Here is a 72089-nt window from a genome sequence, read left to right on the forward strand (position 1 = left end):
ACAGTGAAGACAGTTGTTGATGACCCAGTTCCAACTGCTGTGACAGTCGTACGTCTGGTTTGGAGCGGCTTGGTATTGAAACCAAAGGACACACAGTCCCGGGACACATAGTCCCTACCGTATTCTCCTTGAGCTAAGGACACAGTCCTCGCCCAACACTCATGGTAAGTCTTCAGGGCAGACTTCCAAACCCTCACAAACTTGGTCACCCGGCGATCCACAATTGACTGCTGGATTGCTCTAGACCATGACGCCTAACCGTTTGGAGGATGCACAGTCCTCAAAGCTAAAAGGCTTCTGTTCCACACAGGAATAAATTCTTCACTGATGCTCAATCACTTGGTTTTGGTTTGTGGTTTGGTGTTTGGGGTATTTCCCACTGATGATTTACTCTCGAAGACTCTAAGGAATTTGGGTTGCACTAAACGACAAGTGTCAGTTTCTCGCGGAGCAGCCAACCAGCAATTGGTTGTGGGGTCAGCTATTTATAGCCTGGGAGCATCCCGGCGTGATTTGACATAAATACCCTTAAATATTATAACCGTTGGTGTGGATAATATCAGTGAGGTGGAGCGAATCGCGGCCATGGTTGGGACCCTCAACTGTGAGAGTCCTCATGTCTCTCATATTCCTCACTTGAGGCTTTTGTAGGACTAGGCTTGGGCTGAGCATCATGAGGAAATTCATTCCGTAGTGTCACGTCGACCCCCTTTAACAGTACGGTGTTCCTTTGACTCAAGTGTGAAGAAAATGAAACAGAAAGAAAGTCTTCATGCTTCAAAGTCTTCGGACTGATTTTCTTCAGGACACACCGAGTTCCTCATCTTCAATATATTATTGAGGAATATCAATTTCATCGCAATTTCTTCGCGATCCAAATCTTCAGCATAAGACCAATTTCTTCAGCCGAAGATATACATTTTTAGGGGTCGATATTCATCGTATAACTCAAACTCCTCAGTGACTTATAGAGTATGTGTATAAACACATTAGTTAATTAACGTATAAGTCTTCAAACCACCAAAATTACTAAGGGCACTAGATGCACTTACATCTTCACTCTGAGGAACATGTTCTTCACTCACACTTTTCCTAGTGTGAGGAATATATTGTGCAGATTCATCACTTTCTGGTGCAACAGTTTCCTCGGTAGTTGTTTGATTGTTAGTGTCTTCAGCCGATGCAGTTGATTCAGTCCCCGGGATGGACTTCATTGCAGTGTTCTTGTCTTCAGACCCTGTATGAATTTCTTTGGTGGCTGCAGGGGACTGAGGAACTTAAGGAATTGGTGTTGTTAATGGTGAGTTGGGATGGGCCTCCTCCCAGTATTCGTCATTGATCACTCGTGATATGCTGCCAATGTCCACTTCGTCATCTTTTTCTTCATCTCCCATATTTGTGTTCTGTTTTGGCTGAGGAGACGAGGCTTTAGGAATTGAAGTATTTGGTTCTGCTTCAATTTTTCTTCATTGAGTGGTTTTGTGGAGGCATCAGATTGAGTATCTTCCATTTATTCATCCCCTTCTCGGTTGATGTGTTCAACACCAAATGGCACCACCACGTAAGATGGTGCCGTGTTGATAGGGGTGGCATCATTTGGTGACGTTGAGGAACTTGTCAAAGTCCTCAAGTGTTTTGCTTGTGAGGACTCTGAACTCGTTGAAGCATTTCTCTTCTTTGCTGCATCTTTTTAAACAGCCTTCGTTTTCTTCACTTCTGATGTAGAAGGAAGCTTCACTTTCTTCACTTGTGAATATTTTGGTGCTAGAGCAGATTCTTCACGAACGACTCACGCAGTCGTCCTAGCAGTAATAGGTTCTTTAGGTGCAGCCATTTCTTCAGTTGCCCTCGCAGGTTTGTGAGTTGCAGGAATTTCTTCATCCCTGTTAGAATCGTGAGACACTTCAACAATGTAGCTAGCCTCAGGAATATGAGGTTGCATTGAGGCGGCAACCTGTTTGTTGTGGTCAGTGGTGACTTTGTTTGCAATATTGACGAAATTGACTTTTCCACCCTTCGAGTCCGCATGAAAGCGATGACATTCTTCATTGAGGTCTTTGATCACGGTTTGAGTGGTGAGGAGTTGATCATGGGTCATAGTCAGAATGTTTTCTTCAGAAATTTGTGTTTTTTAGTCTATGCTTTTCTCCCTTGTTTGGCCTTCTGAACCTTCCATTTTTCCTCATTGATGAAGGCAGTCAACATATGACTTGGTCCACGTGGAAGCTTCAAGTCCTCAATAGGTGTTTGAGGATTTTCATACCATAGATCTATGAAGTCTAGTATCAACTTTGGATCCATCATGAGGGGAATGGTGGTGCCTTGGGCCTGGGTGACCCTTTCTAGCTTATTTCTGATGATAGCAACAAGTAATTCATCATCAACTTCTTTTTCTTCTAATCTAGAAGGAACATTGAGGACTTTGCTAGGGTTGGGCCTTTTTCCACGCCGAGCGGTCATCTTCTTCTTCATGTTTGCACTTGAAAAAGTATGTGCGGAGCTAGAAGCAGAGGGCCCTGAGGGAATTGAAGTCCTCATTGGATTCTGACTTCTAATCAGCTTCATTGGTGGTGAGGAATGTGTGGCACCGGTTGAGGACTTTGTTGTCAGCTTAGGAGCTTACTTGGGAATTTGCTGTGAGGGATTTGTAGTTGAGGACTTAGGCTTGATAGCTGATTTCTTCAACAGAGCTCGCTTTGGAGCAGTTTCAGTACCAGAAGCCTCAGCAGCAGAGGAGGAGGCGGCCGCAGCTGCAACTGCAGATTCCTCATTGAATCTCACACGGCTTGTTTTGCAACTTTGTGCAGTTTGGCCTGTTGCTTTGCCCATTCTTCGGGACAGTCTTCAATAGTAGCAAGGCTTGTGGGATCAGCAACTTGTTGATTGCCCACAAGAGGCCATTTGCATGGAGGCTTCAGGGAAAATTTCTTCATGTATTTAGGAGTCACATACTTGTACTCCTTCCATTCTTTGGTCCATCTCCTCTCAATTTTTTGCAAACGCGTTTTGTGTTTTTCCTTTGTTTCTTTTCCATAAACTGGTTAATCACGGTTGCAATATTCATCATAGATGTCATCGGGTATCTCAAAAGTAATGTTGCTATCAGCCTTCTTTCCACCTTTCTGTTTCTTCTCGTCAGCCATTTTCTTCACTTGAGGAATCTGATGAGGTATGCAAATTTTCTTCAAGAAATGTTGGAAATGAGTTAAGTTCATAAGAACCTAGTGATTCGTCAGCAGACATTTTGTACCTGTGAATAGAGTATCGGTGCGAAGAATTTGAAGAGGTCATATGCGTTCTCACAAGATTTTCAAAAACGGCTCAAGTTGAGGAAATTGACCAATACTATTTTTGAGGAATTTCGCTAAGTGTTCTTGTCTTGGGTTGCAGAGTTGTGCAGATCCAAAAATTTACACGGTTGAGGAATCTCTTGAAGAATTGAGTAACGTAGTGAATTTTTTCAAGTGTTCTAGACATAGAAGTCTTCATCTAATGAATTTGCTGATGAATAATACTTTTTGAAGATTTTATGGAGACACAAAGATATACAAGGATAGTAAAATTAGATTTTAATTACCCCGGTTGAAGAACACGAAGAACATGACAAATTGTAGACGGTGAAATAGAAGCTCGTCAGTTCAGATCTTCAGCGCCCTAACTCGGCAGCTGAAGATAGCTACGGCGGTGGCGAAGGAAGGATATCCGTGGCCGGTGTGAGTACGATGACAATGAGGTCGAGGCAGTGAAGCTCTTCCTCACCGGCAACGATGATTTCCAGTAGCGACGCTAGGTCTAGCTTTGAGCGGTGAGAAGTGGAAACGAGAGGAAGAAATGACTAAGGGTGAGAGTGAGGTATTTATAGCCCAGGTGAAAACGGTGTGGCCCAAATTTTCGGACCAAATTAGACGTGGCCCTTACTCTTTGCTCAAGAGGTGGCACTCATGAATTAAGCGTTGGAGTTAGTGGAGATCATGCAGATCGTGCTTATCCACACGTTGGTAGTGGGTGCGGTTTGAGAGGTAACAACTAGAAATTTTTGAAATAATTTTTTAAGGACTTTGTTCGCAAATTCTTCAGCTGACAAGGATTCAGTGAAGACTTTGAACGAGTTTCAAATAGAACGCATATGAAGAATTTGAGAGCAGACTTGATTGAGCTTAGCATAGAGGGGGAAGGGTCCAATCACATTCACTTAGAAGAAAAACACAACATGAAGACTTAGTTATAAGTGAATGCTCTTGAGGACTTTGAAATCTCAGAAATAAGTATATAGTCACTTAAGGACATATTCCAAGAAGTTTTAAGAATTTGAACTTTTAGGAATTTTCAAACTTTGAAGAATTTGAAAAATCTAAAGAATTTGAAGATTTGAAGAATTTGCAAAAATCTCAACTTTGAAGATTTTCAACTTGAAGAATTTAAAATTGGGTTGGTGGCGTGACCCACTGTATAAGAATGATGTTTTCACGCACCGCATACAATTGTCGTAGGGTCCTCGGAATCAAATTCTTCATTAATTTCTTCACACTTAGAGTGTTATTCTTCATTAATTGAAGAAAAATGTTACATCATGCGTTGCACATCTAAGCCATCAATTTTGCATAAGTGTTAGGATGTGTGTCCTTTCAGAGAACATTCAAAGATTCTAAGATATTTAGCTCACACCACAACTTGAAACTTCTCTTTACATCTGTAAGTGCATCTAGTGCCCCTTCGTGATTTTGGTGGTTTGAAGACTTATAGGTTAAGTATCTAATGTGTTTATGAGTGTACACATGATCTATAAGTCATTGAGGAGTTTGAGATATTTAAAGAATATCGACCCCTAAAAATATATGTCTTCAGTTGAAGAAATTGGTCTGAAGCTGAAGAAATGAATTGCGAGGAATCTGCGATGAAATTGATACTCCTCATGAAGATACTGATATTGAGAAGTCCGGTGGTTCCTGAAGAAATTCATTCTAAAGAATTTGAAGCGTGAAGATTTACACTTTCTGTTTTACTTTCTTCGCATTTGAGTAATAGGAACACTGTACTGTTAAAGGGGGTCGAAGTTACACTATGGAATGAATTTCCTCATGATGCTCAACCCAAGCCTAATCCTACCAAAAGCCTCAAGTGAGGAATACGAGTGACATGAGGACTCTCACAGTTGAGGTTTCCGACTGTTTCGATAAGCACGCCAAGTCATTGGTCTTATCCATTCCAACGGTCATATTATTTAAGGGCATTAGTGTCAAATCATGTCGGGATGCTCCCAGGCTATAAATAGCCACCCCCACAACCACTAGCTGGTTGGCTGCTCCGTTAGAAACTGACACTTGTCATAAGAGCAACCCAAATTCCTCAGAGCCTTCGAGAGTAATTCATCAGTGAGGAAATACCCCATACACCAAACCACAAACCAAACCTAGTGATTAAGCATCACTGAAGAAGTTGTTCCTGTGTGGGACTGAAGCATTTTACCTTTGAGGATTGTGCATCCTCCAGACGGTTAGGCGTCATGGTCTAGAGCAATTCAGCAGTCAATTGTGGATCGCCGGGTGACCAAGTTTGTGAGGGTTTGGAAGTCTGCCCTGAAGACTTACCACGAGTGTTGGGCAAGGACTGTGTGTCCTTAGCTCAAGGAGAATACGGTAGGGACTGTGTGTCCCGGGACTGGGTGTCCTTTGGTTTCAATACCAAGCCGCTCCAAACCAGATGTACAACTGTCACAGTAGTTGGAACTGGGTCATCAACAACTGTCTTCACTGAGAAACGGGTTATAATTCCTCAAATCTTTACTTTCCTTGTACTGTGTGTTGATGACTTTCACTGTGACTGTTTGAAGAATTTGCTGAAGACTTTCTCTGAATTTCCTCAACCCCAAATTCTTCACGATAGTTAATCATCATCTGTATTCTGCATGCCTGCTTATCGTGCAAACTGTTTTCACATTCTTCACTCTGAAATACTGTTGTTGTGAACGTTTCCACGTCTGATCTTTTACTGTTTCTGCTGTAAGTTAGTCATCAGTGAGGAATTTCCTCAAAAGGAATTTCCTCAGTGATGAAATTCTAAAAATCTCCTATTCACCCCCCTCTAGTCGATATAACGCTCTTTCAATTGGTATTAGAGCAAGGTACTCCCTTGTTCTGTGTGATTTTGGTTTAACCACCTGGAGTTTTAGTTATGTCGACTGCAGGCATGTTTAAGGTGACTGCAGCATGTCCTACCTATGAAGGAAAGAACTTTCCCTTCTGGAAGAACAAAATGCAAATGCATTTACAAGCTATTGATAATGATCTCTGGTATATTGTGGAAAATGGTGTCCCCATTATCTCTGCTAGTGTCACTGCTGCTGATGTGAAGAAATTCAAGCAACTCGATTATCAAGCGAAGAACATCATCTGTGGCCATCTAAGCCCAGGCCAGTTTGGAAGAGTAAGTGCTTTGGGCTCTGCAACACTGATCTGGGAGAGACCGTGTAAGGTAAATGAAGGAGTATCAACCCAGCGTGACTCTCGTGTTGATATTCTTCGCAATCTCTTCAATCGCTTCAAGAGACATGACAATGAAAGCTGCCAAGACACCTTTGATCGCCTCACTGACATATCAAATGAACTACAAGCACTGGGAGCTCGAGACATCACTGATCACGAAGTTGTGAAGAAACTGCTGAGATCTTTGGATTCTTCATTTGATACTTTAGTTCTGATGATTCAAGAAAGACCAGATTACAAGATGCTTGATCCAGCTGATATACTAGAAAGGCTAAATACTCATGAATTTCAGCTAGAAGATAAGAGAGATCTATATGGACCAAGCTATTCCAGACCACGTGCACTGAAGGCTAGAGCAATTTCCTCATCTGAAGACGAAGACACAGATGACAGCATTTGTGACCCTGGAGAATTTGGACAGGAGCTTGCAATGCTCGTGAGGAAATTCCAGAGATTTACACGACGTGGCCAGTTCGGTAAATCTTCAAGAAGAGACATGAGGAAATCAGAATCTTCATGTGAGGACTACAAGAAACGAACTTGTCACAAGTGCAAGACATCAGGTCATTACAATGCTGATTGTCCCCGTTGGGGAAAGGAATCAAAGAAGAAGAAATACAAGGATGACAGTTCTGATGACTCGAAGAAGAAGAAGAAATCTTCAAAATCCTCATCTTCAAAGCCCTCATCACATAAGAAGACTAGTTTCAGAAAAGCTCGGGCACTTATTGGCAAGGAAATGGACTCCGAGGCAGAATCAGAGGAATGTGATGAAGAAGAGGGTTCTGGAGAAGACTCGGAATCTGGACAGGCTAGTCTTGCACTAGCAACCACTTTCGTCAGCAAGTCAATCTTCAATCTTGAAGAAAATGAGTGCACCATCCATACTGATGACTATGCTGATGACTTCGCTCCAACCTATTGCTTCATGGCAAAAGGATCAAAGGTATCAAATAATGCATCCTCCTCTGATTCAAGTGACTGTGAACCTAATGATTATAAGAAACCCAGTTACAGTAAACTTGCTATCATTGCCACTAAACAACAAACTGCTCTGGAAAAGCTTCGGAAACTGCTAGACAAAAGTGATGATCTGTTGAATGATGAAATGAACCTTACCCAAATCCTCACTGATGACATGAAAAGTCTTCAGTCTAGATTTGATAATCTTCAAGATCGTTATGATACACTCCTCACTGATCATGAGAAGCTTTCCTATGAATTTATTCAAAGGGAGCTAGATCTTGAGAAGCTGAGGATGTCTCATGATGATCTTCGGATGGAAAATGATTCATTACTAGCTCAACAGATCAATGATAGTCAAGTTGAATTTATTCCTCCATGTCTTAAATGCATTGAACAAGAAACTGCTAATTCCTCACCAGAATCATCAAATGCTACCATTGCTACAAATTCTTCAACTGCACCTGTTGTGTCTATTTCCTCACTTGAGGAAAACACAAATGCTAAACGCAGGGTTGAAGGAATTATACGTGACAGGCATGTACAAAAGCCTCAAAGGACATCAAACCCTTTGTGATGTGCTCAAAAAGCAGATCTTGAACAAGAACCCGAGGAAAGAAGGAATTGCCTTTGAGAGGAAATTAAATACTGATGGATCTTATTGGAAACCTGAGCAGTATCCCAAAACCTCATGGGTTGCTGCTACTGGGCCTCCTTTTGATCCATCTAATCTAACTGGCTTTTCATGTGAATTATCCTATTCCTCGGATGAGTCAATTGATTCCAACTATAAACTGTTCAAAAATCAATCTGGTGAAGTATTTGCTCGATATGTTGGAACTAACTGCAGGAATGGCCCTCCTCTGAGGAAAATCTGGGTTCCCAAAAGTTGTCTTAAAAATCTTCAGGTGAATGTCCTCATGACACCACCACTGAAGAATCTGAACCCCAGATAAAATTCCTCAGGAGGACCAAAGTCTTCAAGAGGATCAAAATCCTCAACTGGTCAAAACTATGCTCGTACCCGTGCTTATGCGTCTAACATGCAGGGAAATTACAAGGAATATGAATATGAGCGTTACTCCTCAAATCATTATGTTCATAAATCCTCAAACCAGTTCTCTGCATATTCATATGAGTACTTTAATCCCCCTACTGTTAAGAGAAGTGCATTAGCTTCAATGCCACCTTTCTCATATGGTGCTCGCAGGATGATGAACACTTTGCCACCCCTTCAGATGTGGGTGGTGCAGAAATCAAACTAATCACTTCTGCAAGTCAGGTCTTCAGATAAAAATCATCATCTGAAGAATTTGCTGGAGACCTGAAGAAATGCTTGATAGGACGCAAGCTAATGATTGATGAAATAGAGATATTTCACTCATCCTTACATTTCTGTTATGATGAAATTACTGATCTGATAAAATTAGTATCATATTCTTCAAATCTGAAGCATATGAGATGGTAAGCAGTACTAATTCATCTATAGGATGACAAACCCAAGAATACTGAGTGGGTTCTTGATAGTGGCTGCACACATCACATGACTGGCGATAAAAGCTTACTAATGAATATGCCACTAACTCCATCACCACTGAAGCAAATCACATATGCTGACAAAGGTAAAAGCAAGGTATTGGGACTTGGCAAAGTGGCTATTTCCAAGGATAGGCATATGGACAAAGTGATGCTTGTTGAATCCCTTGGTTTTAACCTTATGTAAGTCTCAATGCTTTGTGATCTTGATATGATTGTTATCTTTGGTAGATATAGATGTGTAGTCATCATGGAATCTGACAGATCCAAAGTCTTCGAAGGTGTAAGAAGAGGGGATTTGTACATTGTTGATTTCTCTACAGGTCCTCAACCAGCCACTTGCTTACTAGCAAAAACCTCAGAAGGATGGCTGTGGCACCGAAGACTAGGTCATGCAGGCATGAGGAATTTGCACACGCTCGCGAAGAAGAAGCATGTCATCGGCATCGAATCAGTCAAATTCCTCAAGGATCATCTCTGCGGTGCTTGTGAATCTGGGAAAAAGACCCGATCCAAGCATCCCTCCAAGACCATCATGACCACTACACGTCCATTCGAATTGCTTCATATGGATTTATTTGGACCTACTCACTATGCCACACTAACCAATGCAGCATCTCTATATGGCTTCGTCATAGTTGATGATTATTCCAGATACACTTGGGTGCATATCATAGTGTATAAAACTGAAGTGCAGGAAATCTTCAAACGGTTTTCTTCAAGGGCCTCGACGAACTTTGGCATCAAGATCAAACATATCAGGAGTGATAATGGAACCGAGTTCAAAAACACTGGTCTTGATGATTATCTTGATGAACTTGGTATTACTCACGAATTGTCTGCTCCTTATACTCCTCAGCATAATGGTGTCGTCGAAAGGAAGAACAGGACTCTAGTTGAAATGGCGAGAACTATGCTTGAAGAATATCACACTCCTCGTCGCTTTTGGCCTGAAGCAATCAACACTGCATGCCATATCATCAACAGGGTATATCTTCACAAATTCCTCAAGAAAACCTCATATGAACTCCTCACTGACAAGAAACCCAATGTAAGTTATTTCAAAGTCTTCGGTGCAAAATGCTGGATTAGAGATCCTCACCATAGCTCAAAATTTGCACCTAAGGCACATGAAGGTTTTATGATCGGTTATGGAAAGGACTCGCACACTTAGAGAGTCTTCAACAACAATCACAACAAAGTTGTTGAGACTGTAGATGTGCGGTTCGATGAAACTAATGGCTCGCAAAGAGAGCAATTGCCTTCTGATCCAGATAAGTTGTCTCCTGAGGAAGCAATAAAGCTCAAGCCTACTGAAGACATTGTCCCAACTGAGGAAATTGATGAAGAAACGATCCCGATCGCTAATAAAAACCAAGAAGATGCTCCTGAGGAAATTGCATCAGCACCACTTCCTCAGCCCAGATAAAATCCTCAACCAGCTCATCCGAGGATTGCAAACGAAGTAGAACTTGACAAAATCCTCAATGACATCAACGCGCCAGGTCCTCTCACTCGCTCAAAAGCTTCACACTTAGTTAACTTTTGTGGGCACTTTTCCTTTGTATCCATCACAGAACCCTCAAATGTTATTGAGGCTTTTCTGGAACCGGAGTGGATCCAAGCTATGCAAGACGAACTTCTTCAATTCAAGCTGAATGACGTATGGGAGCTCGTCAAACGACCAGATCCTCGCAAGCACAACATCATCGGCACCAAGTGGATTTTCCGAAACAAGCAAGATGAGGACGGCCAAGTGGTGAGGAACAAGGCACGACTTGTAGCCCAAGGCTACACCCAGGTTGAAGGAATAGATTCCGATGAAACTTTTGCACCTGTTGCTAGACTTGAAGCTATTCGAATATTACTTGCTTATGCTAATCATCATAACATCACCTTATATCAAATGGATGTGAAAAGTGCATTCCTCAATGGTAAGCTTGAGGAAGAAGTATATGTTGCTCAGCCCCCAGGTTTTGAGGATCCAAAGAATCCAGACAAAGTCTTCAAACTCAAAAAGGCTCTGTATGGCCTCAAGCAAGCCCCTCGGGCATGGTATGATACATTGAAGGAATTCCTCATGAAGAAAGGCTTCAAACCTGGTTCACTCGATCCAACTCTTTTCACTAAATTCTATGATAATGAGCTATTTGTGTGTCAAATATATGTCGATGATATTATATTTGGCTGTACTGACAAAAGATACAGTGGTGAATTTGCCTACATGATGAGTGAGGAATATCAGATGTCCGTGATTGGGGAGCTGAAATTCTTCTTAGGTCTTCAAATTCGTCAACAAAGCAATGGAATCTTCATATCACAAGAGAAATACCTCAAGGATGTTCTGAGGAAATTCGACATGCACGAATGCAAAGGTGCCAAGACTCCGATGCCTACCAACGGCCACCTCGGCACTGATGAAAATGGTAAAGATTTCGATCAGCAGGTATACCGTTCTATGATTGGCTCTTTATTGTATCTATGTGCATCTAGGCTATATATAATGCTTAGTGTTTGCATGTGTGCACGTTTTCAAGCAAAACCGAAGGAATCACACCATAAGGCTGTGAAACATATTCTTCGATACTTAGCTCACACACCAACACTAGGATTATGGTATCCCAAGGGCTCCAATCTTCATCTGCTAGGGTATTCTGATTCTGACTATGCTGGTGACCGTGTGGATCGCAAGTCAACGTCTGGCACATGCCATTTCCTCGGAAGATCACTAGTTTGCTGGTCCTCAAAGAAGCAGAACTGCGTATCACTCTCCACTGCCGAAGCTGAGTACATTGTTGCTGGTTCTTGCTGTGCTCAATTGCTATGGATGAAGCAAACCGTCAAGGACTACGACATCAACATGAAGAATGTACCTCTCTACTGTGAAAATGAGAGTGCTATCAAGATTGCATACAACCCAGTACAGCACTCGAAGACCAAGCACATCCAGATTCTTCATCATTTTCTTCGGGACCATGTCCTCAAGGGCAATATCCTCATCGACCATGTGAAAACTGATGATCAACTGGCAGATATCTTCACTGAGCCCTTGGATGAGAAAAGGTTTTGCAAGTTGCGGTGTGAGCTAAATATCTTAGAATCTTCAAATGTTTTGTAAAAACATGCACACATCCTAACACTTATGCAAAGTTGATGACTTAGATGTGCAACACATGATGAATTGATTTTCTTCAACTGATGAAGAATGTCACTCTGAATGTGAAGAAATTAACGAAGAAATTGATTCTCAGGGCCCTACGACAATTGTACGCAGCGTCTGTAATCAACATTCTTATATGGTGGGTAACGCCACCACCCTATGTGAAATTTCTCAAGTTGATTTTCTTCAACTGATCAACTTCCTCACAATGCGTTTTTCTTCAAAACAGCTGTTCTTCATTGTGATGATTTATTACAAAATCTTCAAAATCACCTGATGACTTTCATTTGACTAGATAGACTATGATTTCTAGTCCTCAACAGCATTCACTTATTGCTATTTCTTCAAGTTGATGTTTCTGCTAAGTGAATGTGATCGGACCCTACTTTCCCTCTATGCTATACTTATCCAGTCTATTCAATTCTTCATATGCGTTCTACTTAAAACTTTGTTCAAAATCCTCACTGCATCCTTGTCAGCTGATGATTTTGTAACAAAAATCCTCAAATTTTCAAAAATTGTTTCTTTAAAGACATAGTAACTGAACCCCCACTTCCCACGATCGGATAACCACGATCTCCACTATCTCCACCGCATTGTACGGGAGCTACACGTGTCCTGCGGAGACGTAGAGGCAGGGGCTATTTGGTCCGACATTTTTGCGCCAAATAGTAACTTTTGGGCTATAAATATGTCCTTATCCCCCTCGGCATCCTCTTCTTCGCCTCATCGCTCTCCTGCCACAGCACACTCCACCGAACCCTAGCGCCACCGCTGGTAGTCTCGTCGCCGGTGAGGAAGAGCTTCACTGCCTCGACCTCTTCGTCGCCAGAACCATGCCGGAGTCGGACCATCTTCGTCCGCCTCCGCCGTAGACGTCCTGTGTCGCCAAGTTAGGGTGCATTGGACACTCGAACGAAGAGCCTCTCCACACACAACTTTATGTGTTCTTCGTACGCACCTTCCAGGGTAAATATATCCCATTTTTATAGCAGATTAGATCTGAAATTTTACATCTTCTATGTGAAATCTGTTTTTCCTCAAGATACGATGTGCACATGATTCCTCAAACACTACCTATCACCACAATCATTGATGAACTATGCTAAGCATCTAAGATTTTCACGAGATTCCTCAATTGTGCGAATTTTCGGATCTGTACAACTCTGGAACCCAAGAACAGTATGCTTAGGCAAAATTCCTCAACCACTGGTTATATTCCTCAAACTGTCAAATTTATTCATTTTCTTCAAATCCGAGAACGCATATGACCTCTCCAAATTCCTCGCAACCATACTCTGTTCACAGGTACACACATGTCAGCTGATGAATCTCTCGGTCCTCATCACATTAACTCATTTGCAGCGTTTCTGGAAGAAACTCTTCAAGGCTCATCAGAATCCTCAAGAGTTCAAAATCATCAGCAAAATCCTCAACTGAAGAAAATGGAGGAAGATAGAAAACAGAAGGGAGGTAAGAAGCTTGAGCAAAACACAGCTGTTGATATCCCTGAGGACATTTACTTGGACTATTGCACGCCTGATGAACATGAGACAATGGCCAAGAGAAAGATACGGCTGCAGAAGATTGAACGCCGATGGGCGAAGGAATGGAAGGAGTACAGGTTTGTGACTCCCAAATATGCGAAGAAATTCGCTTTGAAGCCTCCTGGCAGAAGGGCCCCACTTGAGGATCATCAAGTAGCACATCCATCAAGCCTCAAGACCATTGATGACTATCCAGATGAAAAGGAAAAGCATCTGGCCAAGCTCAAGAGGCAGGCAGAAGCTGCAGTGAGGAAATTTAATGAATCCTCAGCTGCTGCCTCCGGCGCTTCTAATTCCTCTGCTGCAGAAACCTCACGCTCAGAAATTCCTCAAATGCAGTCTGCGCCATCAAAGGCAAAGTCTCCAAAGCATCAAGAGAAGTCTACTCAGGCTTCTGTCACAAAACCCTCATTACCAAAACCTTCAACACCAAAACCATCAGCGCCAAAGCCCGCAGCACCAATCTCCTCAGTATCAAAATCCTCAGCTCCAACCCCAAAGCCTCAAGAGAAACCAGTACCAAAGCATGTCGTGAAGCCTACGACCGCGAGCTCCAGCTCCTCACTCCCAGCTGCAACTAGCTCGGAGGCAAAGTCTTCAACACCTCCTGCGAAGACTTTGGCAACTGCTGAACGTGCACCTCTGCCCAGCCCCAGAAAAATCATCGAAGTCCCTTCTCCATCAGAGGGAAGTGATGAATATGATGATGAAACCCTGCAAGCCATCATCAGAAACAAGCAAGAAAGAGTAACTCAAGTATCAGGCAGTGCTATTCCTCTGGCCATGGACCCCAAGGTCCTCCTTGACTACATCAATATCTGGTATGAGGACCCAAATACTCCTATTGATGATTTGAAGCTTCCTCCTGGCATCAGCCACATGGTGGCCACCTTCATAAATGAAGCCAAGTGGAAAGAACAGCAGGCTAGGCACGCAAAGGTTGCAAAGATCAAAAAGGAGAAATTCCTAAGGCAGAATCTCCTCAAACTGACTCCTGATGCACTGGTGTCAACCCAGGCAGAGCTCCAAATATTGCCTGACAAGTACACCAAGCTGTCAGATCGCAAAAGCATCAAGAGCAATTTCATCAAGCTAGCCACTAGTGATGTTGATGACTACAACAAGAGAACTGCACCCCCAGCACCAACTCCTCAGCCCTTGGTTGAGCAGCCAGTAGATGAATCTTCTCAGGAGGAGGAAACTCCTCAAGCTGAGGAAGTACACCAAGAGCGCCGTGTTGATGAACCGGCCATTGAAGAACTCATCATGGAAGCTCCAACTGATGAACTTGCTGCCACTGATGAGACTGCTACTGATCCAGCTGCTTCATCAAAGCAGGCTGATGACTCTGTTCCAGCTGGTTCCTCACTACCAGCTGAAGAATCTGAAGAAAGAACACCTTCACCAAAAGCTTCAAATTTGAAGAAGATAATTCCGTCTGCATCAGACGTGAAGAAAACAAGAGCTGCTGAAAAGGAAGCCAAGAAGAGAAAAGCCTCCTCAGCAGTAGAAGAGACAGAGGCAAAGCGCCTCAAAGAAATTGAAGAAACTGCTCCTCTGGACCGGGTGCCTCTCAATGTCGCCCCTTCCTATGAGATGGTCGTCATTGATGACCCAGCTACAAGGGCAGATGAGGAAATGAAGGATGTCGCCTCTGAGGAACACACTGATGAGGAAATTTAGATTGACGACAGTCCTCAACCTCTTATTCCTCAGACGAAGACTGCTCAAGCATCAGCTGCATCAGCTAATGAAACTGCCTCTGCCACAGAACCAGCTGAGGAAAAACAAGCTGAAAATCCTCAAGCTGAAGAAATCCAAAACTCTGAGCAAAATCCTCAAGATGAGGAACAGGCTGATCAGACTCCTCCAACTGAGAAAGAAGCCGAAATTCCTCAGCCTGAAGCTCAGTCAGAGAAAGCACCATCCCCTCAGCATGAAGTAACAGCTGATGAAATTCCTAACCTTGAGGAAAATGTTGTAGAAAATGCACCCGCCCAAGACAATGCACTCGTTGTGATCAACCCAGAGACTGCTATTGTTGTTTCCCCCCCTATTCCTCGGCAAAATCTTCAGCCAGTTCAGCGTCAGCCATTCTCCAAGCGTCCAAAGTTTCAGAAAGAAAATTTCATTGAAGAACGCATGTACTTCATCGGAGAGAACCCTTATGACAAGCCTCAAATGAGGCATCTGAAGTTTTGGACAAGGATTCAGATGAACTACTATGCCTCTGTGCTCTGTGGATGCAACAAGATATTCCAGCATAGGCACATTCCTCATGTTGATCTTGAAGCAATACCTTGCCTAGAGCCAGTCCTCAGTGTACTCCATGATGCAGGTTTGCTCCCAATGTGCTCGGATATATAAGACTGGAACAATGAGCTTATTCTTCAGTTCTATGCCACTCTTCATATATCTGGCAACCCTGAAGACATCAACACTTGGGTGTTTGATTGGATGACCCAAAACACTCACTACAAGGCTCCTGCTTCTGAACTCCTCAAAGAACTGCCCGTACCAATTCCCTCAGATGGGGCAGTGAAACTTTATGGTGAGCGTGAGCTGCCAAATGGATGATGGAAGTCCTCATGAAGCCTTTGGCTGCAGGCAAATCCTCAAGAACAACCTTCCTCGTCCACGAGCTCAAGTACACACCCCGGTCTGTTTACAGAATCCTCTGCAGTGTGCTAGCACCAATCAAAGGCCATGATGATGAAGAAGATGTTGTAGGCCTCATGAAGAATATCCTCTTCAACATCACTCATGGTATTCCTATCAATATCCATGATTTCTTCTTGAGGACTTTGGCCGACAATGCCATGTGCCCCTTTGATCAGAAGATATATGCCACGTGGATCATGAGATTCATCAGGACAAGGACAGGCATCAACTTTCACGCTGATTTCCAAAACCACATGGGTTCTATGCCTCCTATCCGGGTCAACAAGAAGACTTTCGAGCCCATTGAAGGAAAAGGAAAATCTGTGATAGAAGAAGGCAGCAGGCCCCTTGATGGCCAGTTCAAAGAGCCAGAAGCATATTCTTCATGGGACGATACTGAGACTCGTCCAGCAAGCCCCGCTCCTCCTCGCGTGCTGAATACCAGAGAGCTCCTCCTCAGTCTTCACCATAAGGTGGATCGCAACCACAAATGGGTCAAACGCCAGTTTGGTGCCATTGTGAAAACCCTCACTGAAACACAGAACTCTGTGAAGATTAACCATCACTATCTACATGAGGTTTTCAATCGCACCTGGGCTACACTTGCACATCTGAAGACTCAGACTGAGCTTGAAGAAATGGACTTTGAGCGAGACTTTGACTGGTCGTGGCCTCCCAAGAAGAAGTTCAGGCCCATTCCAGTGCCAGACCTTGAAGACGGATCCTTTTCTTCATTCCGCACTGCTAAATCTGATGAAGAACAGCTCGACACTGCAACCAGCCCCAGGAAGAAGACTACTCCCAAGAAGCATCATGGCTCTTCCTCGACCACCAAGAAATGAAGTCTTCACGGGCGTTAGTCCTCAGTTTGTCCCTTTTTGTCACTTGATGACAAAGGGGGAGAAACTCGAGAGTTAGTCTTCAAGCGGGATATTTATGGGGCTTATAAACTATATTTAAGTTACAAACTCTTGGCTCTTCTGAAGTTTTTATGTAATGAGTTGTAACTTAAGCCCGATGGTACTCTGACACTTTTGAACGTTTTTCTTCGCATGCTTATTCCTCAAGTTTTAAATGCACGCATGTTGGAATTCGTCATATACCATTTGCCATCATGCATCTTCATTTTCTTCAGATGATATGTTATATGTATGCATGATTTACAAGACTCAGGGGGAGATCTCCATGATATAAATCATCAATGTGCATTTGATGTGAAAAGCAAAATCCTCAAGATATGCACATCTTCAGGGGGAGTCTCTCTGAATCTTGTTTTCAAATTCCTCAAATGAGTACTTACACTTCATATTTTTACTCCCTGTTGAAGACTTAACCTAATTGTCATCAACCACCAAAAAGGGGGAGATTGTAAGTGCATCTAGTGCCCCTTAGTGATTTTGGTGGTTTGAAGACTTATAGGTTAAGTATCTAATGTGTCTATGAGTGTACACAGGATCTATAAGTCATTGAGGAGTTTGAGATATTTGAAGAATATCGACCCCTTAAAATATATGTCTTCAGTTGAAGAAATTGGTCTGAAGCTGAAGAAATGAATCGCGAGGAATCTGCGATGAAATTGATATTCCTCATGAAGATACTGATATTGAGAAGTCCGGTGGTTCCTGAAGAAATTCATTCTGAAGAATTTGAAGCGTGAAGATTTACACTTTCTGTTTTAATTTCTTCGCATTTGAGTAATAGGAACACCGTACTGTTAAAGGGGGTCGAAGTTACACTATGGAATGAATTTCCTCATGATGCTCAACCCAAGCCTAATCCTACCAAAAGCCTCAAGTGAGGAATACGAGTGACATGAGGACTCTCACAGTTGAGGGTTCCGACTGTTTCGATAAGCACGCCAAGTCATTGGTCTTATCCATTCCAACGGTCATATTATTTAAGGGCATTAGTGTCAAATCATGTCGGGATGCTCCCAGGCTATAAATAGCCACCCCCACAACCACTAGCTAGTTGGCTGCTCCGTTAGAAACTGATACTTGTCATCAGAGCAACCCAAATTCCTCAGAGCCTTCGAGAGTAATTCATCAGTGAGGAAATACCCCATACACCAAACCACAAACCAAACCTAGTGATTGAGCATCACTGAAGAAGTTGTTCCTATGTGGGACTGAAGCCTTTTACCTTTGAGGACTATGCATCCTCCAGACGGTTAGGCGTCATGGTCTATATCAATCCAGCAGTCAATTGTGGATCGCCGGGTGACCAAGTTTGTGAGGGTTTGGAAGTCTGCCTTGAAGACTTACCACGAGTGTTGGGCGAGGACTGTGTGTCCTTAGCTCAAGGAGAATATGGTAGGGACTGTGTGTCCCGGGACTGGGTGTCCTTTGGTTTCAATACCAAGCCGCTCCAAACCAGATGTACAACTGTCACAGCAGTTGGAACTGGGTCATCAACAACTGTCTTCACTGAGAAACGGGTTCTAATTCCTCAACTCTTTACTTTCCTTGTATTGTGTGTTGATGACTTTCACTGTGACTGTTTGAAGAATTTGCTGAAGACTTTCTCTGAATTTTCTCAACCCCAAATTCTTCACGATAGTTAATCATCATCTATATTCTGCGTGCCTGCTTACCGTGCAAACTGTTTTCACATTCTTCACTCTGAAATACTATTGTTGTGAACGTTTGCACGTCTGATCCTTTACTGTTTCCGCTGTAAGTTAGTCATCAGTGAGGAATTTCCTCAAAAGGAATTTCCTCAGTGATGAAATTCTAAAAATCTCCTATTCACCCCCTCTAGTCGATATAACGCACTTTCAACATCCAACGGCTTAGTGAAGATATCTGCTAGTTATCCTTCAGTAGTCACGTGGTCGATGACGATGTTGCCCTTGAGTACATGATCACAAAGAAACTGATGACAAATGTGGATGTGCTTAGTCTTCGAGAGTTATACTGGGTTGTAGGAAATCTTGATTGCACTCTTATTGTCGCAGTAGAGTGGCATATTCTTCACGTAGATTCCATAGTGCTTGAGGGTTTGATTCATCCACGACAGTTGAGCACAGCACGAACCAGTAGCAATGTACTCAGCTTCAGCAGTGCAAAGTGACACGCAATTATGCTTCTATGAGGACCAACAAACTAAGGATCCTCCAAGGAAATGGCACGTGCCTGATGTTGACTTGCGTTCCACACAGTCACGAGCATACTCAAAGTCACAATATCCAACGATATGAAGATTTGAGCCCTGAGGGTGCCATAATCCAAGCTTTGGTGTGTGATCTACATATCAAAGAATATGCTTCACAGCCTTATGGTGTGATTCCTTTGGTGTTGCTTCAAAATGGGCACACATGTAAACATTAAGCATAATATCTAGCCTAGATGCAGATAAGTACAATAAAGAGCCAATCATAGAGCGATATACCTGTTGACCGAAATCTTTACCATTCTCGTCACTGCACAGGTGGTCAGTGGTAGGCATGGGAATTTTGACGCCTTTGCATTCATGCATGCTGAATTTCTTCAGGACATCCTTGAGGTATTTCTCTTCAGAAATGAAGATGTCGTTGTGTTGTTGACGAATTTGAAGCCCTGGGAAGAATTTCAGCTCCCCCATCATGGACATTTGGTATTCTTCACCTATCACGTAGGCAAATTTGTCACTGTAACGTTTGCCAGTACAACCAAAGATGATATCGTCCACATATATTTGGCACACAAATAGTTCATTATCATAGGATTTTATGAAAAGAATTGGGTCGAGTGATACGGGTTTGAAGCCTTTCTTCACTAGGAATTCCTTCAAAGTGTCATACCATGCCCAAGGGGCTTGCTTGAGGCCATAGAGAGCCTTGTTGAGTCTAAAGACTTTGTCGGGATGCTTTGGGTCTTCAAAACCTCGGGGTTGAGCAACATATACTTATTCCTCAAGCTTACCATTGAGGAATGCACTTTTCACATACATTTGATACAATGTTATATTGTGATGGTTAGCATAGGCAAGCAATATATGAATAGCTTCAAGTATATCAACACGTGCAGAAGTTTCACAAAAGTCAACTCCTTCAACCTATGTGTAGCCTTGGGCTACAAGTCGTGCCTTGTTCCTCACTACCTGACCATCTTCATCTTGATTGTTTCGGTAGATCCACTTGATACTGATGACATTGTGCTTGCGAGGGTCAGGCTTCTTGACAGGTTCCCACACATTGCTGGGCTTGAATTTATGAAGTTCTTCTTGCATTGCTTGAATCCACTCAGGTTCCAGGAAGGCTTCCTCAACTTTTGAGGGTTCTGTGATAGACATGAAGGAACAATGCCCACAATAGTTAATTAAATGTGAAGCTTTTGAGTGAGTGAGGGGACCTAGTGCATTGATGTCATCGAGGATTTTGTCAATTTGAACTTCATTGGCAATTCTTGGATGCGCGGGTTGAAGACTTTGATCGTGTTCAGGAATATGATCTGGAGCAATTTCCTCAAGTGCACCAGCCTGAATTTCTTTGTTGTTTGGGATGACTTCTTCAGCAGGCGGTTGTTCTTCAGTAGGAATGATACCTTCGGTAGCCTTGAGCTTAATAGCTTCCTCGGGAGGCATTTCATCTAGAATAGGAACCATGTGCTCTCTTTGCGAGCAATTAGTTTCATTGAACTGCACATCTACGGTTTCAACAACCTTGTTGTGGTAGTTGTTGAAGACTCTCTAGGTGTGCGACTCCTTTCCTTAACCAAGCATAAAACCCTCATGTGCTTCTGGCGCAAATTTTGTATTGTGGTGAGGATCTCTAATCCAGAATCTTGCATCGAAGACTTTGAAATATCTTACATTGGGTTTCTTGTTAGTGAGGAGTTCGTATGAAGTCTTCTTGAGGAAGTTGTGAAGATATACCCTTCTGATGATGTGTCACATAGTGTTGATTGCCTCAGGCCAGAAGCGACGTGGAGTCTGATATTATTCAAGCATAGTACATGCTATCTCAACTAGAGTCCTCTTCTTGCACTCCACGATGCCATTTTGTTGATTAGTATAAGGAGCAGACAACTCATGAGTAATATCAAGTTCATCAACATAATCATCAAGAGAAGTATTCTTGAACTCTATCCCATTGTCACCCCTCATGTGCTTGATCTTGACGCTGAAGTTCGTCGAGGCCCTTGAGGAAAATCATTTGAAGACTTCCTGCACTCCAGTTTTGTAAAGAATAATATGCACCCAAGTATAATGAGAATAGTCATCAACGATGACAAAGCCATATAGTGATGCTACATCGGTTAGGGTAGCATAATGAGTAGGTCCAAAGAGGTCCATGTAAAGAAATTCAAAAGAACTAGTGGTGGTCATGATAGTATTCGAGGGGTGCTTGGATTTGGTCATCTTTATAGACTCACAAGCCCCACAGATATGATCCTTGAGGAATTTGACACTTTCGATGCCAATGACATGCTTCTTCTTCGCTAGTGTGTGTAGATTCCTCATGCCTGCATGACCAACTCATCGATGCCATAGCCAGCCCTCTCACACTTCTGCAAGTAAACATGTGGCCAGCTCTGGACCTATAGATAAATCAACAATGTACAAGTCGTAAGAGCATAATCTTCTCTAAGTAGTTTTGTTGGTTGATGACAACACCTTTGCGGACTAATCGTGTGCTTTGAGATTTTAGAGGGTATCGGGTCGCACTAGATGGTTATTCTTCCCCTCACATGTTAAACAAGAAGACAGAGTACTTCATATAGTTTAGAGTTGGTGGACTTGACTAATAGGATAATCCGTACTATCAAGAGGGGTCTGCGTTTGGAAAGGCTAGGAGAATCTCTCACGTACACATTCGTAACCACCTTTCCTCCTCAACACTTTGGAGTTGTCCTCTTGATCCTTGGTAAGTGGAAGTACCGTTGGGAGTTGAGCAGTACTACCGCTTGGGCGGAAGTACCGCTGGAGTTGAGCGGTACTACCCCTTAGGCAGTACTGCCGCTCCCTACTTCCGGCCTCACTTGCGCTTACGTTTCCCATTTTATCGATTATGTTTAGCAATTATTTTTTACTGGAAGTTTGAAGCGGAAGTACCGCCCTGAGTGGTACTTCTCATCTGCCTCCCCTATTTCTTCCTTGTGTGTGAGTAGCGATAGTACCAATGGTTGGAGTGGTAGTACCGCTCCAGCATAACTTCCGCTCCCCCGTGTCGCTTGTGTTTTGGCTGCCCGACCTCTACTTCCATGTAAGCGGAAGTACCGCTCCCCCGAGCGGTACTACCGCCCCTGCACAACTTATGGGCAGAAAATGGTCACATTTCTCCTCCACTATATAAGTGGGTCTTCTTCCCCATGGAGACTCTCCTTTTTCCAGCCAAAGCTCCATTGTTGCCCCCAGGCTCACTCTTGCCCGATCTCTTTCCCTAGCCAACGATTCTTGTTGATTTTCTAGGGTTTGGAGGAGAAGGCCTCAATCTACACTTCCACCAAGAGATATTTGATTCCTCCCGCTAATCCTTGCGGTTCTTGTTACTCTTGGGTGTTTGAGCACCCTAGATGGAAGAGGTCACCTCGAAGCAATATTCCATTGTGGTGGAGCTTCGTGGTCTTGTTGGGAGCCTCCAATTAAGTTGTGGAGAATTCCCCAACCTTGTTTGTAAAGGTTCGATCGCCACTTAGTGGAATCACGGCACGTCACATCATGTGAGGGCGTGAGGAGAATACGGTGGCCTTAGTGGCATCTTGGGTAGCATTGTGCCTCCACGCCACTCCAACGGAGATGTACTCCCCTCAAAGAGAAGGAACTTCGGAAACACATCCTCGTCTTCATCGGTTCCACTTGTGGTCATTTCTCACCTTTACTTGTATTTACTTATTGATTACTATTGTTGTTGTTAGCATAATATAGGTTGCTCACTTAGTTTCATATCTACACAACCTATTTGTTGCTAAACATAACTTGTTAAAAGAAAAGTTTAAAATTTGTTAGTTACCTAATCCCCACCCCTCTAGTCAACCATACTGATCCTTTCAATTGGTATCAGAGCCTCATCTCTTTATTAAGGGTTTCACCATCCAAAGAGTATGGCTGAGGATGAGGTTAGACTGGTGGAGTTGCCTGAGGCATCTGTTGCAAACTCGGTCTCACGAGAGGACCTAAATGAGGTCATGTCCATGTTTAGATCCTCAGTGGCTATCGAGTTCAATAACATGCTTAAAGATTTCTTTGATATTATCAAATTGTCTACTCACCAGTTGAATGTGGTTAATCCCACAACTTCGCATACACGGACCAATTCCGAAAAGGAAAATGCAAGTAGTGATAGAGATATGGGCTAAAACGGCAAAGACCCCGAATTTCATGGGCGTCGACTTTATTGATGTAATGTAAAGAGTACACAATGATCTAAGTATGTACATAGATAAGGAGCCAATGACTCTTAAGTATAATAGGGTCGCAGGTGAGCAATGTTCCAGAGGAGAGTTGTTTCTTCCTCCGTGGTTGGCTTGTCAGGGCGTAAATCAATCAGGTAATACGAGCCGTTGCGGAGGTTCCTGCTGACGATGAAAGGCCCTTCCCAATGGGGTGACAGCTTGTGCATACCCGTATGATCTTGAATCAATCAAAGCACCAACTCGCCCTCCTGAAAGACCCGGATTTTAACACATCGACTATGGTAACGACATAGGTGTTGTTGGTAAATCGACGATCGTGATGCGGCCAAATCACGCTCCTCCTCGAGAGCATCCAAAGAATCCTGACGTGCTTGCGCATTATCAGCTTCAACATATGCAGCGACTCTGGGAGAATCGTGCCTCATATCGCTTGGGAGAATCGCTTCTACCCCATAGACAAGAAAGAAAGGGGTGTAACCACTTGAACTATTAGGTGTTGTTCTGATACTCCATAGTATAGAAGGAAGTTCTTCAACCCAATAACCCGGAGTTCGCTGTAGAGGAACCATGAGTCGGGGTTTAATCCCATGCAAGATCTCCTAGTTAGCCCGCTGATGACGAGTTGATGTATATACTTCTCGCCCCTCGTTGGACCCCAAGTGGAAGGTGGAGATGTAGTCAGCGGAAAATTGCCCTTACACGGAGACTGTAAGGTTTATTGAACCAGGAGGACTCCTAGGCTAACCAAGTAGGTGTCTTCCACCCTGGTGCTAGCGGAAGACGTGGACCTGCACACACAACAAACAACTTTGCTCCCAATGAGTATAGAGAGGTTGTCAATCTCTCCGGCCTTGTAGTTTGCAAAAGATCAAAACACAAGCGGGAAGGTAATAGTGATTGCAACGGAAAAGTAAATAAAGCGGTAAATGGTGGAGGTGTGAACAATGATGGTGGTATGGACCGGATTCACATGATGTTCACTAGTCATGTCTCTCTCCCAAAAGACGATAAACAACTATGCTAGGGTAAACAAATCACAATTGGGCAATTGACAGAATTATCATCGCACCACAATACTAATTATGCTTCTTGATAGTATGAGATTCAATAGTAATGGGCAATACGCCAACACAAGTAGACCGTTTATTCATCAGCATCTACTTACTAATCATCCACCTTGAGATATCTATCCAGAACATCTCTCTGGTATTAAGTTGCGAGCCCCACCCAAAGTGTAAACTCAAAGCAACGGACAACTGCATTAACGAACTATGCGTAAGGTAAACAATCCTTGCAACCGTGGTCACAAGCACCGTTGTTTTCTCCCTGGTGGCAACAAGCACATCCCCTAGTCTCATGTTTCTGTCACTCAAGCTAGACATCGAGGCGCCCGAACCCACAATCATGCATAACGCTCGCTCTTGGAGTTACGATCTACTACTTGGCCAAAGCAATAAAAAGCAACGGAGAACATGCAATAATCACTAAGGAACATAATATAAAAGGATAATCAAATATATAACTCGTAACAATCTGAACATAATCTCATAATCCATCGGATCCCAAAAACACTGAGCATCGCAATAGCAAGAGAATTACATAGATGCCTTGATCATGTAGGGCAGCTCACAAGGACTAACCATTGAAGCACGAGATTGGAGAGAAGACATCACATAGCAACTGGTCATGGACTCATGGTGTAACGACTAAGATGCGGTCCTTTTCGATCTGGGGATCGAGGCCCCGAATTGGAAAGGAGCGCATCTAAGTGTATCGCAATCAAGGTATCACATCACATACATAATAATAACAGATAGACAATCAGGGGTTCAATTGTCTTCTCATAAATATATCAGAGTACTTCACGCATACAATCAAAGTAGTTCCGCTACGGACTACAAAACAAGGGAAATGGCTATGCTACCCTGCCTGCTGGCCCACGATCACGACCACGCCTCAATCTTCTGGATAGTTCACGTACAGGCGGTCGGTCTCCTCATCGTACTGCCACACCAGCTGCGTGCCCTCGGGATCACCTGTCTCTGGGGTACCTGAACCTGTTGGTGTTGTGAAGGAATCTGTGAGCCACGAGGACTCAGCAATCTATGACCTCGGTGCCAGAACTAGTCAAGTTATTAGGTTGGATAGGGTAGAGTGTTTAAGGTTGCAGCATCCTAAGCTTGATATGGTGGCTAACTTACGTAGAACATTTTATGAAGGTGGCCTAGACTAGCGGTCGTTTATACTTGATCACTAAGTGATCCTGAACACCTACTTGCCTCAATCATAACCCCACCGTTTTCCTGATCGAAGATAGATCTTCGAGGGGACAGTCACGGTTACGCACACGGTTGGCAATTTTATTAGCTTATATTTAAGTTATCTAATACCGGATGTTCACAAAATATTCCAAGTTGCCACATAACCGCGGGCACGGCTTTCCGAAAGATTAAAACCTGAAGGGGTGCTCCAACTAGTCCATCACAAACGTACACAGGCCGCAAAGTAATCCTCTATCACGAATCTCGTGATCTCGTCGTATTCCTTAGAGGAAAACCTCAACTCTGGGGAGAACCAAAGCTTCACTAGGATTCCTATACGCAAGATATATCGCTAAGGTAAACAAGACTAGCAGGACCTCCCGGTGTGTCGACGACCCTGATAAGAGCCGCGTATCTCAGTCTCAGGACAACACCGTCTATGCAAAGTGGACAAGGACCAAACCTCAAGTTTCCTTGGGGTGGTCTTGCCGACTGCTAGGTGGGTGGACCAACACTCATGAGGAGCACTGGCCCGGGTTGTTGATTAAATTCCTCGGGGTAGCTATTCCCTATGCAGATTATTATTAAATGATTAGCAGATTAAAACCAATGTTGGGTCCTGCCAGTCAAGCCTTAACACTACGCGATTTATCGAGGGGGTCCACATAACAACCCGAATGTGTTAGGAGCGATCAATATGGAATCAAACACCGGTAACCGGTAACTATGGTGGCAATAACGGAACAAAACACACGGCAAAAGGCTAGGCCTTCCGTTATTTACCAAATATATAGGTGCATTAAGTAAATAACAAAATTTAAGATAATGATATCAAGCTCATGTTATCACATGAGACAAAGCACCTGCATCTAGCAACGCTAACATTAGTAGCTGAGCAGAGCCTACTTAGCCATTCAAGTTTGCTAGGAAGGGGTAAGTGTTTGGTTTCATGGCATGTCAAAAGGCAAATATTTCAGTGGTAGGCAGCGAGCATATGACAAGGAATCGTAATCTAGCATAACAAGTCTAGAGATGGAATCAAGGTCATATCATCTTGCCTGTGATATCCTCAGCTTGGAATGGTTCTTATTCGTCCTGCACATACTCTCCCGAATCCACGTACTCGTTCTCCGATCCCGGTGCTACCCAACATAAGAATAACATCCAATTAACAACAGCACCTCAAGATGCAACAATCACATGATGCATGAGATGAATATGAGCATGCGTCACTATTTCTATCACTAGCACAAGCATAAGGAGTAAAAACATGTTCCTGGACAGAACTACATCCTAAGCTACCTGGGCATGCATGAGAATTACATGATCAGATGAGTCTCTTGAAAACGATGCAAAACCATATAAAGAACATTACAATCGGAGCTACGGATCAACGGGAATCAACGAAACAAGATATGAAGCCCTACGTAACAAAAATCATCACCACACACTCAAATGGCACAACTCTGGTATTTCCAGGTTGCCAAGACATAAAACAAACCATCATGGATGGGGTGGAGCAAGGAAGAACACCACATCCTCAACTAAGCACTCACAAACATCAAAATGGCAAAACTACACAATCTACCATAAACTGCATCATAGCACTTTGTGAGCTACATGCAAAGCACCTACAGCCACCCAAATATGACAAATAATATATGTGGCTGTAGCTATCCAAGAATACTACAAGCACAAGCAAGAATCACACAAAAAGGAATTAAACACAGAAAGATGCAAGGCTGCAAACTTGCCCAAAAATATCAGTTTTCAGAGACTTAGTGAAAATTCCAGATTCTCACTTTCTGTCTATGCTCTGAAGCATTTTGACAGCAGCCAAAACAGTATCTACAGGACTCCAAATGACATGAAATGTTACAGGGAGCTAGACAAACATATCAGGTCCAACTTTCTAGTTGAAAGCTAAGGCTAGAGCACAACACATTGACCTTCACAACCTCATCAACAGGAGAAGAAAATATAAACAGATTCTCAAACTTCAGATTTTCACTAATCTGGAATCTACAGCCACATGCCTACTTTGAGTGGGCATAACTTGCACATATGGCATCCTAATCATGAGATGAAACCAACATGAGGTAGAGGGGGTCACCCTCTACTAGCACAACCAATAAGCAATCCTTTGTGCTCAACAAAACACATGGAACCAAGCTCGAAACATAGAAGAAATATGAAATATGTCATCTCCAGAAAATGTTCCAATGGAAAAACTAAGTTCACCAATGGATTCCTTGGGAGATTCTACCCCAAAAGCATGTAAAATACCTATGCATTTGCTTGGAGCAAGTGGCCACAATCTAGGGAGGAAGAAACTACAAGAATCATACATAGTGAATAGTGCAACATCACATGTGCAAAAATTACTAGAGCTAATCTACACAAGCTCTTGCACATGACCACAACATCAAGGGGGTACATGAGGGGTAGACCTCATGCCTATGTGCATTGGCGTAACTCAACTCCAACTCAAGCAACAAGCACATCATATTCTCACCTACATACTCGAGAGGGTATGCACACACTCACATATGGACATGTGATGGTGCACCCATGCTCTAGTACATGGGGGTGATCCCACACACACCCACACTACTACACCTCACATGAATCTACCATGGAAACATACAACAAAAACCAACACATGATAATCATAGCAAGCATCACTTGTGCATGCCCACACACACCAAATATGTGGTGAGGGGGAAACCATCCACACACATACACACACTCCACTATGCTTGCAAGGAGAAGATTATACAAGCACATGCACCTACAAGCTCTACTAAGTGCATATGCACACACACAAGTGCATCACCAAGGGTCCACAAGCTAGCAACAAACAATACACCCATGCAGATTATGAGAGGAGGTTAAACACAAACCTATATGTGCAAAATAACTACAAAACTATAATGAACAAGGCTGCAAGGTGGTGAAACAGCAAAGGGAAAAGAATAACAGGAAACAAAGGAAAAAATAAAAGGGGAGGTAATGGGGTCGAACCCCAGACCTGTTGATCTAACACACACAGCATAAGGTAGCCACACCACTCTTCTACGGCCACTGGTTTGACCAGAGAGGGTGTGCTCACAAGGTATTGCTTACCCTGCCTCTACTGTGCCGAAGGAATAAAACGAAAAAAGGTTGCCAAGGGGAGGGTTCGAACCCACGACCTCTCAACAGGCAACACAGCACCACTACCACTACGTTACGGCCAGGAGTCTGACAAAGAAGGGGGATCGGCTCTTTTGAGCACCCCCTTCGGGATCCACATCTGGTCCACGGCAGCCGGAACAGGGGAGCTATCCCACCGGCGACACAGGCTAAATCGAGCACCGGGTCGTTGATGGAAGTACGCCTACGCATCAACGGTTCCATTCCCTATGCTACTTCCGCTCGAGAAGAACCACAGCGGCCTAGCTACAATGTCCGGCGGCGATGGCGACAGGGAGCAGCTCGTCGGCGACCTACGGCTCCTACTCGATGATCTACGACAGGGAAGGGGAAAGAGAGGGATCTGCTCACCTAATAGAAGAAGACCTCGGCCGTGGACGGAGAGGAAGCAGGGGAATAATCGGAAGCCCCCGATCTGGTCTGCTCGTCGGGGAAGGGAGCCGCCGTCGTGGAGAAAAGGAAGCAGGGGCGATCTCGTCGACCTAGCCGCGGGGATGGATCCCTGGATGTTCCCGCATGCTCGCCGAGTCATCGGAGGGGAAGAAGAGGCTCGGATGCGACAGCGGGGAGCACCTCAACCCACGGCCATGGCGGAAGGACTCTTCCCTTACCTGTTGCGCGTCGACAGAGAGAGAGATGGAGAGGGAATGGAGGTGGCGGCGCGAGAGGGGAAACCCTATCTGCACGGACGCCAAGGGGGGTTCCTTTATGGAGGAGAGGGGCGAGGTGCGCTCCTCGACGTCCGTGATGCTGTCAGACGCCGTTGCTCTGAATCCCGCAAGCCTGAAGGAAGCTGACGGAGGATGGGGAAAGAGGACGCCGTCTACACGGGCAACGACGCTGGGCTCCGAGAGAAAGAGAAGTGGGCCGACTGGGTGGGAGGAGGCCCATCTAGTGCGACAGATAGAGAAAGGCTCCCTGGACTGTTTTCCCTAATAGAAGAAAAACCAGAGAAAGAAAAATAGACACACGGCTATCTGTTGTGCGAAAAATCAAACTAAATTGTTCCTAGTCATGAAAATAGACAACCTATTTAAATAAAAACAAATGGTATTTTTGGGGCAACTAAATAATTACAAAACAGCAATGGTATTATCTGTTTTGTGATTTCTTGCACCTTTAGGACACTCTACAAATCACCAAATCTTGCACCCCAACATCTCCACAATCTTTCCTATCCAAAAGGTGGAATTTTGAACTTGAGATGGAAATAGAGCAAAGGGAAATGAAACAATATCAAGCCACAACATGCTATGCATCTAACCCTTCCAACACATCAACACACAAGATCACATGGGATCACAAGGTATCCACACACATCCCATGAAAACACAAAGCAACACAAGGGCAAGACATGGCATGAAACATATGGTATGCATGCATGCAATGAAAACATAAGGGCACATGAAATCATACATGCAAAAGGACACTCTCATAACAATGTCAAGGTGGTCCCACATCAAATAGGTACCAAATAGGGAAGGTTTACACTTGGGGCATTACAAACTCTCCCACACTACAAAAAAGATCTCGCCCCGAGATCTACGCCTGAAAGAATTCCGGAAATTCAGAACGGAGGTGGTCCTCGCGTTCCCGCGTAGCCTCTTTATCGGAATGGTGTGACCACTGCACTTTGAGAAATTTGACGGTCTTGTTGCGGGTCTTACGCTCAGTCGCCTCGAGAACCGTAACTGGATGCTCACAATAAGAATGGTCAGGCTGAAGGTCGATGTCTTGAAGATGCACAGTGCACTCGGGGGTCTTGAATCACCTCCGAAGCTAAGAAACATGGAACACATCATGGACATTTGCAAAGTTTGACGGGAGCTCAAGCTGGTACGCAAGGTCGCCTATCTTGCCGACCAATCTGAATGGACCAACGAAATGAGGCGCAAGCTTGCCTTTGATGCCAAAGCGCTGCATACCCTTCATAGGTGACACCTTGAGATAGACGAAGTCATCAAGCTCATAAGACATGTCATGGTGCTTGCTATCGTAATAGCTCTTCTGACGGGACTGAGCTGCTCTGAGGTTGTCGCAAATGATCCGACACATCTCCTCGGCTTCTTCTATCAAATCATTCCCAAGGATCTGACGCTCGCCGGTCTCGGACCAGTTGAGCGGGGTACGACACTTCCTGCCATAGAGAATTTCAAATGGAGCCTTGCCAGAACTAGCTTGATAACTGTTGTTATACGAGAACTCTGCAAAAGGAAGACAATCTTCCCACTTCATGCCAAAAGAGATAACACAGGCTCTCAGCATATCCTCGAGAACTTGATTCACTCGCTCCACTTGACCACTAGTGTGAGGATGGAACGCTGTGCTAAAGCGGATCTTCGTGCCCATAGCAGACTGGAACAAGTCCCAGAACTTGGAAGTGAAGATACTTCCATGATCCGAAGAGATCATCATAGGCACGCCATGCAAAGAGACAATCCTGGAGGTGTACAACTCTGCCAGCTGAGCTGCTGAACTGGACTCCTTTACTGGAAGAAAATGAGCCACTTTACTCAACATGTCGATGACGACGAAGATGGTATCATTACCCTTCTTGGACTTCGGAAACCCGGTGACGAAATCCATCTCAATGTGATCGAACTTCCACTCGGGGAATGGGCAATGGATGCAAAAGACCTGCTGGACGTTGATGTTCTGCTTTCACCCTTCGACATACATCACATTCATTTACAAACTAAGCAATCTCACGCTTCATACGAGTCCACCAGAAGGTCTGCTTCAAGTCGTGGTACATTTTGGAGCTTCCAGAATGAATAGAGAGCAGAGAGTTATGAGCTTCCTCCATGATTACCTTCCTGAGATCACCTTTCGGGACGACAAGGCGATCCTCGAAGAACAACGTGTCTCTGGCATCAACTGTGAAGCACTTATACTTGGGAAGACTCTTTCCCACGCCAATCTTGACCTTCCTCACCATAGCTTCAAGAAGTTGTGCTGCTCGGAGCTGATCTTCCAAGGTAGGAGAGATCTGAAGGTTTGCAAGAAATCCCTAAGGTACTAGCTGAAGGTTGAGCTTCCTGAAAGACTCACAAAGACCAGGCTGTAGAGGTTGCAGAATCAGACTGTTGCAATGTGCCTTCCTGCTCAAAGCATCCGCCACGACATTAGCTTTGCCTGGCGTGTACTCAACACTCAGATTAAAATCCTGGAGCATCTCCACCCAACGTGTTTGCCGAAGATTCAAGTTAGGCTGAGTGCAGATGTACTTGAGACTCTTGTGATCGGTGAAAACTTCAACCTTATGTTCCAACAAGAGGTGTCTCCAGGTCATCAGAGCGTGTACCACAGCTGCTAGCTCAAGATCATGCACAGGATAGTTATTCTCCGCTGGCTTCAACTGCCTGGAGGTATAAGCAACCACCTTCTTATCTTGCATCAGGACTGCACCAAGACCCTGGAGAGAAGCGTCGCAAAAGACCTGATACGGCTTGGAATCATCCGGAGGGACCAAGACTGGAGTGGATGTAAGCTTCTCTTTGAGTGTATCGAAGGCCAGTTGACACTCCGGAGACCAAGCATACTTAACACCCTTCTGAAGAAGACTTGAGAGCGGCTTGGCGATCTTTTAGAAGTTCTCAACGAACCTTCTACAATAGCTAGCAAGCCCGAGAAAGCTTCGAAGCTGCTTCACATTCTGCGGAGGCTCCCATTCAACAATGGCCTGAACTTTGGACGGATCAACTTTAATGCCCTCAGCAGAGATAATGTGCCCAAGATACACCACTTCTTTCAGCCAGAACTCGCACTTGGAAAACTTGGCATACAGCTTGTACTCTCTCAGCTTATCAAGCACTAATCTGAGATGTTCTTCATGTCCTTCCTCAGTTTCAGAAAAGACCAGAATGTCGTCGAGATAGAGCAAGACAAGTCAATCTTGAACGGAGAGAATATGTAGTTCATCAATCGACAGAATGTCGGAGGAGCATTTGCCAGACCAAAATACATGACCGTGTACTCATACGAGCCAAAACTAGTCCTGAAGGCAGTCTTCGGAATATCTTCCTCGCGAATGCGAATTTGATGATAGCCCATTCTAAGATCAAGCTTGGAGAAGACCTTAGCACCTTTCAACTATTCGAAAAACTGAGTAATGTTCGGAAGTGGATATTTGTTCCAAATTGTCTTCTTGTTCAATGGACGGTAATCGACACACAACCGGTCTGTGCCATCCTTCTTTTTGACAAACGAAACACCATAGCCCCAGGGAGACGAGCTCAGTCTGATCAAACCCAAACGTTCCTGCTCATCGAGTTGCCTCTTAAGTTCCTTCAATTCTTCTGGACCCAGCTTGTACGGCCGTTTGCACACGGGCTCTGTGCCTGGCTCAAGCTCAATCACAAACTCAACTTCTCTGTGTGGAGGCATGCCTGGCAGCTCCTCATGAAACACATCTTCATATTCGCAGACCACTGGGACTTGCGAAATAGGATTGATCTCACCCTTTTCATTCAAAGAGAACAGATGGATTGTATCATCGCGCGCCGCAAATATAATCACGTCCTCCGAAGAGTGGGTAAGCTTCACTTCTTTGGCTTCACAATCAATTGACGCCTTGTTCATGGCCAACCAGTCCATACCAAGTATCAAGTCGATGTTAGAATTGCCCAAGACAATAGGAGATGTCAGAAAAGCAAAAGCGTCCATCTTGAAAGAAACATCTGGAACCATCATGTGAGAATTCATGATCTTGCCAGTACACACAATTGAAAGAGGCTTAGGCAAATCACGAGTAGGGAACCCATGCTTAAATGAGAATGGCCTTGAGATAAACGAATGCGATGCACCAGAATCAAATAACACTCTAGCAGTAATATCATTGACGAAGAGGTTACCCATGATCACATCTGACGAGTTTTCTATCTCAGCTGCATTCACCATGTTGACTCGAGCTGATCTGGGGTTGAACTTGACAAGAGCGCTGCTTGGAGGTTTGCCTGGAGGAGGAGGCGGCAGACGGAGCTGAGAAGTACACTTGTTGGCATAATGCCCCTTCTGACCACACTTGTGACAAGTAACATCTGCTCGCTGCCGATACTGAGTCTGAGGAGGCCCTTGCTTCTGATGCTGGAATCTCTGCTGGAAGACACGGTTGGGTGGGTGGGAAGAACCACGACGACCAGAGTGCCTGAGCTGCTGCGAGTGCCGAGGAGGAGGAGAAACCCATAACTTTTGTTGCTTCTGAACCACCTGAGTCGAGGAGGAGCTGGAATCTCTGAAGCGCTTCTTAGAATTCTCCACCCTGAGCAAGGCTGCCTCTGCTCTAAGAGCTAGGTTGTAGAACTTGTCGAACTCCTCAGGATCATGCAAAGCAAGAACTAACTACAAATCTTCTTTCAAGCCACCTTTGAACTCATAAATCTTGCTCTTCTGATCCGGGATATCCTGTAGCGCGTAACGGGCCAGCTCGTGGAACTCAACGTTGTACTTGTACACGGAATTGCCACCCTGCTTCAAACGCCTGAACTTCTCACGCATCTCCTCCACAAAGCTGGAAGGGATGTAGTGGGACCTGAAGTAATGACAGAACTCATCCCATGAAATCACCCGAGCGCCTCTGGAGTCCTTCAGCTGCTGCCACCATATAGAAGCCTGCCCCTTCAAGTGGAACATTGCAAACATGACATAATCCTCAGGACGCACATTGCTACACTCGAAATGCTTGTTCATATCATGGATCGAGTCCTCTGCATCAAATGGCTGGTCGCAAGAAGTGAATGTCTTTGGTTGATTCGACAGGAACTGGCTCTCAGATTGGCAAACTGATTGCCACCATGCTGGAAATTGCCTTGCTGCTGGTTACCCCTCTCTTGCGGCAACTGTAGCAGCATCTGAGTGTTTGCATTAGTAGCAACTATCCCCGCTTTCCAGGCCTCTACAGGAGGAGGCGGCGACGGCGGAGGATTCTCCGGAGGAGGAGGTGGAGGCGGCATATCCTCACGCCCTGGGTTCTGACGAGTTGGTGGAGTCATCCTGAAGACAGATAGCATATTAGCCCACAGAATAAATTGAAGATATTGTTGAATCAAAAGACAGGAATATCTGAACAGGAATAAAGCAATTGCATTCGAACAAAATAGTAAGAATGCTTCCTCAAAGTGACGGACGACAAAATTCCGATTAAGACCACTGCAAACAAGTATGAGCTAGAACTGCTCGGAACAAACATATATCGAGATTTCCCCAACCTCAATCATGGATCTGTAGGAAGATAGTCCTATAAGATACTACTTGATATCCCACCTATGAATTCCCGAAATAACTAGTCATGCAATTTGTACATGGATACAAGGAGTAATATCACACAACTCCTATACTAACCCATCACCTGTATCACATCCATCAACACACAACCAGCATCTCGGACCTTCATCTAGAACAGACCCTCTTGATCACAACGATACTAAGTATGACAGTACTTCCAAACAATCTGCACCGGTACTGGGGACATCGGAGTTATCTTTCCACTACCAGTATTGAAGCAATTACGAACATCCTTCGTTCTTAGATACTCAGAAATCTGAATCATGGCGATGTGCGCAAGAATCCCCTAGAGCTCAACTCCCCGGAAGAAATCAAAGCAGACAGGAGGCACCAAGACAGGACTCCGTCACATCGAAATCATATAGATTTCACAAATACCCGCATCATCCTAAAAAAAATTGAGCTAGAAGAGGAGTAGAATTAAAGATTTCCTAAGATGGGAACCTCACTAGAGCATGGAAGAGGAGAAAAAAGAATCCTACTCTCCGATATAACTAAGACTCAAAACATTTTACTAGACTCGACTCGGCCAAGTACGATCACTCAAAGGCTCCTATGGTCGTAAGGCTCTGATTACCAACTTGTAACGACTAAGATGCGGTCCTTTCTGATCTGGGGATCGAGGCCCCGAATTGGAAAGGAGCGCATCTAAGCGTCTCGCAATCAAGGTATCATAGCACATACATAATAATAACAGATAGACTATCAGGGGTTCAATTGTCTTCTCATAAATATATCAGAGTACATCACGCATACAATCAAAGTAGTTCCGCTACGGACTACAAAACAAGGGAAATGGATATGCTACCCTGCCTGTTGGCCCACGATCACGACCACGCCTCAATCTTCTGGATAGTTCACGTACAGGCGGTCGGTCTCTTCATCGTACTGCCACGCCAGCTGCGTGCCCTCGGGATCACCTGTCTCTAGGGTACCTGAACCTGTTGGAGTTGTGAAGGAATCTGTGAGCCACGGGGACTCAGCAATCTATGACCTCGGTGCCAGAACTAGTCAAGTTATTAGGTTGGATAGGGTAGAGTGTTTAAGGTTGCAGCATCCTAAGCTTGATATGGTGGCTAACTTACGTAGAACATTTTATGAAGGTGGCCTAGACTAGCGGTCAATTATACTTGATCACTAAGTGATCCTGAACACCTACCTGCGTCAATCATAACCCCACCGTGTTCCCGATCGAAGATAGATCTTCGAGGGGACAGTCACGGTTACGCACACGGTTGGCAATTTTATTAGCTTATGTTTAAGTTATCTAATACCGGATGTTAACAAAATATTCCAAGTTGCCACATAACCGCGGGCACGGCTTTCCGAAAGATTAAACCCTGCAGGGGTGCTCCAACTAGTCCATCACAAACGTACGCAGGCCGCAAAGTAATCCTCTATCACGAATCTCGTGATCTCGTCGGATTCCTTAGAGGAAAACCTCAACTCTGGCAGAACCAAAGCTTCACTAGGATTCCTATACGCAAGATATATCGCTAAGGTAAGACAAGACTAGCAGGATCTCCCGGTGTGTCGACGACCCTGATAAGAGCTGCGTATCTCAGTCTCAGGACAACACCGTTTATGCAAAGTGGACAAGGACCAAACCTCAAGTTTCCTTGGGGTGGTCTTGCCGACTGCTAGGTGGGTGGACCAACACTCATGAGGAGCACTGGCCCGGGTTGTTGATTAAATTCCTCGGGGTAGCTATTCCCTATGCAGATTATTATTAAGTGATTAGCAGATTAACACCAATGTTGTGTCTTGCCGGACAAGTCTAAACACTACGCGATTTATCGAGGGGGTCCACATAACAACCCCGAATGTGTTAGGAGCGATCAATATGGAATCAAACACCGGTAACCGGTAACTATGGCGGCAATAACGGAACAAAACACATGGCAAAAGGCTAGGCCTTCCGTTATTTACCAAATATATAGGTGCATTAAGTAAATAACAGAATTTAAGATAATGATATCAAGCTCATGTTATCACATGAGACAAAGCACCTGCATCTAGCAACGCTAACATTAGTAGCTGAGCAGAGCCTACTTAGCCATTCAAGTTTGCTAGGAAGGGGTAAGTGTTTGGTTTCATGGCATATCAAGAGGCAAATATTTCAGTGGTAGGCAGCGACCATATGACAAGGAATCGTAATCTAGCATAACAAGTCTAGAGATGGAATCAAGGTCATATCATCTTGCCTGTGATATCCTCAGCTTGGAATGGTTCTTGTTCGTCCTGCACGTACTCTCCCGAATCCACGTACTCGTTCTCCGATCCCGGTGCTACCCAACATAAGAATAACATCCAATTAACAACAGCACCTCAAGATGCAACAATCACATGATGCATGAGATGAATATGAGCATGCGTCACTATTTCTATCACTAGCACAAGCATAAGGAGTAAAAACATGTTCCTGGACAGAACTACTTCCTAAGTTACCTGGACATGCATGAGAATTACATGATCATATGCGTTTCGTGAAAATGATGAAAAACCATATAAAGAACATTACAATTGGAGCTACGGATCAATGGGAATCAACGAAACAAGATATGAAGCCCTACGTAACAAAAATCATCACCACACACTCAAATGGCACAACTCTCGTATTTCCAGGTTGCCAAGACATAAAAAAGCCATCATGGATGGGGTGGAGCTAGGAAGAGCACCACATCCTCAACTAAGCACTCACAAACATCAAAATGACAAAACTACACAATCTGCCATAAACTCCATCATAGCACTTTGTGAGCTACATGCAAAGCACCTACAGCCACCCAAATATGACAAATAATATATGTGGCTGTAGATATCCAAGAATACTACAAGCACAAGCAAGAATCACACAAAAAGGAATTAAACACAGAAAGATGCAAGGCTGCAAACTTGCCCAAAAATATCAGTTTTCAGGGACTTAGTGAAAATTCCGGATTCTCACTTTGTGTCTATGCTCTGAAGCATTTTGACAGCAGCCAAAACAGTATCTACAGGACTCCAAATGACATGAAATTTTTACAGGGAGCTAGACAAACATATCAGGTCCAACTTTCTAGTTGAAAGCCAAGGCTAGAGCACAACACATTGACCTGCACAACCTCATCAACAGGAGAAGAAAATATAAACAGATTCTCAGACTTCAGATTTTCACTAATCTGGAATCTACAGCCACATGCCTACTTTGAGTGGGCATAACTTGCACATATGGAATCCTAATCATGAGATTAAACCAACATGAGGTAGAGGGGGTCACCCTCTACTAGCACAACCAATAAGCAATCCTTTGTGCTCAACAAATCACATGGAACCAAGCTCTAAACATAGAAGAAATATGAAATATGTCATCTCCATAAAATGTTCCAATGAAAAAACTAAGTTTACCAATGGATTCCTTGGGAGATTCTACCCCAAAAGCATATAAAATACCTATGCACTTGCCTGGAGTAAGCGGCACAATCTAGGGAGCAAGAAACTACAAGAATCATACATAGTGAATAGTGCAACATCACATGTGCAAAAATCACTAGATCTAATCTACACAAGCTCTTGCACATGACCACAACATCAAGGGGGTACATGAGGGGTAGACCTCATGCCTATGTGCATTGGCATAACTCAACTCCAACTCAAGGAACAAGCACATCATATTCTCACCTACATACTCAAGAGGGTATGCACACACTCACATATGGACATGTGATGGTGCACCCATGCTCTAGTACATGGGGGTGATCCCACACACACCCACACTACTACACCTCACATGAATCTACCATGGAAACTTACAACAAAAACCAACACATGCTAATCATAGCAAGCATCACTTGTGCATGCCCACACACACCAAAATATGTGGTGAGGGGGAAACCATCCACACACATACACACACTCCACTGTGCTTGCAAGCACAAGATTATACAAGCACATGCACCTACAAGCTCTACTAAGTGCATATGCACAAACACAAGTGCATCACCAAGGGTCCACAAGCTAGCAACAAACAATACACCCATGCCGATTATGAGAGGAGGTTAAACACAAACCTATATGTGCAAAATAACTACATAACTATAATGAACAAGGCTGCAAGGTGGTGAAACAGCAAAGGGAAAAGAATAACAGGAAACAAAGGAAAAAAATAAAGGGGAGGTGTTGGAGTCGAACACCAGACCTGCTGATCTAACACACACAGCATAAGGTCGCCACACCACTCTCCTACAGCCACTGGTTTGACCAGAGAGGGTGTGCTCACAAGGTATTGCTTACCCTGCCTCTACTGTGCCGAAGGAATAAAACGAAAAAAAGGTTGCCGAGGGGAGGGTTCGAACCCACGCCCTCTCAAGAGGCAACAGAGCACCACTACCACTACCACTACGCTACGCCAGGAGTCTGACAAAGAAGGGGGATCGGCTCTTTTGAGTACCCCCTTCGGGATCCACATCTGGTCCACGGCGGCCAGAACAGGGGAGCTATCCCGCCGGCGACACAGGCTAAATCGAGCACCGGCTCGTTGATGGAAGGACGCCTACGCATACACGGTTCCATTCCCTATGCTACTTCCACTCGAGAAGAACCACGGCGGCCTATCTACGGTGCGCGGCGGCGCCGGGGACAGGGAGCAGCTCGTCGGCGACCTACGGCTCCTACTCGATGATCTACGAGAGGGAAGGGGAAAGAGAGGGATCTGCTCACCCAACAGAAGAAGACCTCGGCCGTGGACGGAGAGGAAGCAGGGGAAGAAGCGGAAGCCGCCGATCTGGTCTGCTCGTCGGGGAAGGGAGCCGCCGTCGTGGAGAAGAGGAAGCAGGGGCGATCTCGTCGACCTAGCCGCGGGGATGGATCCCTGGATGTTCCAGCATGCTCGCCGAGTCGTCGGAGGGGAAGAAGAGGCTCGGACGCGACGGCGGGGAGCACCTCAACCCACGGCCATGGCGGAAGGACTCCTCCCTTACCTGGTGTGCGTTGACAGAGAGAGATGGAGAGGGAATGGAGGTGGCGGCGCGAGAGGGGAAACCCTATTTGCACGGACGCCAAGGGGGGGCTCCTTTATGGAGGAGAGGGGCGAGGAATGCTCTTCGACGTCCATGACACCGTCAGACATCGTTTCTCTAAATCCCGCAAGCCTGAAGGAAGTTGATGGAGGAAGGGGGAATAGGACGCCGTCTGCAGGGGCAACGACGCTGGGCTGCGAGAGAAAGAGAAGTGGGCCGACTGGGTAGGAGGAGGCCCATCTAGTGCGACAGATAGAGAAAGGCTCCTTGGACTGTTTTCCCTAATAGAAGAAAAAACAGAGAAAGAAAAATAGACACAGGGCTATCTGTTGTGCGAAAAAATCAAACTAAAAATGTCCCTGGTCATGAAAATAGACAAGCTATTTAAATAAAATACAAATGGTATTTTTAGGGCAACTAAATAATTACAAAACAGCAATGGTATTATCTGTTTTGTGATTTCTTGCACCTTTAGGACACTCTACAAATCACCAAATCTTGCACCCCAACATCTCCACAATCTTTCCTATCCAAAAGACATTTTAAAACAGGAAAATAAAGGTTGAATTTTGAACTTGAGATGGAAAGAGAGCAAAGGTAAATGAAACAATATCAAGCCACCACATGCTATGCATCTAACCCTTCCAACACATCAACACACATGATCACATGGGATCACAAGGTATCCACACACATCCCATGAAAACACAAAGCAACACAAGGGCAAGACATGGCATGAAACATATGGTATGCATGCATGCAATGAAGACATAAGTGCACATGAAATCATACATGCAAAAGGACACTCTCATAACAATGTCAAGGTGGTCCCACGTCAAATACGTACCAAATAGGGAAGGTTTACACTTGGGGCATTACACATGGTCCAAGGGAAACTACTCACGACACATCCTGGAAGCGTCCATGGCGGTGGAGAAGCTCCCGGAGGTCAATCCCCCCTCTGACAGGGTGCCAGGAAGAGGTCTCGTGACCCTCCCGATCTTGGAAGCGCTGCGGCGGTGGAACGATGGAGAAATTCGCGATTCCAGAAAGTCTGCGAGGGTTTCCTCACGGAACACTAAGTATAGGCCAAAGGAGGGAACGGGAGGAGGTGGGGCCCACCCGGGCGAGCTCCTGGCGTGGCATGGGCCCTGGCCGCACCAACACGCCGCCTGGGAGGCCCTCGCCCTCCTTCAGTGATCCCAAAGCTTCTATTTCGCTGATTTTTTTTATATATCTTTCTTGATTTTTTTGGGCTTCGGCAAAATTGGGTAAAAGCCCATGCAAAAAAGATATCACCTTACAGAAACTGGCATTGGGTGCACTGAGTTAGTAGGTTAGTCCAAATATGTGTAAAATGATATAAAAGTGTAGCAAATCATGTAACAATGTCACCCAAAAGATCGTGGAACAAGCATAAATTATAGATACGTTTGGGATGTATCAACATCCGCAAGCTTAATTTCTGCTCGTCCTCGAGTTGATAAATGATAACAGAATAATTTATGTGGTGACATGATAACACACATATAAGAATTTCAAAGTAAAGCAAGTGATATATGCAATTCAAGTCAAGACAATAACACGCAAGAGTCCATATCTAGTATTGAATTTAGCAAAGTAAGAACATAAAGGTGCAAGAGCTCTCGCTGTCCGTGACTCGAATGTCTCCAAATGGTGTTTGCGTGCAAGAAGTGGGAGATGGGTTCAGAGATAAAATATTTTTTTAATTGATAACTCAATCTACTAAACCTCACACTTAGTCTCCTTTGGAATCTTATTTTGACTCATCCCCAGACCACTTGTCAGGCACAAGTCAAAATGATCCTCTCCCTTTCGATTTTGCGCACTCATGCAATGAATGACCGTAACCATGATATGTTGGCACTTAGGATGGCAAATAGAATAATGATGGGGAAGGAAGACAAAAAGGTGTGAAAGGCTCACATCAATGAGGACAACCATAGGCGACAGAAAGCCAAGTGATAGATATGATGTGAGTAGTAGGGATTGCCATGTAACGGATGCACATATGAGCTAAGGTAAGCTCTCCAATGGAACTAGTGAGCATGCATCCAACTTGTTTGCTCATGAATACCTAGAGCTCATTTGAGGAGGCTCATCATTGGAATATGCAAACCAAGTTCCATAGTGTAAGGATCCCCACATAGTTATGCATGAATGATAATCTCTATGTAGTACCAATATAGTAATGGAGTATGAGTGTGGATCTTTCAAAAGGAATAGTAGTGTTGCCCCCTTCTCTCTTTTTATTTATTTTTATTTTTCTCTTTTTGCTTGTTTTTGTTTTTGTGGCCTCTTTGGCTCTTTCTTTTTATCTCTCATTTGTACTCTTTGGGATCTTTGTTTGTCCTGTTTGGAATCTTTTCCTCACTTAAGGGCAACACTCTATATTTTACATGAATAGAAAGAAAAATCATCACACTTTATAAGAAGTAATCAACATAAAGACAAGTGAAAACTATCATGACGTATGCAAATGTATGCCTCTGCAAGTGTAGCAGGATATGCAATGATACTAGCACGTCATGTAGCAGTAATGAGGGCAAGGCCCAAATAGCATGCGACTCTATGATCAAGCAAAAGCATGTATGACATGAAGATCAAGTCATGAGATGATGGATGTTACATGGCAATGTATCTCGGAGAGGCTACGGAAATGTCTTAATAGGTAAGTATGGTGGATGTTTTGAGGAAAGATATAATAAGGCTTATGTACGACAAAGTGTATTGATGACCCACAAGTGTAGGGGATCTATCGCAGTCCTTTCGATAAGTAAGAGTGTCGAACCCAACGAGGAGCAGAAGGAACTGACAAGTGGTTTTCAGCAAGGTATTCTCTGCAAGCACTGAAATTATCGGTAACAGATAGTTGTGTGATAAGATGATTCATAGCAAGTAGCAAGTAACAATAGTAACAAAGGTGCAGAAAAGTGTCCCAGTCCCTTTTGTAGCAAGGGACAAGCCTGGACAAACTCTTATATGAGGTGAAGCGCTCCCGAGGACACATGGGAATTTCTGTCAAGCTAGTTTTCATCATGTTCATATGATTCGCGTTCGCTACTTTGATAGTTTGATATGTGGGTGGACCGATGCTTGAGTGCTGTCCTTACTTGGAAAAACATCCCACTTATGATTAACCCCTCTCGCAAGCACCCGCAACTATGAAAGAAGAATTAAGACAACGTCTAACCATAGCATTAAACTAGTGGATCCAAATCAGCCCCTTACGAAGCAACGCATAAACTAGGGTTTAAGCTTTTGTCACTCTAGCAACCCATCATCTACTTATTACTTCCCAATGCCTTCATCTAGGCCCAAATAATGGTGAAGTGTTATGTAGTCGACGTTCACATAACACCACTAGAGGAAAGACAACATACAACGCATCAAAATATCGAACGAATACCAAATTCAAATGACTACTTATAGCAAGACTTATCCCATGTCCTTAGGAACAAAAGTGACTACTCACAAAGCATAATTATGTTCATGACCAGAGAGGTATTGAATAGCATTAGAGATCTGAACAAATGATCTTCCACCGAGTAATCCGACTAGCATCAACTACAAAGAGTAATTAACACTACTAACAACCTTACAAGTACCAATCGGAGTCGCGAGATGGAGATTGGTTACAAGAGATGAACTAGGGTTTGGAGATGAGATGGTGTTGATGAAGATGTTGATGGTGATGAGTCCCCTCCGATGAGAGGAGTGTTGGTGATGACGATGGCGACGATTTCCCCCTCCGGGGGGGGGGAGTTTCCCTGGCAGGACGGCCCTGCCGGAGCTCTAGATTGGTTCTGCTCAAGTTCCGCCTCATGGCCGCGGCGATTCCTCCCGAAAGCCTCCTCCTAATTTTTTCTAGAATGAAACCCTCCTTATAGCAAAAGATGGGAGCCAAAGGGGCAACAGGGGGCCCACAAGCCACCTAGGCGCGGCCAGGGGCATAGGCCGCGCCTGGCAGGCTTGTGGCCTCTTGGTGGCTCCTCTCTGGTACTATTTCAGCCCAGTATTTTTTATAAAATCCAAAATAATTCCTCGTTGATTTTCACGGCTTTTGGAGTTGCGCAGAATAGGTATCTCAAACTTGCTCCTTTTTCAGACCAGAATTGCAGTTGTCGGCATTCTCCCTCTTCATGTGAACCTTATAAAATAAGAGAGAAAAGGCATAAGTATTGTACCGTGAAGTGTAATAACAGCCCATAAAGCAAAAAATATAAACATAAAAGCGTGATGCAAAATGGACGTATCAACTCCCCCAAGCTTAGACCTCGCTTGTCCTCAAGCGGAACCCGAGATCAATAAATATGCCCACATGTTTAGAGATAGAGGTGTCGGTAAAACAAAATACGGACATGCAGGCATCATGATCATAATTAGAACAGCAATAACGTCATATAAACTCTTATGCTAAAGTGACAATTCCTTGACAAAGTAAAGTATGGATCAAGAACCTTATTGAGAATTAACAACCAATAGCCTCTAGTCATTGAGCAATTGCAATTTATCATAACATCGGAAAGAGTCAAATAAGAGCTTGTGAAGAAAATCCACATACTCAATCATCCTTTCGTCTCCTACAATTGCTAAAAATCACGTGGTACTCATGAGATCAAAGTTTCAGTTGGACACACAGAAAGATAGGGGCTTATAGTTTCGCCTCCTAACTACTTACCTCAAGGGTAATGTCAACAATAATAATTCACGAATGCTTACTTCCAAGTTGACATATGAATATAGGTCTTTCCCTAGCACATGACGTTAGCTAAGATAAAGGCGAAATAAGGAATTGGTGTCGATCACCATGACTCTTTTAAGGACAAAAAGTAAAGGTACAAGATAGGCCCTTCGCCGAGGGAAGCACAGGTTGTCCTGTGCTTTTGAGGTTTGGATGTGTGACCTCTTAGTCTGAAGGAACGTCACTTTATATTGCCTCCTGTGATAAAAACTTTATTATGCAGTCTGTCGCTTTTATGTCTTCCTCATCACAGGTTCGTACAAAGCTTATTTTCCACACACTAATAGATCATACATATCTAGGGAGCAATTTTATTGCTTGCACCGATGACAACTTACTTGAGGGATCTTCTTCAATCCATAGGTAGGTATGGTGGACTCTCAAGGCAAAACTGGGTTGAAGGTTTATGGATGCACAAGTAGTATCTCTACTTAGTGCGGAAGTTTTGGCTAATATGACGTGGAAGCAAGCGTCACATGCTAAGGGATCTCTAGTCATATAACATTGTTCGGAACCAAGCAAACATAATTCATTATGTTTTCTTCCTTGTCCAACATCTACTTCTAAGCATGTAATAGTTTAATGAGTGTTCACAATCATAGATGGTGCCCAAGATGGTATATTTATATGTGAACCTCTCCCTCTTTATTACTTCCTATTAATTGCAACAATGACCAAGGTCTACGTTTGTCCACCCACAACAAGTTTCAATCAACATTCTTTTTATATGTGAAGTCATCACTTCCCATAAGATTATTACATGATCTTTCATGCTTTTGTTATCTTATTATTCTTTTCTTTAGATCATGGCATGAGGCAAGGCCCTTAACTAAAACACTTTTTATTATATGACTCACGAACTCGAATACATTGGGAGTAACACAAAGCAAAACTCAAGCCTAGAACATACTAAAAACTTTATTCTACTAGAGAAAAGATAAAACCAAAAAGGATCGAACTAAGATAAAAAAAAGGTAAAGGCAAACGATGTGATGGTGATACGATACCGGGGCAACTCCCCCAAGCTTGGCACAAACCAAGAGGACTGCCCATACCCGTGCTTAGTTGTCTTCCTTCGAAGGTTTTTTTTGGTTCTCCGTCTTCCAAGGCATAGGTGCTCCATCATGGAAAGATGATCGAGTCTCCGGAATCCTGAAATCTGCAGCCAACCGTATTGATTTAAATCTATACTCATACTCACAGTTTTGGTTCTGCAGGTCGTAGATCTTGGATTGGAGGTGATCAATTCTGTCATAGACCCTGGAGAGGTGCTTCCCGATGTCATTGGCATCGATCTTGTGCTTGTTGGTGAACTCCGTGATCATCATGTGGTTGGCGTTGAGTCCGCGTTCTACCATCCCTTGGCACTTGAAGACTTGATGCTCCATTGCTTCGAGCCTCGCCTCCATGCTTCCGGTCTTCTTGGGCCCCTCAACATCACGGATGTGCAGCGCCCACTCATGCATCTCGATAGATTGAGGGTGTTGCAGCACTCCCGCGAGGTAGGGATTGATGACCTTCTCGAAGAACTTGTCCTTCGGAACTTTTCGGGACGCCATAGCGATCTAGATCTGTCTGCATAGTAGCTCGAAATGAAAACACAGGATATTTGCGCCATACGAGGGTCAGACCTTTCGGGAGAATATATAATGAATTTTTCCTGACCAAAAGGAGTACTCCGCAAGAAAACAAAGTCCGGGAGGCGCACGAGGTGCCCACAAGCCACCCAGGCACGGCCAGGGGGTAGGCCGCGCCTGGCAGGCTTCTCGCCTCCTCGTGCGCTTTCCGGACTACTTTAAATTTTTCTATTTTTCTAAAAATTTCAAAACGGAGAAAAATTGCTACTGGAAAAGTTTTGGAGTCGGTTTACTTACCGAATCACATACCTCTTCGTTTTTGGAGTCTGAAATAGGCTGATAAATATCCCTTATGTACTCCTCCGGAGTTATGGTATTAATAACATTGCTTTCAACATTTATGGGAGTACCTGAGATATAATGCTTGATTCTTTGCCCATTTACCACTCTTGAGAAATTACCTTCCGTGTTGTTGATCTTGATGGCACCGGAACAATATACTTCCTCAACAATGTAAGGACCTTCCCATTTAGAGAGAAGCTTGCCTGCAAAAAAACTTAAACGAGAATCGTATAGCAAGACATAATCACCTACATTGAACTCACGTTTTTGTAACCTTTTATCATGCCACCTCTTAAATTTTTCTTTAAACAACTTGCCATTTTCATATGCCTGAGTTCTCCATTCATCAAGTGGGCTAATATCAAATAACCTCTTCTCACCATCAAGTTTGAAATCAAAGTTGAGCTCTTTGATTGCCCAATAAGCCTTATGCTCTAGCTCAAGAGGTAAATGACATGCTTTACCGTAAACCATTTTGTACGGAGACATGCCCATGGGATTCTTATAAGCAGTTCTATAAGCCCACAGTGCATCATCAAGCTTCTTAGACCAATTCTTTCTAGACCTATTAACAGTCTTTTGCAGAATTAGTTTAATCTCTCTATTACTTAGCTCTAGTTGACCACTGGACTGAGGATGATAGGGAGATGCAATTCTATGGTTGACATCATACTTAGCAGGCGTTTTACGGAAAGCACCATGAATAAAATGTGAACCACCATCATTCATTAAATATCTAGGGACTCCAAATCTAGGGAAAATAACTTCTTTAAGCATCCTAATATAGGTGTTGTGATCAGCACTACTAGTTGGGATAGCTTCTACCCACTTAGTAACGTAATCAACAGCAACTAGCATATGAGTATACCCGTTGGACTTTGGAAAAGGTCCCATATAATCAAAACCCCAAACATCAAATGGTTCAATGACAAGTGAATAATTCATAGGCATTTCCTGACGTTTACTGATATTACCTATTCTTTGACATTCATCACAAGAAAAGGCAAACTTACTGGCATCCTTGAAGAGGGTAGGCCAATAGAAACCGGATTGCAATACCTTGTGTGCAGTTCTATCTCCCGCATGGTGTCCTCCGTAAGCCTCGGAGTGACACTTTTGTAGGATCTGTCCCTATTCATGCTCAGGTACACAACATCTAATAACACCATCTACTCCTTCTTTATAAAGGTGAGGATCATCCCAAAAGTAATGTCTCAAATCAAAGAAGAATTTCTTCTTTTGTTGGTATGTGAAACTAGGTGGTATATATTTTGCAACGATATAATTTGCATAATCAGCATACCACGATGTACTACGTGAAGCATTGATGACATTCATTTGCTCATCAGGAAAGCTATCATCAATAGGTTGTGGGTCATCAAGAACATTCTCCAACCTAGACAAGTTATCTGCTACGGGGTTCTCAGCACCCTTCCTATCAACAACATGCAAATCAAATTCTTGTAGCAAGAGAACCCATCTCATAAGTCTAGGTTTAGCATCTTTATTTTACATGAGATACTTAATAGCAGCATGATCAGTGTGAATAGTAACCTTGGAATCAACAATGTAAGATCTAAACATTTCACATGCAAACACGACTGCTAAAAATTCCCTTTCAGTAGTAGCATAGTTTCTTTGGGCACTGTCTAGAGTTTTACTAGCATAATGAATAACATTCAACTTCTTATCAACTCTTTGTCCTAGAACAACACCAACAGCATAATCACTAGCATCACACATAATTTCAAAAGGTAAGTTCCAATCAGGTGGTTGAACAATAGGTGCAGTTATCAAGGCCTTCTTAAGTATTTCAAAGGCTTCCTCACAATCATCGTCAAAAACAAAAGGAATATCCTTTTGCAAGAGATTGGTAAGAGGCCTAGAAATCTTAGAAAAGTCCTTCATGAACCTTCTATAGAAACTAGCATGACAAAGGAAACTTCTTATACCTTTAATGTCTATAGGGCATGGCATTTTCTCGATCGCATCAACCTTAGCCTTATCGACTTCAATACCTCTTTTAGAAATTTTATGTCCTAAGACGATGCCTTCATTAACCATAAAGTGGCACTTCTCCCAATTCAAGACAAGGTTGGTATCTTTACATCTCTGCAAAACTCGATCAAGGTTGCTGAGGCAATCATCAAAAGAAGACCCGTAAACGAAGAAGTCATCCATGACAACCTCAACAATCTTTTCACAAAAGTCGGAGAATATAGCCATCATACATCTTTGAAAGCTAGCAGGTGCATTACATAAGCCAAAAGGCATACGTCTGTCAGCAAAGGTACCGAAAGGGCAGGTAAAAGTGGTTTTCTCCTGATCAGATTGCCCAACAGGTATTTGGGAGAAACCAGAATAACCATATAGAAAGCAGAAGTGTGTGTGTTTAGACAATCTTTCTAGCATTTGGTCAATAAAAGGCAAAGGGTAATGATCTTTCCTATTGGCTTTATTTAATTTCTTAAAATCAATCACCATCCTATAGCCAGTAATAATCCTCTGTGGGATCAATTCATCTTTATCATTAGGGACAACTGTAATACCTCTCTTCTTAGGGATGCAATGCACCGGAGTTACCCAATCACTATGAGCAAGAGGATAGATAATACCTGCTTCCAGGAGCTTTAGTATTTCTTTTCTTACTACCTCCTTCATTTCAGGATTTAATCTCCGTTGATGATCAACAACTGGTTTGGAATCAGGATCGGTTTTAATTTTGTGCTGGCATAGAGTGGGACTAATGCCCTTAAGATCATGAAGAGTGTATCCAATAGCAGCACGGTGCTTCCTCAGAGTTTTCAATAATTTCTTTTCTTCATGCTCTGAAAGGCTAGCACTAATAATGACAGGATATATCTCTTTTTCATCAAGATAAGCATACTTAAGAGTATCAGGTAACTGTTTAAGCTCGAACACAGGATCACCCTTTGGTGGGGGTGGATCTCCAAGCAGTTCAATAGGCAAATTATTCTTAAGCATAGGATGTTGTTCAAAGATAACTCTATCTATCTCATTCCTTTCATCCATATGCATATCAGTTTCATGCTCAAGCAAGTATTGCTCTAAAGGATCAGTAGGAGGGACAGCAATAGAAGCTAGGGCAATAATTTCATCCTTACTAGACAATTCTTTTTCGTGAGGTTGTCTACCAAACTTGGAGAAATTGAATTCATGTGACACACCTTCAAATCCAACAGTGAAAGATTGCTTCTCACAGTCAATATGAGCATTGACAGTATTGAGGAAAGGTCTGCCAAATATGATGGGACAAAAGCTATCTTGTGTGGTAGCAAGAACGAGAAAATTAGCAGGATACTTAATTTTACCACACAAGACTTCAACATCTCTAACAATTCCCAAAGGGCAGATAGTATCTCTATTGGCAAGCTGAATAGTGACATCAATAGGTTCCATCTCGACACATGAATCTTGTCTTTAATTTCATCATATAAAGATTGAGGTATTGCACTAACACTAGCACCCACGTCACATAAACCATGACAACAATGATCTCCTATCTTAACAGAAACAACAGGCGTGCCAACAACAGCCCTGTGTTTGTCTCTAGCATGAGGTTTAGCAATTCTAGGAGCATCTTCATAGAAGTGAATATCATGGCCATCAACATTGTCGGACAGGAGATCTTTGATAATAGCAATGCTAGGTTTAACTCTAATTTGCTCACGGGGTGTAGGTGTTCTAATGTAGCCCCTACGTATCACAGTTGAAGCTTTAGAATGATGCTTTATTCTAACAGGGAAAGGTGGTTTCTCAATGTAAGCACTAGGAACAATAGTATCATTATAAGCAATGACTTTCTCTTCAACTGGATTGGGTTAAACCACATTGACTTCTAAGGGAGGATGATATTTAAACCACTTCTCTTTAGGGAGATTAATATGAGCAGCAAATGATTCACATAATGAAGCTACTATCTCAGAGTCAAGTCCATGTTTAGTGCTAAAATCACAAAAAGTATTTGTTTCAACGAAGGATTCAATGCAATCGAACTTAAGATTCATACCTGACTCCTTACCTTCATCAAACTCCCAATCTTCAGAGTTGCGTTTAATTCTTTCCAATAAATTCCATTTGAAGTCAATATCTCTCTTCATAAAAGAACCGGTACAAGAAGTGTGAAGCATGGTGCGATTATCATGAGAAAGCCGAGCATAAAAGTTCTAAATAATAATTTCTCTCGAGAGCTCATGGTTGGGGCATGAATATAACATTGACTTAAGCCTCCCCAAGCTTGAGCGATACTTTCTCTATCACGAGGCCAAAAGTTATAGATATAATTCCGATCACGATGTACCAAATGCATAGGATAAAACTTTTGATGAAATTCCAATTTCAATCGGTTGTAGTTCCATGATCCAGTATCATCACATAGCCTATACCATGTCAATGCTTTATCCCTCAAAGATAAGGGAAAGACCTTCTTCTTGACCTCATCCTCGGGCAAACCTGCAAGCTTAAATAAACCACAAACTTCATCTATATAGATTACATGCAAGTCGGGATGTGATGTTCCATCTCCTGTAAAAGGATTAGCCAACAGTTTCTCTAGCATACCTGAAGGAATTTTATAAAAATATTTTCAGTACGTGCAGCAGGTTGAGGAGCAACTCCTTGTGCTTCCGTTCGAGGTGAAGATACCCCGAACAAGCTCCTCAAAGGATTAGTTTCCATAGTGACAAGTGACAATAAATTTCAGCACACTATATAAATGTTTCCTTACCAAATTCCACTTACCAAAGGTGCTTCACTCCCCGGCAACGGCGCCTGAAAAGAGTCTTGATGACCCACAAGTGTAGGGGATCTATCGTAGTCCTTTCCATAAGTAAGAGTGTCGAACCCAACGAGCAGCAGAAGGAATTGACAAGTGGTTTTCAGCAAGGTATTCTGTGCAAGCACTGAAATTATCGGTAACATATAGTTGTGTGATAAGATGATTCGTACCAAGTAGAAATTAACAATAGTAACAAAGGTGCACAAAAGTGTCACAATCCCTTTTGTAGCAAGGGACAAGCCTGGACAAACTCTTATATGAGGTGAAGCACTCCCGAGGACACATGGGAATTTCTGTTAAGCTAGTTTTCGTCATGTTCATATGATTCACGTTCGCTACTTTGATAATTTGATATGTGGGTGGACCGGTGCTTGGGTGCTGCCCTTACTTGGAAAAACATGTCACTAATGATTAACTCCTCTCACAAGCCTCCGCAACTACGAAAGAACAATTTAAGACAAAGTCTAACCATAGCATTAAACTAGTGGATCCAAATCAGCCCCTTACGAAGCAACGCATAAACTAGGGTTTAAGCTTCTGTCACTCTAGCAACCCATCATCTACTTATTACTTCCCAATGCCTTCCTCTAGGCCCAAATAATGGTGAAGTGTTATGTAGTCGGCGTTCACATAACACCACTAGAGGAAAGACAACATACAACGCATCAAAATATCGAACGAATACCAAATTCACATGACTACTTATAGCAAGACTTATCCCATGTCCTCAGGAACAAAAGTGACTACTCACAAAGCATAATTATGTTCATGACCAGAGAAGTATTGAATAGCATTAGAGATCTGAACATATGATCTTCCACCGAGTAATCCAACTAGCATCAACTACAAAGAGTAATTAACACTACTAGCAACCTTACAAGTACCAATCGGAGTCGCGAGACGGAGATTGGTTACAAGAGATGAACTAGGGTTTGGAGATGAGATGGTGCTGATGAACATGTTGATGGTGATGAGTACCCTCCGATGAGAGGAGTCTTGGTGATGACGATGGCGACGATTTCCGCCTCCGGGAGGGAAGTTTCCCCGGCAGGACGGCCCTGCCGGAGCTCTAGATTGGTTCTGCTCAAGTTCTGCCTCGTGGTGGCGGCGATTCCTCCCGAAAGCCACCTCCTGATTTTTTGTGGAACGAAACCCTCCTTATAGCAAAAGATGGGAGCCATAGGGGCAACAGGGGGCCCACAAGCCACCTAGGCGCGGCCAGGGGGTAGGCCGTGCGTGGCAGGCTTGTGGTCTCTTGGTGGCTCCCCTCTGGTACTTCTTCCGCCCAGTATTTTTTACAAAATCCAAAATAATTCCTTTTTTATTTTCACGGCTTTTGGAATTGCGCAGAATAGGTATCTCAAACTTGCTCCTTTTTCAGACCAGAATTCTAGCTGTCGGCATTCTCCCTCTTCATGTAAACCTTATAAAATAAGAGAGAAAAGGCATAAGTATTGTACCGTGAAGTGTAATAACAGCCCATAAAGCGAAAAATATCAACATAAAAGCATGATGCAAAATGGACGTATCACGTATCATGTCATGGGTTTGGATGCACCGGCGGAGTTTGCACCAACTCTCAATGTGAGAAAGGGCAATGCACGGTACCGAAGAGGCTAGCAAAATATGGATGGTGGAAGTTCCAACAATCAAATACTCACATTATACTTACACTTATCATCGGTAACTCTCTATCTAGTTAGGAAATTCACAAAAAGACAAGTACCCCGAGGAGAAATGTTTGGGGGTTTGGTTATCCTTGCGCATCCTCGACTCATGGTAACGTGAGGGTACTCTATATATTCCAACCCCTCCAGAGGTTAGCGATCAATTTAGTAGCTAGAGTTCTCAACTAATTCTTAGTTTTTTGAAGAACACACGGATTTCCCAAAATACGACACCCATCACTAATAGGCTCAAGCTCTCGGCACCAATAATCCGAACATTACTCAAATCAATACCTCAAAACTATTGCAAGTTACTACTATACTTAAATAGCAACCTCAATTACCTACTTATGCAAGACACACAACTCAGTGCAACAAGCCAACTCTCTAAAAAAGATAAGCATGATACCTCAACAGAGTTCCAAAATCAACCTAAGTAAAAGCTCTTAAAAAGATAAGCATGCAAACTAAGAGCTAAGCATGATAGTAGCTATGAAAAGATGAAGAACACACAAAAAGGATAAGCATGAAAAACTATGTTGTGTTCTAGAGTGGAATGGAGCGTGTTTGTCTCCCAAACAAGGTAGGCTCAGTTCTGACTTGCTATGAACAGCAAACTGAACTAAAACAAAACTAAAAAGCAAATAGTGGGACGCTCCAAGCATAGCACATATCATATGAAGTGATAAATATATAGTATGGAGATGGACCACCTGATGATTGTTGATAGAGAAGGGGATGCACGGGGGGCATCCCCAAGCTTAGACGCTTGAGTATCCTTTAGTATTTCTTGGGGTGCATGGGGGCATCCCCAAGCTTGAGCCTTTGACACTCCTTTATCTTCTTTCATCATCTCTCCCATCGCAGTACTTGAAAATTCCCTTCATACAGAACTCATCATAAGCTGATTAGAGTAGTTAGTTCCCTTAATAAAATAATTCAATACCTGCTGGAAATAAAGATTCTCATGAAAAGCTACTGCTTGTCATGAATGCCAAAGGGTTTTTGCAAATAAAAAGCAAGCTTAGGATTTGCAAAACAATGAAAACACAAAACATGGCAGAATCTGTGAAAAACAGAACAGCATGTAGTAAACAATTTATTCGGGGCACTTCTGCAACTCAAATAAAAAACTCATAACAGATGCCCAAAATACAATAATATAGATCATGCTGTCAAAAAATCAGATCAAAAAGATGATCTCGTGATTTTTGGCGAATTTGTCCGTCAAGCAGACAGAATCTGTTTCTGGACAGCATGTCACAATTTTTGAACTTTCTTGCAATCGGAGGCTATAACTTGGCACAAAGCTTAAAAATAAAGATACAATGATGTTGCTATAGTAGTAACACACATCAAGACCACTAAAACATAAAGTAAAAAACATATTGGGTTGCCTCCCAACAAGCGCTTTATTTTATGCCTTTGAGCTAGGCATAGTGCAAGAAGATCAAGTTGTATCAATTGAACCATCATCGAGATCATCAAAGAGTTCTTCAATAATACAACTAGTCTTAAGAGGACTCTCAAAGAGAGGATTAGTGGCAACACTTCTAGGAGCAGAAGCAAAGGTAGTAAGACCAATTGGAATTTCATTTCTAATTCTATTTAAGAGAGGTATATCTTCCAAGGTCTTCACAGTTTCAACACCCTTAGCAATAGGTATACTTGTTTTGGGTAGAGGAACCTTGGGTATGTTTACGAACCTAGGCCCCTTACTTGTGAGGGTTTCTACCTTTTTAGTCTTCATGGAGGATAGAGTAGCTCCTAAGTTTCAAAAATATCATCGATCTTATCAATCCTAGAAGGATCCACATCATGGGATTTAAGGGTCTCCAAAATTTTATAAATTTTGTTCATGGAGCTATCAAGTCTATTTAAGTTCCCTTGAATCCTATGATCTACTTCATTAATCTTACTCATGGTTGGCATCTCTAGCTCTATTTTCTCAGGTTTACTCATAACATGAGATAAAGTGATATTATCCTTTATGTCAACAATAGGTGGGATTCCAACAAGATTTTCCATAATGTTAAGAGCCTCCCCAACGGGATCTTCCAAGAAATTCCCTCCTATTGTTGTGTCTAGAACAAACCTATGCCAAGAAGTAATACCAACATAAAAATTTCTAAGAAAAATAGTGGTGAATTGCTTCTTGGTGGCTCTATCGAGAGAGTTTTTAATTCTATACCAAGCATCTTTCAAACTTTCTCCAACCCTCTGTTTGAAGGTGAGAATATCTCCTTCGCGCGCAACACTAGAGGCAAAGGATTTAGGCATACTGACTAACCAAAGCAAAGTAACTAATTTTTTGTGGTTTTTGGTATAAGACTCTAAAACAAAAACTAGAAAGCAAACTAACAAGACTAAAAAGCAAAGGTAAAAGATAGTGTGCAACTCCCCTATCTTGAAGAGTGGAGTCCCCGGCAATGGCGCAAGAAATTCACTTGATGACGAGTTGATGTATATACTTCTCGCCCCTCGTTGGACCCCAAGTGGAAGGGGAAGATGTAGTCAGCAGCAAATTTCCCTTGCACGGAGACTGTAAGGTTTATCGAACCAGGAGGACTCCTAGGCTCAACAAGTAGGTGTCTTCCACCCTCGCGCTAGCAGAAGACATGGACCTGCACACACAACAAATAACTTTGCTCCCAACGAGTATAGAGATGTTGTCAATCTCTCCAGGCTTGTAGTTTCCAAAGGATCAAAACACAAGCGGGAAGGTAATAGTTATTACAACGAAAAAGTAAATAAAGCGGTAAATAGTGGAGGTGTAAGAAATGATGGTGGTATGCACCGGAGTCACATGATGTTCAGCGGTGATGTCTCTCTCCCAAAAGACGATAAACAACTATGCTAGGGTAAACAAATCACGGTTGGGCAATTGACAAAATTATGATCGCACCGGAATGCTAATTATGATCCTTGATAGTATGAGGTTCAATAGTAATGGGCAATACGCCAAGACAAGTAGACCGTTTATTCATCAGCATGTACTTACTAATCATCCACCTTGAGATATCTATCCAGAACATCTCTCCGGTATTAAGTTGCGAGCCCCACCCAAAGTGTAAACTTAAAGCAACGGACAACTGCATTAATGAACTATGCGTAAGGTAAACAATCCTTGCAACCGTGGTCACAAGCACCGATGTTTTCTCCCTGGTGGCAACAAGCACATCCCCTAGTCTCATGTTTTTGTCACTCAAGCTAGACAACGAGGGGCCCGAACCCACAATCATGCATAACGCTCCCTCTTGGAGTTACGATCTACTACTTGGCCAAAGCATAAAAAGCAACGGAGAACATGCAAGAATATCTAAAGAACATAATATAAAATGATAATCAAATATATAACTCATAACAATCTAAACATAATCTCATAATCCATCGGATCCCAACAAACCGAGAATAGCAATAGCAAGAGAATTACATAGATGCCTTGATCATGTACGGCAGCTCACAAGGACTAACCATTGAAGCACAAGATTGGAGAGAATACATCACATAACTACTCGTCATGGACTCATGGTCCAAGGGAAACTACTCACGGCACATCCAGGAAGCGTCCATGGCGGTGGAGAAGCTCCCGGAGGTCAATCCTCCCTCCGGCAGAGTGTCGGGAAGAGGTCTCCTGACACTCCCGATCTTGGAAGCACTCCGGCGGCTGAACGATGGAGAAATTCGCGATTCCAAAAATTGTGTGAGGGTTTCCTCATGGAACACTAAATATAGGCCAAAGGAGGGCACCGGAGGAGGTGCGGCCCACCCAGGCGACCTCCTGGCGCGACCTGCGCCCTGGCCGCGCCAGTAGGCCGCCTGGGAGGCCCCTGGGCCCCCTCTGGCCCTCCTTCGGTGATCCCGAAGCTTTTTTGTTTCGCTGATTTTTTTATATATTTTTCTGGATTTTTTCGGGCTTCAGAAAATTGGGTAAAAGCCCGTGCAAAAAAGACATCAGCAGACAGAAACTGGCGCTAGGTGCACTGAGTTAGTAGGTTAGTCCAAATATGTGTAAAATTATATAAAAGTGTAGCAAAACATGTAACAATGTCACCCAAAAGATCATGGAACAAACAAAAATTATAGATACGTTTGGGACGTATCAGTCGCTCAGCTTGACCATTACATTGTGGATGAGCTACTACGGATACGTCAAGCCGAATATGCTCTCGCTGATAGAAGTCCTTCATTGCCCCCTTAGAAAGGTTAGTACCATTTTCGGTGATGATGCTACGACGGTAACCAAAACGGAAGATCGGCTTCTTGAGGAACTTAACCGTTGTTTCTGCTTCGTAGTTGCTCACCCGCTCTGCCTCGACCCACTTGGTAAACTTATTGACCTCCACCAGCAAATGTGTCTTTTTGTTAGAAGTCTTTTTAAACGGGCCGACCATGTCAAGCCCCCAAACTACAAAAGGCCATGTAATGCGGATCATGCGCAATTCCTGAGCCGGCATATGCGCCTGACATCTGGACTTCTGGCATCCATCATATCGACGCACTATGTCCTACGCATCGGCATGAGCCGTTAACCAGTAGAAACCATGGCGAAAGGCCTTTGACACCAAAGATCATGACCCGGCGTGATGTCCAGAGTCGCCCACATGTATCTCATTGAGAACATCTCGCCCCTCTTCTGGCCAAACACAACGCTGGAAAATCCCACAAGTGCTTTTTTTGTGCAACTCGCCTTTATGTATAACCATGGACTTGCATCACCGTACTATCTGCCTGGCGAAGACCTCATCAGATGACAACTTGCCTCGAGCCAAATAAGCCGTGTAGGGTATCGTCCAGTTAGGAACTGCTCTGAGAGCCGCCACCAATTGTGACTCCGGGTCAGGAACCGCTATGTCCTCTTCAGAGAGCAACTTCACAGAAGGATTATGTAAGACATACAAGAATACATTAGGAGGGACGGGCTTATGTTGTGACCCGAGCCGGGAAAGAGCATCAGTTGCCTCGTTCTGTCGATGATCAATATGGTCAACTTGATATCCATGGAAATAACCCGCCACCTTGGTTACTGCACATCTCTAAGCCGCCATCAACGGGTCCTTGGAGTCCCAAGTACCTGACACTTGCTGGGCCACCAAATCTGAGTCGCCCAAGCACCTGACTCGACTCAGGTTCATCTCTTTAGCTATCCTTATCCCATGGAGTAAAGCTTCAAACTCAGCTACATTGTTTGTGCAAGGAAACATGAGCCGTAGAACATAACAAAACTTGTCTCCTCTTGGGGATGACAACACCACCCCAGCTCCTGAACCTTCCAATTGCCTAGAACCATCAAAATGAATCGTCCAATAGGTGTTACCAGGCCTCTCTTCTGGCATCTGCAGCTCGGTCCAATCATTGATGAAATCTACCAGCAAGTGAGACTTTATGGCAGTACGAGGCATATAATTCACATGATGAGGACCAAGCTCTATCGCCCACTTAGCAATCTGCCTGGTGGCCTCTTGGTTCTGTATAATATCCCCGATGGGCGCGGAAATGACCACGGTGATTGGGTGCTCCAAGAAGTAGTGCTTCAACTTCCGGCTTGCCATGAAAATCCCAAAGACCAACTTCTGCCAATGTGGATACCGCTGCTTGGACAAGGTTAATACTTCACTAATGAAATACACCAGTCATTGGACAGGATATTCGTTGCTCAAGAATACCCTCACCGCTTTAGAATTAGCGGCGATGTACAAGAGCATCGGCTCTTTGTCAGTCGGGGCTGCCAGCAAGGGCGGCTCAGCAAGTTGTTTTTTGAGGGCCTCAAACGCTTCATTGGCCGCATCGGTCCAAACAAAGTGATGTGTCTTCTTCAGAAACTGATAGACCGGGATAGCCTTCTCACCAAGGTGACTTATGAAACGGCTTAGTGCCCCGATGCGACCCGCCATACGCTGGACTTGATTAATGTTGGTCGGCTTACCAAGCGAGGTAACCGCCTTGGTCTTGTCCGGGTTAGCTTCTATGCCACGCTCGGATACTAAAAACTTCAGGAACTTGTTGGGTAACGTAGTAAATTCAAAAGTTTCCTATGCCATACAAGGATCTATATATGAAGAGACCAGCAACGAGCAAGAGGGAAGAGCATCTTCATACCTTTGCAGATTGCTAAGCGGAAGCGTTACCATGAACGCGGTTGATGGAGTCATACTCATAGCGATTCAAATCGCGGTGGATTCCGATCTATGTGTCGAACCACGGCACCTCCGCGTTCAACACACGTGCAGCCCGGTGACATCTCCAACACCTTGAACCAGCAAGGAGGAAGGAGAGGTTGAGGGACAGAGCTCCGGCAGCATGACGGCGTGATGGCGGTGGAGCTACGTGGAACTCCGACAGGGCTTCGCCAAGCACCACGGAGGACGAGGAAGGAGAGAGGTAGGCCTGCGCCGAGAGAGAGAGAGTTCGTGTCTCAAATTAGCCCCAATACCCTGGGTATTTATATGAGGGAGGGAGGAGGGTGCGCCAGCTCTAGGGTTTCCACCCTAGGTGCGGTAGCCCATCTGGGGCCAAGGGGGCTGCGGCCATGGTGGAGAGGGGAGGGCGGCGCCCTAGGTGGGCCTTGGGCCCCCTCCCACACCTAGGGTTTCACCCCTCCACCTACTTGTTGCGCCTTGGGCTAGGTGGGAGGCGCACCAGCCCACCAAGGGGCTGGTTCCCTCCCACACTTGGCCCATGTAGCCTCCCGGGGCCGGTGGCCCCTCCCGGTGGTCCCGGCTCATTGCCAGTGATTCTCGAAACGCTTTCGGTGTCCAAAACCCTTCATCCTATATACCATTCTTTATCTTGGGATCATTCCGGAGCTCCTCGCGATGTCCGGGATCTCATACGGGACTCCGAACAACCTTCGGTAACCACGTACACTATTTCCCTATAACCCTAGTATCATAGAACCTTAAGTGTGTAGACCTTACGGGTTCGGGAAGCATGCAGACATGACCGAGACACCTCTCCAACCAATAACCAACAATAGGGTCTGGATATCCATGTTGGCTCCCACACGTTCCACGATGATCTCATCGTATGAACCACGATGTCAAGGATTCAATCAATCTGGTATGCAATTCCCTTTGTCTATCGGTATGATACTTGCCCGAGATTCGATCGTTGGTATCCCTAGACCTTGTTCAATCTCGTTACCGGGAAGTCTCTTTGCTCGTTCCGTAGCACATCATCCCGTGACTAACTCCTTAGTTACATTGATCTCATTATGATGATGTTCTATTGAGTGGACCCAAAGATACCTCTCCATCACACGGACTGACAAATCCCGGTCTCGAGTTGTACCAACTCAACAGAAACTTTTGGAGATACCCGTAGTGCATCTTTATAGTCACCCAGTTACGTGTGACGTTTGATACACCCAAAGCACTTCTACGGTATCCGGGAGTTGCACAATCTCACGGTCTAAGGAAATGATACCTGACAATAGAAAAGCTTTAGCACATGAACAACACGATCTAGTGCTATGCTTAGGATTGGGTCTTGTCCATCACATCATTCTCCTAATGATGTGATCCCATTATCAACGACATCCAATGTCCATGATCAGGAAACCATGATCATCTGTTGATCAAAAAGCTAGCCAACTAGAGGCTTACTAGGGACATATTGTGATCTATATATTCACACATGTATTACTGTTTCCGGTTAATACAATTATAGCATGAGCTATAGACAATTATCATGAACAAGGAAATATAATAATAACCACTTTATTATTGCCTCTAGGGCATATTTCCAACAGTCTCCCACTTGCACTAGAGTCAATAATCTAGTTACACTGTGATGAATCAAACACCCATAGCATTCTGGTGTTGATCCTGTTTTGCTCGTGGAACAGGTTTAGTCAACGGGTCTGCAATATTCTGATCCATATGTACTTTACAAATATTCATGTCTCCTTTCTGGACGTAGTCCTGGATGGAGTTGTAGTGGCGTTTGATGTGCTTGGTCTTCTGTGAAATCTGGGCTCCTTGGCTAAGGCAATAGCTCCAGTTTTGTCACAGAAGAGTGTCATCGGGCCTGATGCACTTGGAATCACTCCAAGGTCGGTAATGAACTCCTTCATCCAGATCCCTTCTTGAGCTGCTTCTGAAGCAGCTATGTACTCCACTTCACATTAAGATGCTGCCACAACGTCTTGCTTACAGCTGCACCAGCTAACTGCCCCACCATTCAAAACATACACGTATCCGGTTTGTGACTTGGAGTCATCCGGATCTGTGTCGAAGCTAGCATCGACGTAACCCTTTACGATGAGCTCTTCATCACCTCCATAAACGAGAAACATCTCCTTAGTCCTCTTCAGGTACTTAAGGACATTCTTGACTGTTGTCCAGTGTTCCATACTGGGATCACTTTGGTACCTCCCTACCAAACTTATGGAAAGGTTCACATGAGGTCTGGTACACAGCATGGCATACATAAGAGAACCTACGGCTGAAGCGTAGGGGATGGTACTCATCTTCTCTCTATCTTCTACCGTGGTCGGGCATTGAGTCTTACTCAATCTCATACCTTGCAATACAGGCAAGAACCCCTTCTTTGACTTATCCATATTGAACTTCTTCAATATCTTGTCAAGGTATGTACTTTGTGAAAGACCTATGAGGCATCTCGATCTATCTCTATAGATCTTGATGCCTAATATGTATGCAACTTCTCCAAGGTCCTTCATTGGAAAACTTTTGTTCAAGTAGGCCTTTATGCTCTCCAAGAACTATATATCATTTCCTATCAACAATGTGTCATCCACATATAGTACGAGAAACGCTACAAAGCTCCCACTCACTTTCTTGAAAATATAGGCTTCTCCATAAATCTGTATAAACCCAAACGCTTTAATCACCTCATTAAAGCGAATGTTCCAACTCCGAGATGCTTGCACCAGCCCATAGATGGAGCGTTGGAGCTTGCATACTTTGTCAGCATTCTTAGGATCGACAAAACCTCCTGGTTGCATCATATACAACTCTTCCTTAAGCTAGCCATTAAGGAATGTTGTTTTGATGTCCATTTGCCAAATTCCATAATCATGAAATGCAACAATTGCTAACATGATTCAGACTGACTTCAGTTTCCCTACGGGAGAGAAAGTCTCATCATAGTCAATTCCTTGAATTTGTTGAAAACCCTTTGCGACAAGTCAAGCTTTATAGACGGTCACATTTCCATCTGCGTCAGTCTTCTTCTTAAAGATCCATTTATTTTCTATGGCTCGCCGATAATTGGACAAGTCCACCAAAGTCCATACTTTGTTCTCATACATGGATCCTATCTCGGATTTCATGGCCTCAAGCCATTTGTTGGAATCCGGGCCCGCCATCGCTTCTTCATAGTTCAAAGGTTCCCCGTTGTCTAACAACATGATCTCCATAACAGGGTTGCCGTACCACTCTCGTGCGGAACGTACCCTCGTGGACCTTCGAGGTTCAATAGCAACTTGATTCGAAGTTTCATGATCACCATCATCAACTTCCTCTCCATTTGGTGTAGGCGCCTGATGACCCACAAGTATAGGGATCAATCGTAGTCCTTTCGATAAGTAAGAGTGTCGAACCCAACGAGGAGCAAAAGGATCTGACAAGTGGTTTTCAGCAAGGAAAAATCTGCAGGCACTGAAATTGTCTGTAACAAGTGATTGTGTGGTGAGATGATTTGTAGCAAGCAACAAGTAACAAAAGTAGCAACAGTGCAGCAAAGTGGCCCAATCCCTCTATGTAGCAAGGGACAAGCCTGGACAAAGTCTTATAGGAGGAAAAATGCTCCCGAGGACACACCGGAATTTCTGTCATGCTAGTTTTCATCATGTTCATATGATTCGCGTTCGTTACTTCGATAGTTTGATATGTGGGTAGACCGGCGCTTGGGTACTGACCTTACTTGGACAAGCATCCCACTTATGATTAACCCCTCTCGCAAGCATCCGCAACTACGAAAGAAGAATTAAGACAAAGTATAACCATAGCACTAAACTAGTGGATCCAAATCAGCCCCTTACGAAGCAATGCATAAACTAGGGTTTAAGATTTTGTCACTCTAGCAACCCATCAGCTGCTTACTACTTCCCAATGCCTTCCTCTAGGCCCAAATAATGGTGAAGTGTTATGTAGTCGACGTTCACATAACACCACTAGAGGAAAAACAACATACAACACATCAAATTACCGAACGAATACCAAATTCGCATGACTACTATTAGCATGACTTATCCCATGTCCTCAGGAACAAAAGTAACTACTCACAAAGCATAATCATATTCATGACCAGAGAGGTAATGAGTAGCATCAAGGATCTGAACATAAACTCTTCCACCAAGTAATCCAACTAGCATCAACTACAAAGAGTAATCAACCTAACTAGCAACCTTACAAGTACCAATAGGAGTCGCGAGATGGAGATTGGTTACAAGTGATGAACTAGGGTTTGGAGATGAGATGGTGCTGATGAAGATGTTGATGGTGACGAGTCCCCTCTGATGAGAGGAGTGTTGGTGATGACGATGGCGATGATTTCCCCCTCCGGGAGGGATGTTTCCCGGCAGGATCGTCCTGCCGGAGCTCTAGATTGGTTCTGCTCAAGTTCCGCCTCGTGCCGGCGGCGAATCCACGAAAAAGCTCGTCCCTCATTTTTTTTGGACAAAACCCTTCATATAGCAGAAGAGGGGGGCAAGTGGGCCAGCAGGTTGCCCACAAGCCCTCATGGCGCGGCCTGGGGGGTGGTCGCGCCGTGTAGGATTGTGGCCAACCCCTGGCGCCCCTCTGGCACTTCTTCGACCCAGTATTTTTGATAAATCCGGAAAAAAATCCTCGTTGATTTTCACGGTGTTTGGAGTTGCGCAGAATAGGTATCTCAACTTTGCTCCACTTCCAGGCTAGAATTCCAGTTGCCGACATTCTCCCTCCTCATGTAAACCTTGCAAAATAAGAGAGAAAAGGCATAAGAATTGTACCGTGAAGTGAAATAACAGCCCAAGAAGTGATAAATATCAACATGAAAACATGATGCAAAATGGACGTATCAACTCCCCCAAGCTTAGACCTCGCTTGTCCTCAAGCAAAAGCCTAGCTCAATAAATATGTCCACATGTTTAGGGAGAGAGGTGTCGACAAAACAAGATACGAACATGCATGCATCATGATCAAGATCAGAACAGCAATACCAACATATAATCTCTCATGCTAAAGTGATAATACCTTCACAAAGTAAAGCATGGATCAAGAACCTTACCGAGAAGTAACAACCGATAGCCTTTAGTCATTGAAGCAATTACAATTTATCACAACATCAGAAAGAGTCAAATAAGAGCTTGTAAAGCAAATCCACATACTCAATCATTCTTTCGTTCTCTACAATTGCTACAACTCACGTGGTACTCATGAGATCAAAGTTTCAGCTGAACACAGAGAAATATAGGGGCTTATAGTTTTGCCTCCCAACTGCTTACCTCAAGGGTAATGTCAACAATAATAATTCATGAATACTTACTTCCGAGTCGACATATGAATAAAGATCTTTCCCAAGCATATGACGTTAGCCAAGATAAAGGCGAAATAAGGAATTGGTGAAGATCACCATGTCTCTTTCAAGGGCAAAAAGTAAAGGTACAAGATAGGCCCTTCGCGGAGGGAAGCAGAGGTTTTCTTGCGCTTTTGAGGTTTGAATGCGTGTCCTCTTAGTGCGGAGGAACGTCACCTTATATTGCCTCCTCTGATAAAGAACTTTATTATGCAGTATGTCGCTTTTATGTCTTCCTCATCACAGGTTCGTATAAAGCTTATTTTCCACACACTAATAGATCATACATATCAGAGAGCAATTTTTATTGCTTGCACCGATGACAACTTACTTGTGGGATCTTATTCAATCCATAGGTAGGTATGGTGGACTCACATGGCAAAACTGGGTTGATGGTTTGTGGATGCACAAGTAGTATCTCTACTTAGTGCGGGAGGTTTGGCTAATGTGAGGTGGAAGCAATCGTCACATGCTAAGGGATCTCTACTCATATAACATTGTTCGGAGCCAAGCAAACACAATTCGTTATGTTGTCTTCCTTGTCCAACATCTACTTCTAGGCATGCAATAGTTTAGTGAGTGTTCACAATCATAGATGGTGTCAGAGATGATATATTTATATGTGAACCTATCCTTCTTTATCACTTCCTATTAATTGCAACAATGACCAAGGTCTACGTTTGCCTACCCTCAACAAGTTTCGATCATCATTCTTTTTATATGTGAAGCCATCACTTCCCATAAGATCATTACATGATCTTTCATGTTTTTGTTATATTCCCACTCTTTTGATCATGGCAAGAGGCAAAGCCCTTAAACTAAGACACTCTTTATTATATGGCTCACGAGCTTGAATACATCGGGGGTGACACAAAGCAAAACTCAAGACTAAAATGCTAAGACTTTTAAACTACTAGAGAAAAAGAAAACTGAAAAGGAAAACTAAAACAAAGGTAAAGGCAAAAGATGTGATGGTGATACGATACCGGGGCAACTCCCCCAAGCTTGGCACAAGCCAAGGGGATTGCCTATACCAATGCTCCGTTGTCTTCCTTTGGTGGTGATGGTGGTGGAGTTGTTGAAGAGGTCTTGAGCTTGTTTAATTTCCACTTGAGCATAAAATTCTGCTCCCTCAGATCATCATTTTCATCTTCAAGCTTAAACACCCTTTGGCATAATTCCTGCTTACTCTCCTGCAAGAAACGAGAAGGGATAAACAAGGTCTTAGGCTTCTTCCTTGAGTCAGGGAGGCTCGACTTCTTGAACTCCACATGAGTGTGTCCAGGTTGAGGTAGAGGAGCCTCCTCTTCATCGGAACTTGTTTGTTCCTTCCCCTTCGGATCATAATCTTCTTCCTCATCAGTGGTCCATCCATAAGGATCCAAGTCCCCATAGACCTTGGGGTTAGCAAGGTAATCAACCACATAGCTCTCCCCCTCTGAATCCTGAGAAGACATCTTGACCTAGATCTGCGGCAGAAAACAGGCTCGGAACGAAAAACACAGGAAATCTGTGTGATGCAGGGGTCAGACCAAACGGGACTATATATAATGATTTTTTTTTCAGACCAAAAGGAGTACCCCGCACGAAAACGGAGTTCGGGAGGCGCACGAGGTGGCCACAAGCCCTCACGGCGCGGCCAGGGGGTGGGCCCGCACCGTGCAGGCTTGTCGCCTCCTCACGCACTTTCTGGACTACTTCCAATATTTGTATTTTTTTCAAATATTCCAAAATGGAGAAAATTTCCTACTGGAAAAGTTTTGGACTCTGTTTTCTTACCGAATCACATACCTCCTCGTTTTCGGAGTTTGAAACAGGCTGATAAATATCCCTTAGGTATTCTTCCGGAGTTATGGTATTGATGATATTGCTTTCAACATTTATGGGAGTACATGAGATATAATGCTTGATTATCTTCCCATTTCCCACTCTCGGACAATTACCTTCCATGTTGTTGATCTTGATAGCACCGGAACAATATACTTCCTCAACAACATAGGGACCTTCCCATTTAGAGAGAAGCTTGCCTGCAAACAATCTTAAACGGGAGTTATATAGCAAGACATAATCACCTATATTGAACTCACGCTTTTGTATCCTCTTATCATGCCACCTCTTAACCTTCTCTTTGAATAGCTTGGCATTCTCATATGCCTGAGTTCTCCACTCATCAAGCGAGCTAATATCAAATAACCTCTTCTCACCGGCAAGTTTGAAATCAAAGTTGAGCTCTTTGATTGCCCAATAAGCTTTATGCTCTAGCTCAAGAGGTAAATGACATGCTTTACCGTACACCATTTTGTACGGAGACATGCCCATGGGATTCTTAAGGGAAGTCCTATAAGCCCACAGTGAATCATCGAGCTTCTTAGACCAATTCTTTCTAGACCTGTTGACAGTCTTTTGCAGAATTAGTTTAATTTCTCTATTACTTAGCTCTACTTGACCACTGGACTGAGGGTGATAGGGAGACGCAATTCTATGGTTGACATCGTACTTAGCAAGCGTTTTACGGAAAGCACCATGAATGAAGTGTGAACCACCGTCGGTCATTAGATATCTAGGAACTCCAAATCTAGGGAAGATAACTTCTTTCAGCATCCTGATAGAGGTGTTGTGATCAGCACTACTAGTGGGGATAGCTTCTACCCACTTAGTGACGTAATCAACAGCAACTAGGATATGAGTATACCCGTTGGATTTTGGAAAAGGTCCCATATAATCAAAGCCCCAAACATCAAATGGTTCAATGACAAGTGAATAGTTCATAGGCATTTCCTGACGTTTGCTAATATTACCTATTCTTTGACATTCGTCACAAGACAAGAAAAACTTACGGGTATCCTTGAAGAGAGTGGGCCAATAGGAACCTGATTGCAATACCTTGTGTGCAGTTCTATCTCCCGCATGGTGACCTCCGTAGGCCTCGGAGTGACACTTCTGTAGCATCTGTCCCTGTTCATGTTCAGGTACACAACGTCTAATAACACCATCTACTCCTTCCTTATAAAGGTGAGGATCATCCCGAAAGTAATGTCTCCAGTCAAAGAAGAATTTCTTCTTTTGCTGGTACGTGAAACTAGGTGGTATGTATTTGGCAACGATATAGTTTGCATAACCAGCATACCACGGTGCACTACGTGAAGCATTGATGACATTCAATTGCTCATGGGGAAAGCTATCATCAATAGGTTGTGGGTCATCAAGAACGTTCTCCAACCTAGACAAATTTTCTGCTACTGGGTTATCAGCACCCTTTCTGTCGACAACATGCAAATCAAATTCTTGTAGCAAGAGAACCCATCTGATAAGTCTAGGTTTAGCGTCCATCTTCTCCATGAGGTAATTAATAGCAGCGTGATCAGTGTGAATAGTGACTTTGGAATCAACTATGTAAGACCTGAACTTTTCACATGCAAACATGACTACTAAAAATTCCTTCTCTGTAGTAGCATAGTTTCTCTGGGCACTGTCTAGAGTTTTACTAGCATAGTGAATAACATTCAACTTCTTATCAACTCTTTGCCCTAGAACAACACCAACAGCATAATCACTAGCATCACACATGATTTCAAAAGGTAAGTTCCAATCAGGTGGTTGAACAATAGGTGCGGTTATCAAAGCCCTCTTAAGTATTTCGAAGGCTTCCTCACAATCATCGTCAAAGACAAAAGGAATGTCCTTTTGCAACAGATTGGTAAGAGGCCTAGAAATCTTAGAGAAGTCTTTAATGAACCTTCTATAGAAACCAGCATGACCAAGGAAGCTTCTTATACCTTTGATATCTGTGGGGTATGGCATTTTCTCGATTGCATCAACCTTAGCCTTATCGACTTCAATACCTCTTTCGGAAATTTTATGCCCTAAGACAATACCTTCATTAACCATAAAGTGGCACTTCTGCCAATTCAAGACAAGATTGGTGTCTTTACATCTCTGCAAGACTCGATCAAGGTTGCTGAGGCAATCATCAAAGGAAGACTCGTAAACGGAGAAGTCATCCATGAAAACCTCAACAATCTTTTCAGTAAAGTGAGAGAATATAGCCATCATACATCTTTGAATGGTGGCAGGTGCATTACATAAGCCAAAAGGCATACGTCTATAAGCAAATGTACCGAAAGGACATGTGAAAGTGGTTTTCTCCTGGTCAGATTGTGCAACTGGTATTTGGGAGAAACCAGAATATCTGCCTAGAAAGCAGAAGTGTGTGTGTTTGGACAGCCTTTCTAGGATTTGGTCGATAAAAGGCAAAGGGTAATGATCTTTCCTAGTGGCTTTATTCAATTTCCATAAATCGATCACCATCCTATAGCCAGTAATAATCCTCTGTGGGATCAATTCATCCTTATCATTAGGGAGAACGGTACTGCCTCCCTTCTTAGGGACGCAATGCACCGGACTCACCCAATCGCTATGAGCAACAGGATAGACAATACCCGCTTCCAGGAGCTTTAGTATTTCTTTTCTCACTACTTCTTTCATCTTAGGATTTAATCTCCTTTGATGATCAGCAACTGGTTTGAAATCAGGATCAGTTTTAATCTTGTGTTGGCATAGGGTAGGACTAATGCCCTTAAGATCATCAAGAGTATATCCAATAGCAGCACGGTGCTTCCTCGGAGTTTTTAGCAACTTCTTTTCTTCATGCTCTGAGAGGCTAGCACTAATAATGACAGGATATATCTCCTTTTCATCAATATAGGCATACTCAAGAGTATCAGGCAACTGTTTAAGCTCGAACACAGGATCACCCTTTGGTGGGGGTGGATCCCCAAGCAGTTCAACAGGCAAGTTATTCTTAAGGATAGGATATTGTTCTAAGACAACTCTATCTATCTCATCCCTTTCATCCATATGCATATCATTTTCATGCTCAAGCAAGTATTGCTCTAAGGGATCAGTAGGAGGCACATCAATAGAGGCTAAGGCAATAGTTTCATCCCTACTAGGCAACTCCTTTTAATGAGGTTGTCTACCAAACATAGAGAAATTGAACTCATGTGACACACCTTCAAAGCCAACAGTGACAGTTTGCTTCTCACAATCAATATGATCATTGACAGTATTGAGAAAAGGTCTACCAAATATGATGGGACAAAAGCTATCTTGTGCGGTAGCAAGAACGAGGAAATCAGCAGGATACTTAGTTTTACTACACAAGACTTCAACATCCCTAACAATTCCCACAGGGCAGATCGTATCTCTATTGGCAAGTTGAATAGTGACATCAATAGGCTCTATCTCAATAGGTGCAATCTCATCTTTGATTTCATCGTATAAGGATTGAGGTATTGCACTAACACTAGCACCCACGTCACATAAACCATGATAACAATGATCTCCTATCTTAACAGAAACCACATGCATGCCAACAACAGGACTATGTTTGTCTCGAAAGTGAGGTTTAGCAATTCTAGCAGCATCTTCACACAAGTGAATATTATGTCCCTCAACATCGTTGGACAGAAGATCTTTGATAATAACAATGCTAGGTTCAACTCTAATTTGCTCAGGGGGTGTAGGTGTTCTAATATAGCCTCTACGTATCACAGTTGAAGCTTTAGAATGATCCTTTATCCTAACAGGGAAAGGTGGTTTCCCAATGTAAGCACTGGGAACAACAGGATCATTATAGGCAATGACTTTCTTTTCAACTGGAATGGGTTTAACTACATTGACTTCTAAAGGAGGATGATATTTAAACCACTTCTCTTTGGGGAGATCAATATGAGCAGCAAATGATTCACACAATGAAGCTACTATCTCAGAGTCAAGTCCATACTTAGCGCTAAAGTCACAAAAAGTATTTGTCTCAACAAGGGATTTAACGCAATCAAACGTGAAATTCATACCTGACTCCTTACCTTTTTCAAGCTCCCAATCTTCAGAGTTGCGTTTAATTCTCTCCAATAAATTCCATTTGAAGTCAATATCTCTCTTCATAAAAGAACCGGTACAAGAAGTGGCAATCATGGTGCGATCATCATGAGAAAGCCGAGCATAGAAGTTCTGAATGATAATTTCTCTCGAGAGCTCATGATTGGGGCATGAATATAACATTGATTTAAGCCTCCCCCAATCTTAACGATGCTTTCTCTGTCACGAGGCCAAAATTTATAAATATAATTCCGATCACGATGTACTAAATGCATAGGATAAAACTTTTGATGAAATTCCAATTTCAACCGATTGTAGTCCCATGATCCAGTATCATCACATAGCCTATACCATGTCAACGCCTTATCCTTCAAAGATAAAGTAAAGACCTTCTTCTTTACCTCATCCTCGGGCAAACCTTCAAGCTTAAATAAACCACAAATTTCATCTACATAGATTAGATGCAAGTCTAGATGTGAAGATACCCCGAACAAGCCCCTCAAAGGATTAGTATCCATAGTGACAAGTGACAATAAATTTCAGCACACTATATGAATGTTTCCTTACCAAGTTCCACTTACCAAAGGCGCTTCACTCCCCGGCAACGGCGCTAGAAAAGAGTCTTGATGACCCACAAGTATAGGGGATCAGTCGTAGTCCTTTCGGTAAGTAAGAGTGTCGAACCCAACGAGGAGCAGAAGGATATGACAAGTGGTTTTCACCAAGGAAAAATCTGCAGGCACTGAAATTGTCGGTAACAAGTGATTGTGTGATGAGATGATTCATAGCAATCAACAAGTAACAAAAGTAGCAACGATGCAGCAAAGTGCCTCAATCCCTTTTGTAGCAAGATACAAGCCTGGACAAAGTCTTATAGGAGGAACAATGCTCCCGAGGACAAAGGGGAATTTCTGTCATGCTAGTTTTCATCATGTTCATATGATTCGCGTTCGTTACTTTGATAGTTTGATATGTGGGTGGACCGGCGCTTGGGTACTGCCCTTACTTGGACAAGCATCCCACTTATGATTAACCCCTCTCGCAAGCATCTGCAACTACGAAAGAAGAATTAAGACAAAGTCTAACCATAACATTAAACTAGTGGATCCAAATCAGCCC

This window comes from Hordeum vulgare, chromosome 4H (assembly GCF_904849725.1).
Source record: "Hordeum vulgare subsp. vulgare chromosome 4H, MorexV3_pseudomolecules_assembly, whole genome shotgun sequence".
NCBI classification, from domain to species: Eukaryota; Viridiplantae; Streptophyta; class Magnoliopsida; order Poales; family Poaceae; genus Hordeum; species Hordeum vulgare.